The 72,089-nt window shown below is 43.9% G+C and overlaps 1 protein-coding gene across 1 annotated transcript; it reads left to right on the top strand.

Moving 5' to 3' along the window:
• Positions 1 to 32,826: 32,826 nt before the first annotated feature.
• ltc4s (leukotriene C4 synthase) lies at positions 32,827 to 61,134 on the top strand. The gene is made up of 5 exons (XM_072590333.1): positions 32,827 to 32,983; positions 49,551 to 49,650; positions 52,823 to 52,893; positions 54,797 to 54,878; positions 60,025 to 61,134. The coding sequence occupies exons 1-5, from the start codon at positions 32,926 to 32,928 to the stop codon at positions 60,161 to 60,163; spliced, it is 450 nt and encodes a 149-aa protein (XP_072446434.1). The 5' UTR covers positions 32,827 to 32,925; the 3' UTR covers positions 60,164 to 61,134.
• The last annotated feature ends 10,955 nt before the right edge of the window (positions 61,135 to 72,089 follow it).

The following is a 72,089-nucleotide window of genomic DNA, read 5'->3' as shown; positions in this document are numbered from 1 at the left end:
TTATGCTGTATTCTTACTGAAACTTGCCCTTTCAAAAATTCTGTTTGTTCTGAGGTTGAAATAATTGTTCAAAATCTCTTTGAATTTGTCTAATGTTTCATGTACCCCTTGCTGAGAAATAATATATATCACCACAATTGTATACATTTTGTGCACAGAATTGCATTTACTTGTTCAGCTGCTGTCTTCATGTCCAGTTTGGAAGCTATTCACCACCTCAAGAATTGTTGTCTCTGGGTTGTTCAATTTGACCCATTTCTGAAAGTAAATCTTTGTGGCAATTCTATTTCTGATGCCAGAGCTTCCTAATATGATCAAGTCTTTTCTCTTTGAAGATTTTTATTCAGTTGTCATGGCATTTCTCTCATGCTTCACTGCTACAGTGGAGGGTTATCCAATGCTTTGCAGATTAAATGATGGTTTGTTCGTCTCTTACAATTGTAACAGAGCTGCAGTCTTCAATGCTGCAACACACCATCTCATATCCATGAAGCTAACTCACAGGATAGGAGACTGCTCTATTTGGGTTGAATCCGGTCCAGAACTCAGACCACACTGTCTGTCGAACTGCAAATATACAGACAATGCATGTGTGATCACATGCTTAGAAACTAAACTCCAAACTATCATGTGTTCGCAGAGGCCTATGAGATAGTGAACCTTAGGCTAGATGCTTGAAAGTCAAGGGTCCTGTACTGTCGTGCTCCTGCTGCACAGGACCGCACCTGATTATCAGCCCTGTGTTTTTTTTCTCTCTGGTCACCACACCGCTGCTCTCTACACCGTTACTCTCTCCATGTTGCATGTGTGAGTTCCTTCAAATTTGATGTAGATGAGAATAGCCACATTTCAGGTCTACCTAGTAGAGTGTAGTTAAGCAGACAAAATCAATTTTATTGCATCACTGCAATTATTTACAGATTATATGAACATGACCTACATTTCTACAGAGACTTCTATCAGCATATTACTTCCTGTCTTGTCACGTACCATCTACTCCTTTTCCCTGACCATGTCCAGATGACATCTTCACAATAGGAGATGCTGACTGCACAAGGTCAAGCATTAGACCCATATGTAGCCAGAACCACTCGAACTGCCCCCTTCACTATTGGTTTCTGTGTTTCGATTCTGATCCACATCCCTGTAGACCATATTTGCAGCTGCAATATATTAACTTATCAGTTTTGAAACAGTGCGTTCCTACAGTGCCTTCGAGCAAGTTGCTTCTATTGCTTTTATAATGAACAGTTCCTGCATCATTTTTTCATTCTCACCTTCCTTCACTAAATCTGTGAATGGATTTAGGCCAGGGTCCCTATAAGTTTGTTTCTCTCACTGTTTAATTTTCATTGGCACTAATTTTTCATTGTCTCTTCAACCAACAGTCTGCACGCCTCGCTGTCCTCTCATTCCACTAGCATTCTCTCCATAGTCTTAGAAGTAACAGTGATGGAACTTACAACTTGGACAGCATAAATCTTGACTGCAACATGCTCCTTGCTCAACTTCCTTATCTGCCTTCAATGTCTTGTTTTCAGTTTAGGTTTTATTTTTGGTGCTTCCAAATTGCGAATTGGAATAGGTATGTTTTCTGACTCATCTTTTTTTTCTGCTACTTGAATCAGGCATATTTTCTGCCTGCTATTTTTTATGTTTCTACACATTGCATTCTCATGTGCCTGCTTAATTTGTTCCTGTTTCTTGATCAAAACCATAAGGATCCCCCCCCACCCCATCACTTTATTTGTCAGAAATTTCAAATGCATCCAAATGGGCAAAAAACCAATACACGTTTTGACTGATTTCACTCTTTCCCCTAGATTGCACCTCCCAGGAGATAGCTTTCTTGTGTGTGTGTGTGTGTGTGTTCTCCTGTTTTGTAAATCGACATCAAGGGACCAACCAAGTGTAAGGGATTGACTAACCAGAGGAGCCAATGGCAAAGTAGAAATGTTACTGTCCAAGTAATCCAGAGGTCCAGAGGCAGGGGTTCAAATCTCACCATAAAGGATGTGGACTAGAGCTCAGTCTCAGTAATGGTGATCATGGCAACTGCCATTCATTTTCAGGAAGTATTCAGTTGGTCCGAAATGCCCTTTAGAGAAGGATATCTGCAGATTTTACCCAGTTTGGCCTACACAGACTCCAGATTCTTAGCTGAAACTGTAGTGACTATAACAAGGTCAGCTGGCTGGACTCACAATATGAGTTCCCTGATTGGGGCTGTTAATCTAGTCTGATCAGGGATCCATGTCTGACATATAAAAGGGGTGAGATACTGACACTCTAGTACTGCCTTATTCAGAGTTAGGTGCCAAAGTCAAGTAATGTTCATGTGTAAATTGAGGGAGACTTTGTGATGGGATGCAAGTCTGTGTGGAATTACTTCAGAAAGTGCCTTGCAAACAGTTAGGGATGCCAAAAAACATTCACACCCCATGAAACAATAAAAAAAGGGTAAAAAAATGTAGTTTCATTTATTAGAGTCATAGGAAATAGGAACGGCAGTAGGTTATTTGGTCCTTTGAGTCTTCTCCATTATTCAGTATGATTGTAGCTGATCATCCAACTCAGTAGCTTGTGCATGAAGAAGTTTCTCCTCTACTCAGTCCCAAATGGTCTATCCCATATCCTTAAAGCTGTGACCTCTGTACTCCCAAGTCATCAGGAATGTGCCTCTTGCATTTAGCTTGTCTAATCCTGTTAGAGATTTTTGGTTTTCTATGAGATTTTCCCCCTCATTCTTCTTAACTCCAGTGCGTATAATCCTAAACAATCCAGTAGCTCTTCCGTCATGCCATCTGAAGTAAACCTTTGAGGAAACCTTCGTTGCACTTCCTCCATTGCCAGAACATTCCTTCTCATAAGATGAAAACTGCACACAGTACTCCAGGTGTGGTCTCATCAAGGCCCTGTTCAATTGCAGCAAGACAACCCTGCTTCTGTACTCGAATCCTCTTGCTATGAAGCCCAACATACTATTTGCCTTTGTCAGCCACTGGTGTACAAGTTGCACCTTACCCTTTCCCAATCTATCGCCAATCAGATAATAATCTGCCTGTCTATTTTTGCTACCGAAGTGGATAAACTCAAACTTAATCACATTATACCTTATCTGCCATCGAGTTGCCCACTCACCTAATTTGGCCAAGTCACACTGAAGCCTCTGCATCCTTCTCACTATTCACACTCCCATCTAAGTTTATGTCATCTGTAATCTTGGGGATATTACATTTAGTTGCTTCATTGAAGTCATTAATATACATTATATTACTGCTCCCTGCAGTACTCTACTAGTCATTTCCTGCCACTTGGAAAAAGACCCATTTATTCCTGTTTCCTGTCTGCCAACCAGCGCTTAACCTGTTTCAGTACACTATTCCCAATCCCACATGCTTTACAAAGAACAGTAATGCACAGGAATAGACCCTTTAGCCCACTGAGAAAGCACTGACACATTTGCCTTCCTAAACTAAAATACTTTCCCTCTGAGGTCCATATCCCTCAATTCCCTGCTTCTTCATATACCTCTCAAGCTGCCTCTTAAACATTGCTATTGTACCTGCCTCCACCACCTCCTCTGACAGTGCATTCCAGGCACTTACCACCCCCAGTGTTAAAAAAAACTTGCCTCTCACATAACCTTTAAACTTACCTCTTTTGCCTTAGACCTATTTCCTTGAGTAATTGACATTTCTATCAGGAAAAAGGCTCCAACTGTCCATACCTTCTGCAATTTTGTAAACTTCTATCAGGTCCCCCCTCATCCTTTAACATTTAAGTGAAAGCAAATCAAGTTTGTCCAAACTGAAAATAAAAAGTGCTGGAGATTATAGCAGCTCAGGGCAGAATCCAGCATCTGCAGTCATTTACTCCCACATCGCATTTGTTCAACCTTTCCTTATAGCTAATACCTTCCAAAACAAGCAATAATGTGGCAAACTGTTTCTGTACTCTTTTCAAAGCTTCCATATCCTGCTTGTGATGTGGTGACCACAATTGTACAAAATATTCCAAATGTGGCCTAACTAAACTTCTGTACAGCTAAAACATGACTTCTTCTTTAGAGACCGCAATTTCCCTTCCCACGTGGTTAAAGATGCCCTCCAATACATCTCGTCTACATCCCACACCTCCACCCTCAGACCCCACCCCTCCAACCGTAACAAGGACAGAACGCCCCTGGTGCTCACCTTCCACCCTACCAACCTTCGCATAAACCAAATCATCTGCCGACATTTCCACCACCTCCAAACAGACCCCACTACCAGGGATATATTTCCCTCCCCACCCCTTTCCGCCTTCCGCAAAGACCGTTCCCTCCGCGACTACCTGGTCAGGTCCACACCCCCCTACAACCCACTCTCCAATCCTGGCACTTTCCCCCGCCACCGCAGGAACTGTAAAACCGGTGCCCACACCACCTCCCTCACCTCCATCCAAGGCCCTAAAGGAGCCTTCCACATCTATCAAAGGTTTACTTGCACATCCACTAATATCATTTATTGTATCCGTTGCTCCCGATGCGGTCTCCTCTACACTGGGGAGACTGGGCGCCTCCTAGCAGAGCGCTTTAGGGAACATCTCCGGGACACCCGCACCAATCAACCACACCGCCCGTGGCCCAACATTTCAACTCTCCCTCCCACTCTGCCGAGGACATGGAGGTCCTGGGCCTCCTTCACCGCCGCTCCCTCACCACCAGATGCCTGGAGGAAGAACGCCTCATCTTCCGCCTCGGAACACTTCAACCCCAAGGCATCAATGTGGACTTCAACAGTTTCCTCATTTCCCCTTCCCCCACCTCACCCTAATTCTAAACTTCCAGCTCAGCACTGTCCCCATGACTTGTCCGGACTTGTCCTACCTGCCTATCTCCTTTTCCGCCTATCTCCTTTTCCACCTATCCACTCCACCCTCTCCTCTTTGACCGATCACCTTCATCCCCTCCCCCACTCACCCATTGTAGTCTATGCTACTTTCTCCCCAACCCCACCCTCCTCTAGCTTATCTCTCCACGCTTCAGGCTCACTGCCTTTATTCCTGATGAAGGGCTTTTGCCCGAAACGTCGATTTCGAAGCTCATTGGATGCTGCCTGAACTGCTGTGGTCTTCCAGCACCACTAATCCAGAATCTGGTTTCCAGCATCTGCAGCCATTGTTTTTACCTTGCCAAATTTTATGTCTGACTAACATAGGCAAGCATCTCGTGCCTTCTTGACCACCTTATCCATTGGTGGTACCATTTTCGGAGAACTGTGGACCTGCGTACCTAGAGCCCTCTGTATGTTGATGCTAAAAAGAGTTCTGCAATTTATTTTTTATTTCCCTCCTGCATAAGATTTTCCAAAACACACCACCTTGTATTTTTCCAGATTAAACTCCATCTGCCATTTCTCCCCAAGTCTGCAATCTATTTATATTCTGAGAACCTCATTCAATCCTATTCACTATTTACAGCACTCCCAATCTTTGTGATGTCCACAAGCTTACTAATTAGACCCCTTCATTTTCCTCCAAATAATTTATATATATATTATAAACAACAGTGATCCCAGGACTGATCCCTGTGAAACACCACGAGTCACCACCAGTCAGATGAACACCTTTCCACCACTACTATGATTAAGCCAGTTCCATGTCCATCTTACCAGCTCACTAAAGATCCCATGTGACTTCAACTTCTGTATCAACCAGCCATGAGGGACTTCATCAAAGGCCTTGCTAAAGTCCATATAGACAACATCTTCTGTCCTGCCCTCATCTATCATCTTTGTCACTTCCTCAAAGACTAATCCAAGTTTGTGAGTGTTATGAAGTTGAAGGCCTGTACTGTATATTTAAGGGAGAGTGAATGTTGTTCTGAACTAAGAGCTTACAAGCACCTCTATATATGACTGGATGGCAGTCCTACAGTGTACTGGAAAATTGGAAATATGTAATATTTGGCTGTGAAATGGATAGCTGAGGTTTGGTTAACATCAAATTGTTATCAAAACAGCAACCAATCAGTTCAAATTCTGCCCCAGGATACTAAAACCCAATCGAGTTTGAATTTATTATTTTACCAGCATCAAACCAATGAGAATATCTGTACTTGGGGGATATAAAATGTAGGCGTTTTATAAATTGGTCAGAGAGCAGCTGCTATTGAGATAGAAGCACATGGAGAGCTAACGTCTTGCTCTCTAAGCAATTAGGAAACACTCTCAAAGGTACCTTTTCATATGAAACAAACTCGCAGTAAAAAGAAAGAAAACAACCCAGGGAGATCCTCAACTGGAAGAAGAAAGACACAGAAGATGACAACTGATGTGTGGTTTTCAAATTAAGTTGATATAATTTTAATAAGTGTCTTATTGGAATAGTGCATTGTTGGAGGCAGATAATCAGTTAAGAAAAAGGGGGGCTTAGAATTGCAAATAATTGTTTAATGTTCACTTTTAGAGTTAAAAAAAATGTTATTTGGGAGTTCTCTGTCACTCATATGTTAACAGCTTTTCTGGGTGTCTGGTTTAATTGACAAAGAGGATCCCTCACTGTTGTAACAGTTTGGGGGCTCAGGTCCAAGACATGAATAGATTTGGACAAGTTTAGACAGATCCAGTCTGAGATTTGGACAGATTTAGGGTACAAAAGGTCCCAGCAGATTTAAACACTTGCTGATTAGTGTCTGAGATCTTTATCCTAACCTAATCTGGTCCCATGTGTCAGCTCTTGGCTGTTCCTATTCATATATCCATTCAGATACCTTAGTGTTGTACAAGTTTCCTGCATTTCCTCTGGCAGCTACACGCACCACCCTTTATGTGACAAAGTTGCCACTTAAATCCCTTTTACATTTTTCCCCACTCACCCTAAACCTATGCCCTTTAATTCTGGACTCTCCCACCACAGGAAAAAGACCTTGTCTATTTACCCTATCCATGCCCCTCATGATGTTATAAATCTCTATAATGTCACCCCTCAGTCTCCGACACTCCAGAGAAAACAGCCCCAGCCTATTCAGTCACTTCCTATAGCTCAAACCCTCCAACCCTGGTAACATCCTTGTAAATCTTTTTTGAACCCTTTCAAGTTTCACAATATCCTTCCGATAGGAGGGAGACCAGAATTGCACACAATATTCCTGTGTCAACCTTTGTGCATACAGAACCAAAATATGGATGTTATTCGTCTGCTATCTCTTCATTTCCCATTTTAAACTTCCCTGTCCCTGACTTTAGGCACCTACATTTGCTTTAACTAATTTTTTAAAAATTATAGAAGCTTTTACAATTTGTTTGTATCTTACCCACAAGCTTTCACTGTACTCTATGGTCCCCCTCTTAATCATCCCCCTTTGTCCTACTTGCCTGAAATTTAAACTGCTCCCAAACCTCAAGCTATTTTTGCCAATTTGCACATCCTTTCTTTGAACAATGTCCATCTTACAGAGGAGGAGGTACTGGATGTCTTAAAATGCATAAAAGTGGATAACTCCCACGACCTGACCAGGTGTACCCTAGAACTTTGTGGGAAGCTAGGGAAGAGATTGCTGGACCCCTTGCTGAGATATTTGCATCATCAATAGCCAGAGGTGAGGTGCCAGTAGACTGGAGGTTGGCTAACGTGGTGCCACTATATAAGAAAGGTCGTAAGGACAAGCCAGGGAACTATAGACCAGTGAGTCTGACGTTGGTGATGGGCAAGGTGTTGGAGGGAATCCTGAGGGACAGGATTTACATGTATTTGGGAAGGCAAGGACTGATTAACAATAGTTAATATGGCTTTGTGCGTGGGAAATTGAGTCTTATTAACTTGATTGAGTTTTTTGAAAAAGTAACAAAGAGGATTGATGAGGGCATAACAGTGGACAGGATCTATGTGGACTTCAGTAAGGCATTCAACAGGTTCTTCATGGTAGACTGGTTGGCAAGATTGGACCACATGGAATACAGGGCATACTAGCCATTTGGATGCATAACTGGCTCGAAAGTAGAATATAGAGGATAGTGGTGGAGAGTTGCTTTTCAGACCGGACGCCTGTGACTAGCAGTGTACTACAAGGAACGGTGCTGGGTCCACTGCTTTTTGTCATTTGTATAAATGATTTAGATGTGAACTTAGGAGGTATAGTTAGTAAGGTTGCAGATGACATTAAAATCGGAGGTGTAGTGGACAGCGAAGAAGGTTACCTCAAGAGTACTACAGGATCCTGATCAGATGGGCAAATGGGCCGAGGAGTGGTAGGTAGAGTTTAATTGGTCAGGCCACTATTGGAATGCTGTGTGCAATTCTCATCTCCCTGGTATAGGAAGAATGTTGTGAAACTTCAAATGGTTCAGAAAAGATTTACAAGGATTTTGCCAGAATTTGATCAATAAGAAGAGGCTGAATAGTCTGGGGCTAATTTTCCTGGAGCATTGGAGGCTGAGGGGGTGACCTTAGAGATTTATAACATCATGAGGGGCATGGATAGGGTAAATAGACAAGATCTTTTCCTGTGGTGGGGGAGTCCAAAATTAGAGGGCAGAGGTTTAAGGTGAGAGGGGAAAGATTTCAAAGGGACCTAAGGGGCAACTTTTTCTGTTTCCGTACTGTATGTCTATGACTCTGACTCTAATACCAGCCCAAACTTCACTTGTTAGCCATTATCAAACCACTTTTCCTGTTGTATTTTTGTGCCAGTCAGGAGTAAACAATCATTGCAGTTCCTCCATGTGTTCTTTAAATATTTATAATTGCCTAACCTCAGTCATTCCTTTAAATACATTCCCCAATTATTCATAGCCAGCTCAGTCTTCATACCACTGTAGTTTCATTTTATTCAGATTCAAGATCCCAGTCTCAAAATCAACTGCATCACTTTCCATATTAGTGAAGAATTCTTTCATATTATGATCACATTTCCCCAGAGGGCTTTGCACAGCAAGATTGTCAAGGATTTATGGAAGACCTACCAAGTTCATAGCAGTATTACATAGTTGGAGAATTAAGTGGTTGTGGGAAAAGGTGCAGATGCCGGAGATCAGAGTCAAGAGTGTGGTGCTGTAAAAGCAGTGGTTGTGCCTAAGTTGTTCCTTCCCCAGCTAATGAGTGTTTCCAATTATTTCCTGTTTCTCTATTGTTCTCTGATACTATGAAAATTTCCACAGAGTTCCAAATCCCAACTTCTCCACTGGCATTGTTTGGTTTGGCCCAGTGTCCACGATTCCAGTTCTATGTGCTGACTTGATTGTTTCCAAACTGGTTAGTACATCACTCATTCATATAAGCAGTTCCGAAATAGTATCGAGAGCAAAACAGACCCATGACAGAGCAAAACTAAATGTGAAATGCCTTCCAGCAGTACACTGCTGTGGTAGGAGTTCTTCCTCTAAATTTATGCTTAAAGTGTATCTCAATAAGAAGGAAGACTAGAGTTTTTATACTGCTTTTTTTTCACAAATTCAAGGATGCCCTAAACCACTTCACAGACAATAAAGTTAATTCTGCAGTATAGTCACTGTTCAATTGTTAGCTAGCTTTTCTGCAAGATGTTGTGAAATTGGCTGTTATATTATGCACTAGACATATTTAAAAGGAATGAGGTTTGTGCAGTACCTAAAGAGTTGAGGAGATGGCGCCATAGTCAGGATGTCACTGGACTAGCAATCCAGAGGTCCAGGCTAATGTGTTTGTGACTTGGGAACAAATCCCACATGGCAGCTGATGGAACTTATATTCCATTCATAAATTTGGAACTAAAAGCTAGTCTCAGTCATGGTGACCATCAAATTATCAGCAATTATCTGAAAAAAACTCATCTGGTTCACTAATGTCTGGGAGAAGGGAATCTGCCATCTTCACCTGGTCTGGGCAACATGAAACTGCAGACTATCAGCCATGTAGTTGAGTCTTAACTGCTTGCTGAAGTGGCGAAGGAATCAGGTTAAAGGAAACCATGGATGGCCAAATGCTGATCTTGCCAGTGACACCAAAATTGCACAAAAAAGACAACTAAAAATAATCAGACATGATATAAATGCCTTACTTTGTTATTCATGAAACAGCAACAGATAAAATACTGAAATGAAACCAAAACAGAAATTGCTGGAGATGCTTTCAGTATTTGTGGAAAGAAAACAGAGGCAGTTTTTCAGGTCCAGTGATCTTTCATCAGAAACGAACATTTTTGGGAACATGATTCATTTGAAGTCATTCCATGCAACACTCCCTCATTACTACACTGGAGTATCAGCTAAGACTTTTGTGCTCATGTACTGGAGTGAGGCAAACTGCAACATTCAGAAACAACAGTGCTGCCAACTGAATCACAGCTCGTCATAGCTGTCATTGCTTTTCCTAAAGCTTGAAAGATAAAGAAGTTGAAAGCCAACATCTTTGTTGAGTTGACTATTCAAATTAGATATCAGTAATACCTGTCCCATATTCTGGAATTGAAAATAGCTGATGTCAATCATGGTGACCATGAAGCTACTAATTGTCATGAACCTAGCTGGTTTATTGGTCATGACTATTGAGTATAGGAGTTGGGAGGTCATGTTGCGGCTGTACAGGATACTGGTTAGGCCACTGTTGGAATATTGCATGCAATTCTGGTCTCCTTCTTGTCAGAAAGATGTTGTGAAACTTGAAAGGGTTCAGAAAAGAGCTACAAAGATGTTGCCAAGGTTGGAGAATTTGAGCTATAGGGAGATGTTGAATAGGCTAGGGCTGTTTTCCCTGGAGCATCAGAGGCTGAGGGGTGACCTTATACAGGTTTATAAAATCATGAGAGGCATGGATAGGATAAATAGACAAAGTCTTTTCCCTGGGGTGGGGGAGTCCAGAACTAGAGGGCATAGGTTTAGGGTAAGAGGGGAAAGATATAAAATGGATCTAAGGTGCAACTTTTTCACGCAGAGGGTGGTATGTGTATGGAATGAGCTGCAGGAGGAAGTGGTGCAGGCTGATACAATTGCAACATTTAAAAGGCATTTGGATGGGTACATGAATAGGATGGGTTTGGAGGGATATGGGCCAGGTGCTGGCAGGTGGGACTAGATTGGGTTGGGATATCTGTTCGGCATGGACGGGTTAGACCGAAGGGTCTGTTTCCATGCTGTACACCTCTATGACTCTGAAATCTGCCATTCCTCCCAAGCCTAGCCTCCTTGTGACTCCAGAGCCACAGAAATGTGGATGACTCCTCGTTGCCCTCTGCAAGTAATTCAGTCAAAGGGCAATTAAGGATGGGAAACAAATACTGGACTTACCAGCGATATGTATATCCTATGAAAAAAATAAAGAAACAAAGGTATCTTTGTTTTATTCATACTCCAGAATTCTTCTTCATGGCCAGCTTTTAAAAGCATGAATATGGTATATTAATCTTCCAAATTACTGTTGGTGTGCTGTTTTAGATTAGATTAAATCAAATATGTTTCTGTGCTCTGTATGTAGATTGAACTTTATGATATAGAAGCTTTAGTAGGAAAGGAAATCTACAACAGGATGTTTCATAAGTAAAACATGGTTAACCAAATTGTGTGCCTCAGGAAAACAATTTTGCTGATGTTATTTGACTTGAGAGATAACAGTTTGCAAAAGCTTGAAATACAAGAAGGTCTTTCAGTCCAACAGATTTATATGTTCCATTGTCCATCTATTTTACCCTCTTTAATATGCTGCTCAATTGTTTTCATTTCCAACCATAATCTGTAAGAGAAGCATTGGCTATGTGTATGTTGTGTCTCCATAGTCTCTAAGTTTGAATGTTGTGGGTTCAAGTCTTGCTGCAGAAACTTTAATGCCATGCAAAATCAAAGGTGACTCCATGTGCAATACTGAGGGATTGCTACATTGTCATAGAATCCCTACAGTGTGGAAACAGGCCATTTGGCCCAATGAGTGATGACTAGAGAAATTGAGGGTTTGGTTAAAAAAAAGAAGGAAGCATATGTCAGGTATAGACAGGAGGGATCGAGTGAATCCTTAAAATATAAAGGCAGTAAGACTATACTTAAGAGGGAAATCAGGAGGGCACAAAGGGGATACGAGATAGCTTTGCCAAATAGGATTAAGGAGAATCCAAAGGGTTTTTTCAAATACATTAAGGACAAAAGGGTAACTAGGGAGTGAATAGGGCCCCTCAAAGATTAGCAAGGCAGCCTTTGTGTGGAGTCACAGGAGATGAGTGAGATACTAAATGAGCATTTTGCAACAGTCTTTACTGTGGAGAAGGTCATGGAAGATATTGAATGTGGGGAAATAGATGGTGACGTCTTGAAAAATGTCCGTATTACAGAGGAGGAAGTGCTGGATGTCTTGAAATGCACAAAGTGGATAAATTCCCAGTACCTGATCAGGTGTACCCTAAAATTCTGTGGGAAGCTAGGGAAGAGATTGCTGGGCCCCTTGCTGAGATGTTTGTATCATCGATAGTCACAGCTCAGGTACCAGAAGACTGGAGGTTGGCTAACATGTACCATTGTTTAAGAAAGGTGGTAAGGACAGGCCAGGGAACTATAGACCGGTAATCCTGATGGTGGTGGGCCAGTTGTTGGAGGAAATCCTTAGGGACAGGATGTACATGTATTTGGAAAGGCAAGGACTGATTAGGGATAGTCAACATGGCTTTGTGTGTGGGAAATCATGTCTCACAAACTTGATTGAGTTTGTTTGAAAAAGTCTCAAAGAGGATCAATGAGGGCAGAGCGGTAGATGTGACCTATATGGACTTCAGTAAGGCCTGTTCGACAAGGTTCCCCATGGGAGACTGATTAGCAAGGTTAGATCTCATGGAATACAGGGAGAACTAGCCATTTGGATACAGAACTGGCTAGAAGGTAGAAGACAGTGGGTGGTGGTGGAGGATTGTTTTTCAGACTGGAGGCCTGTGACCAGTGGAGTGCCACAATGATAGGTGCTGAGTCCACTACTTTTCATCATTTATATAAATGATTTGGATATAAACATAGAAGGTATAGCTAGTAAGTTTGCAGATGACACCAAAATTGGAGTGTAATGGACAGCGAAGAAGGTTACCTCAGATTACAACAAGATCTTGATCAGATGGGCCAGTGGGCTGAGAAGTGGCAGATGGAATTTAACTTAGATAACTGCAATGTGTTGCATTTTGGGAAAGCAAATCTTAGCAGGACTTTTGCACTTGATGGTAAGGTCCTCGGGAGTGTTGCTGAACAAAGAGACCTTGGAGTGCAGGTTCATAACTCCTTGAAAGTGGAGTCGCAGGTAGATAGGATAGTGAAGGCGGTGTTTAGTGTGCTTTCCTTTATTGATCAGAGTATTGAGTACAGGAGTTGCAAGGTCATGTTGCGGCTGTACAGGACATTGGTTAGGCTACTGTTGGAATATTGCGTGCAATTTTGGTCTCCTTCCTATCGTAAAGATATTATGAAACTTGAAAGGGTTCAGAAAAGATTTACAAGGATGTTGCCAGGGTTGGAGGATCTGAGCTACAGGGAGAGGCTGAACAGGCTGGGGCTGTTTTCCCTGAAGCGTCAAAGGCTGTGGGGTGACCTCATAGAGGTTTGTAAAATGATGAGGGGCATGGATAGGATAAATAGACAAAGTCTTTTCCCTGGGGTGGGTGAGTCCAGAACTAAAGGGCATAGGTTTAGGGTGAGAGGAGAAAAATATAAAAAGGATCTAAGGAGCAACTTTTTCAGACAGAGGATGGTGTGTGCATGGAATGAGCTGCCAGAGGAAGTGGTGGAGGCTGGACAATTGCAACATTTAAAAGGCATGTGGATGGGTATATGAATAGGAAGGGTTTGGAGGGATATGGACCTGGTGCTGGCAGGTGGGACTAGATAGAGTTGGGATATCTGGTCAGCATGGAATGGTTGGATCAAAGGGTCTGTTTCTGTGCTGTACATCTCTATGACTCTAAGTCCACACTAACTCTCCAAAGAGTATCTCACCTATACCTGTTTCCCTATCCTATTACTCTGCAGTTCCCCTGAATGATGCATCTTACCCATACATCCTTGAACAGGCAATTTAGTGTGGCCAGTTCACCTAACCTGTGGGAGGAAACCAGAGCACTTGGAGGGGACCCACGCAGACACAGGGAGAATGTGCAGATTCCACACAGACAGTCACCTGAGGTTGGAATCGAACCCTGACGCTGTGTGGCAGCAGTGCTAACCACTGAACCAACATTAGAGTGGTGCTGGAAAAGAACAGCAGGTCAGGCAGCATCCAAGCAGTAGGGAAATCAACGTTTCGGGCCGGAGCCCTTCATCAGGAATGAGAGCCTGCTACTCGGATGCTGCCTGACCTGCTGTGCTTTTCCAGCACCACTCTAATCTTGACTGTAATCTCTAGCATCTGCGGTAACAACTTTCGGCTAACCACTGAGCCACCATGCTGCCTCCTGATGGAGCAATGTCTGAAGGAAGAGGATGTCATCTCCATGGAATAGGCTCTATAGCACTATTTCAAAAGTGAGCGGGGACTTCCTGCTCAATATTCATCACTAGCTACTTTGGGACTTGTATCTTTTGATTATGTACAAATGTGAGGTATTTTTTGGAATATGGTTCTGGGGACTTGTCATTGAATTTGGTGACTTGTTCAGTTCTTTGGACAGCTGCATGACAACTGTAAATTCCACTATCCTACCCAGTTAGGGTAAGGATTCAGGTTTGAAACCACCCCAGCTGGCAGAGGTAACAAACACCATTCTAAGTTAAAAGTCAGAGCTGAAAATGTGTTGCTGGAAAAGCGCAGCAGGTCAGGCAGCATCCAAGGAGCAGGAGAATTGACGTTTCGGGCATGAGCCCTTCTTCAGGAAGCCCTTCTTCATTCCTGAAGAAGGGCTCATGCCCGAAACATCAATTCTCCTGCTTCTTGGATGCTGCCTGATCTGCTGCGCTTTTCCAGCAACACATTTTCAGCTCTGATCTACAGCATCTGCAGTTCTCACTTTCTCCTCTAAGTTAAAAATCACACAACACCAGGTTATAGTCCAACAGGTTTATTTGGAAGCATTAGCTTTCAGAGCACTACTCCTTCATCAGGTGGTTGTGGAGCATAAGATTGGAAGACACACAATTTATAGCAAAAGTTTACAGTTTAATGTAATTGAAATTATACATTGAAAAAGACCTTGATTGATTGTTAAGTCTTTCATGTTTTAGAATGACCATGTTGGTTTCATATGTAAATCTCAAAACCTTTTTAAAAAGTTACATTCTCAAGTGAACTTTAACATGTCAGCCAATTAATGTATTGGAAGTGTGAGTTTCCCTGTGTGAGGCTGGCTGTGCCAAAATGGTCAGACTGATTTACAGAATCTTACATGGATTTATGCAGTTTTTGAGCAAATATAATTCTGCAAGTACAAATTCACCCCACAAACTTGTTTGCATGTGGGTCTGTGTTGTGTGTGGGGTGGGGGGATTATGAGCGTGTGTGAGAGAGTGTGTGAGTGTAAAGGAGTATAAGTCTGTGAGAGGGTGTATGTGGGAGTATATGTGTGAGCGTGTGAGAGAGGGTCTGCGTGAATGTGTGTGTGTCTCACAGAGACTGTGTGTGTGTGTGTGCGTGTGCGTGTATAGCACAATGGGGTCACCTGTAGTGTGACATGAACCCGAGGTCCCAGCAGAGGCCATCCTCATGGATAGCGAACTTGGCTATCAGTCTCTGCTCAGCCACTTTTCGTTGTTGTCTGTCCCGAAGTCCGCCTTGGAGGACGGTCACCTGAAGGTCTGAGGTCTCCGACTGGGAAGGAACACTCCTGTCTGTTGATTGTTGTGCGGTGTCTATTCATCTGTTGCCATCACCTTTGCTTGGTCTCACCAATGTACCATGCCTCAGGGCATCTTTACCTACAGCGTGTGAGATAGACAACGCTGGATGAGTTGCATGAGTATCGGCCGTGTACGTGGTGGGAGATGTCCCCAGGCATAATACTGGTATCCGTGTCGATATTCTTACACGTCTGCGGTGACACGGTTGTATGGTATTGTCCTGAAAGCTGGGCAGTTTTCTGTGAACAGTGATCTATTTGAGGTTTGGTGGTTGTTTAAAGGCGAGCAGTGGAGGAGTGGGGAAGGTTTTGGCGAGATGCTCATCCTCATTGATAATGTATTGCAGGCTGCGAAGAACATGGCGTAGTTTTTCGGCTCCTGGGAAGTACTGGGGCAACCAACAGGGTACCCTTCACAGCCATATCACGTTCCTCAATGACTAACTCCGGCTCAGACTCACTTCAAATGGATTCCCAACTGAAGTTTCATTTTCGTATTTTCAATCCTCCCAGGATCACAGGTGTCTCCATGATGTTCAATGTTCCTTAGACAGCTGTTCTTGTTGCATCCTGAGGTCCACATTCAGTGACATGTTTTTCCATATGCACATTCTCTCTCTCTCTCTCTCTCTCTCTCTCTCTCTCTCTCCAATAAAACTGCTTCACGCTACCTCAGAGCTGCCTTGCTATCAAGTTCCACTTCATTCTCTGGATCGTTCAATGTTCTGATGACAATTTATTTTTCTTTTCAGGCTTGCACGAATGCAAACTGCAACAACTCAGATACCCTGGGTTCTAAAGAATGGTCAAAATGTTAACTCTGCTGTCTCTTCATAGATGCTGAGTTTCTCCAGCAATTTCTGTTTTTGTATTATATTGCATGCTGTTGCTTGTGCAAAATCGGGAGTATAATGGTGATGCAATCCTGGCTTGTCTCTTTAAGCCTACTTCTTACATCTGCCATGTGCATGAAGGTGGATCATGGTAACCTCTAATGAAACTGCTAGCAGATACTCCGAAGGTCTGATGGGATCTGTGGAGAAAGCTACAAAGTTGAAATTTTAAGTCAATAGCCTTCCAACAGAATTGGAAGATGCACACTTGGATATAAGAACTGGTATACTCAGGTTACTCAGCCCCTGGAGCCTGCAACACTATCAAATAAGATGATACCTGATTTGATTCCCCTCAAGAACAAGTATACCATTTTGGATATTTGTGGGGGGGATGACTTACCAGGGGTAAGCAACGAGGTTCAGGCCTCTGGCATGGAGCCTGTCCCCGTTGCTCAGAAGGGAAGGGTGGAGAAAGGTAGAGCGATAGTTATTGGGGACTCAATAGTGAGGGGCACAGATAGGCGGTTTTGCGGGGGTGACAGAGACTCACAGTTGGTATGTTGCCTCCCAGGTGCAAGGGTACGTGATGTCTCTGATCGTGTTTTCCGGGTCCTCAAGGGGGAGGGGGAGCAGCCCCAGATCGTGGTCCACGTTGGCACCAACAACATAGATAGGAAGAGGGGTGAGGATGTTAGACAGGCTTTCAGGGAGCTAGGTTGGAAGCTCAGAGCTAGAACGAACAGAGTTGTTGTCTCTGGTTTGTTACCCGTGCCATGTGATAGAGAGTCGAGGAATAGGGAGAGAGAAGAGTTAAATGCGTGCCAACAGGGATGGTGCAGGAGGGAGGGATTCCGGTTTCTGGACAACTGGGATTCTTTCTGGGGAAGGTGGGACCTCTATAAACAGGATGGTCTACACCTGAACCTGAGGGGCACCAGTATCCTTGGGGGGAGGTTTGCTAGTGCTCTTTGGGAGGGTTTAAACTAACTCTGCAGGGGCATGGGAACCTGGACTGTAGCTTTAGGGTACAGGACCTTGAGTGTAGGGAGGTTAGGAACATGGCATCGATCTCGAAGGAGGGTGCCTGTGAACAGGAAGGTGGCTTGAAATGTGTATACTTCAATGCCAGAAGTATAAGAAATAAGGTAGGTGAGCTTGCAGCATGAGTTGGTACCTGGGACTTCGATGTTGTGGCCATTACAGAGACGTGGGTAGAACAGGGACAGGAATGGCTGTTGCAGGTTCCAGGGTTTAAATGTTTTAGTAGGGTCAGAGGTGGGGGTAAAAGAGGGGGAGGTGTGGCATTGCTTGTCAAGGATAGTATTACAGCAGTAGAAAGGGTGATGGAGGAAGACTTGCCATCTGAGGTAGTTTGGGCGGAGGTTAGAAATAGGAAAGGTGAGGTCACCCTGTTAGGAGTTTTCTACAGGCCTCCTAATAGTCCGAGAGAAGTAGAGGAAAGTATTGCGAGGATGATTCAGGAGAAGAGTGAAAGTAGCAGGGTGGTTGTTATGGGGGACTTTAACTTCCCAGATATTGACTGGGAAAGCTATAGCTCGAGTTCGTTAGATGGGTCGGTGTTTGTCCAATGTGTGCAGGAGGGTTTCCTGACACAATATGTAGACAGGCCAACAAGAGGTGAGGCTATACTGGATTTGGTTCTAGGTAATGAACCAGGCCAGGTGATGGACTTGGAGGTAGGTGAGCACTTCGGGGGCAGTGACCACAACTTGGTGACTTTTACTCTAGTGATGGAGAGGGATAAGTGTGCACTGCAGGGCAACAGTTATAGCTGGGGGCAGGGAAATTATGATGCGGTGAGGCATGACTTAGGATGCGTGGATTGGAAAAATAGGCTTCAAGGGAAGAACACAAATGATATGTGGAGATTGTTCAAGGAACAGCTAATGGGTGTCCTTGATAAGTATGTACCAGTCAGGCAGGAAGTAAAGGGTCTTGTGAGGGAGCCGTGGTTTAATAAGGAATTGGAATCCCTTGTGAAAGGGAAGAGGGCGGTCTATGTAAAGATGAGGCGTGAAGGTTCAGTTGGGGCGATTGAGAGTTATAAGGTCGCCAGGAAGGATCTAAAGAGAGAGCTAAGAGCAGCGAGAAGGAGACATGAAAAGTCCTTAGTTGGTAGGATTAGGGAAAACCCAAAGGCTTTCTATAGGTATGTCAGGAATAAAAGGATGACTAGGGTAGGTATCGGTCCAGTCAAGGATAGTAGTGGGAAGTTGTGCGTGGAGGCGGAGGAGATTGGTGAGACACTAAATCAATACTTTTCGTCAGTATTCATTCAGGAACAGGACACTGTTGCTGATGTGAATATTGAGTCACAAGTGATTAGAATGGATGGCCTTGAGGTACGTAGGGAAGAGGTCTGGGGAATACTGGAAAGGATGAAAATAGATAAGTCCCCTGGGCCTGATGGCATTTATCCTAGGATCCTCTGGGAAGCTAGGGAGGAGATAGCGGAGCCATTGGCCTTGATTTTTATGTCGTCGTTGTCTACAGGAATAGTGCCAGAAGACTGGAGGATAGCGAATGTGGTCCCCTTGTTCAAGAAGGGGAGCAGGGATAGCCCGAGTAACTATAGGCCAGTGAGTCTCACTTCTGTTGTGGGCAAAGTCTTAGAGAGAATTGTAAGGGATAGGATTTATGAACATCTGGATAGGAATAATGTGATCAAGGATAGTCAGCATGGTTTTGTAAAGGGCAGGTCGTGCCTCACAAACCTTATTGAATTCTTCGAGAAGGTGACTAAGGAGGTGGACAAGGGGAAAGCGGTAGATGTGGTGTATATGGCTTTTAGCAAGGCATTCGATAAGGTACCCCATGGCAGGCTAATGCAAAAACTACGGAGGTATGGCATTGAGGGTGCATTAGAGGTTTGGATTAGGAATTGGCTGGCTGGAAGGAGACAGAGGGTAGTAGTTGATGGTATAGGTTCATCTTGGAGTGCAGTTACTAGCGGTGTTCCACAAGGATCTGTTTTGGGACCATTGCTGTTTGTCATTTTTATAAATGACCTGGAGGAGGGGCTTGAAGGCTGGGTGAGCAAGTTTGCGGATGACACGAAAGTCGGTGGAGTTGTGTACAGCGAAGAAGGATGTGGCAGGTTACAGTGCGATATAGATAAGTTGCAGAGCTGGGCAGTAAGGTGGCAAGTGGAATTCAATGTAGCTAAGTGTGAAGTCATTTACTTTGGTAGGAGTAACAAGAAGATGGATTACTGGGCTAATGGTAGACTACTTGGTAGTGTGGATGAGCAGAGGGATCTTGGTGTCCATGTACACAGATCTTTGAAAGTTGCCACCCAGGTAAATAGTGCTGTGAAGAAGGCATATGGTGTACTGGGCTTTATTGGTAGAGGAATTGAGTTCCGGAGTCCTGAGGTCATGTTGCAGTTGTATAAGACTCTGGTGCAGCCTCATCTGGAGTATTGTGTGCAGTTTTGGTCGCCATACTATAGGAAGGATGTGGAGGCCTTGGAACGAGTGCAGAGGAGGTTTACCAGGATGTTGCCTGGCATGGTAGGAAGATCGTATGAGGAAAGGCTGAGGCACTTGGGGCTGTTCTCATTGGAGAAAAGAAGGTTTAGGGGAGATTTGATAGAGGTGTACAAGATGATTAGGGGTTTAGATAGGGTTGACACTGAGAACCTTTTTCCGCGTATGGAGTCAGCTGTTACTAGGGGACACAGCTTTAAATTAAGGGGTGGTAGGTATAGGACAGATGTTAGGGGTAGATTTTTTACTCAGCGGGTTGTGAGTTCATGGAATGCCCTGCCAGTAGCAGTGGTGGACTCTCCCTCTTTATGGTCATTTAAGCGGGCATTGGACAAGCATATGGAGGTTATTGGGTTGGGTAGGTTAGGTAGGCTTCGGTCGGTGCAACATCGAGGGCCGAAGGGCCTGTACTGCGCTGTATTTTTCTATGTTCCAAGTTCTATTGATTGTAACCTCATGGGTCCCAGGGAAGTGTCAATATTTACAGGGATCTCAGACTGTTTGTCAATATTTACAGGGGGTTCCCAGGGAATGTGTCAGTATTTTCAGAGGAACTCAGTGTGTATCAGTACTTATAGGGTTCCTGGGGAGTTTTTAGAAAAGGTCCCTGGGGTGTGTGTCAGCATTTACAGGGAGGTCGCTGGTGTGTGTGTCAGTATTTACAGGGAGGTCACTGGGGTGTGTGTCAGCATTTACATGGGGGTCTCTGGTGTGTGTGCCAATATTTACAGGGAGGTCGCTGGGGTGTGTGTCAGTACTTACAGTGGGGTCGCTGGTGTGTGTGTCAGTATTTACAGGGAGGTCCCTGGGCTGTGTGGCAGTAGTTACAGGGGGTCCCTGGTGTGTGTGTCAGTATTTACAGGGAGGTCACTGGGGTGCGTGTCAGTATTTACAGGGAGGTCGCTGGCGTGTGTGTCAGTATTTACAGGGGGGGCTCTGGTGTGTGTGTTAGTATTTACAGGGAGGTCCTTGGGGTGTGTGTCAGGATTTACAGGGAGGTCCCTGGGGTGTGTGTCAGTATTTACAGGGAGGTCACTGGGGTGCGTGTCAGTATTTACAGGGAGGTCGCTGGCGTGTGTGTCAGTATTTACAGGGGGGGCTCTGGTGTGTGTGTTAGTATTTACAGGGAGGTCCTTGGGGTGTGTGTCAGGATTTACAGGGAGGTCCCTGGGGTGTGTGTCAGTATTTACAGGGAGGTCACTGGGGTGCGTGTCAGTATTTACAGGGAGGTCGCTGGTGTGTGTGTCAGTATTTACAGGGGGGTCCCTGGAGTGTGTGTCAGTATTTACAGGGGGGGGTCCCTGGGGTGTGTGTCAGTATTTACAGGGGGGTCCCTGGTGTGTGTGCTAGTATTTACAGGGGGGTCCCTGGTGTGTGTGTCAGTATTTACAGGGGGGTGCCTGGTGTGTGTGCCAGTATTTACAGTGCGGTCCCTGGTGTGTGTGTCAGTATTTACGGGGGGGGGTCCCTGGGGTGTTTGTCAGTATTTACAGGGGGGTGTCCCTGGGGTGGGTGTCAGTATTTATAGGGGGGTCCCTGGGGTGTGTGTCAGTATTTACAGGGAGGTCGCTGGTGTGTGTGTCAGTATTTACAGGGAGGTCCCTGGGGTGTGTGTCAGTATTTACAGGGAGGTTACTGGGGTGTGCGTCAGTATTTACAGGGGTGTCTCTGGTGTGTGTGTCAGTATTTACAGGGAGGTCGCTGGTGTGTGTGTCAGTATTTACAGGGGGGTCCCTGGTGTGTGTGTCAGTATTTACAGGGAGGTCACTGGGGTGCGTGTCAGTATTTACAGGGAGGTCGCTGGTGTGTGTGTGTCAGTATTTACAGGGGGGTCCCTGGTGTGTGTGTCAGTATTTACAGGGAGGTCACTGGGGTGTGTGTCAGTATTTACAGGGGAGTCTCTGGTGTGTGTGTCAGTATTTACAGGGGGGTCCCTGGTGTGTGTGTCAGTATTTACAGGGAGGTCACTGGGGTGTGTGTCAGTATTTACAGGGGGGTCTCTGGTGTGTGTGTCAGTATTTACAGGGAGGTCGCTGGTGTGTGTGTCAGTATTTACAGGGGGGTCGCTGGTGTGTGTGTCAGTATTTAAAGGGGGGTCCCTGGTGTGTGTGTCAGTATTTACAGGGAGGTCCCTGGGGTGTGTGTCAGTATTTACAGGGAGGTCCCTGGGGTGTGTGTCAGTCTTTACAGGGGGGTCCCTGGGGTGTGTGTCAGTATTTCCAGGGAGGTCGCTGGGATCTGTGTCAGTATTTACAGGGGGGTCGCTGGTGTGTGTGTCCGTATTTACAGGGGGGTCCCTGGGGTGTGTGTCAGTATTTACAGGGAGGTCGCTGGGGTCTGTGTCAGTATTTACAGGGGGGTCGCTGATGTGTGTGTCCGTATTTACAGGGGGGTCCATGGGGTATGTGTCAGTATTTACAGGGAGGTCGCTGGTGTGTGTGTCAGTATTTACAGGGAGGTCATTGGGGTGTATGTCAGTATTTACGGGGGGTCCCTGGGGTGTGTGTCAGTATTTACAGGGGGGTCTCTGGTGTGTGTGTTAGTATTTACAGGGAGGTCAATGGGGTGTGTGTCAGTATTTACCGGGAAGTCACTGGGGTGTGTGTCAGTATTTACAGGGAGGTCCCTGGTGTGTGTGTCAGTATTTACAGGGAGGTCCCTGGGGTGTGTGTCAGTATTTACAGGGAGGTCGCTGGTGTGTGTGTCAGTATTTACAGGGAGGTCACTGGGGTGTGTGTCAGTATTTACAGGGAGGTCGCTGGTGTGTGTGTCAGTATTTACAGGGAGGTCACTGGGGTTTGTGTCAGCATTTACAGGGGGGTCTCTGGTGTGTGTGCCAATATTTACAGGGAGGTCGCTGGGGTGTGTGTCAGTACTTACAGTGGGGTCGCTGGTGTGTGTGTCAGTATTTACAGGGAGGTCCCTGGTCTGTGTGGCAGTAGTTACAGGGGCGTCCCTAGTGTGTGTGTCAGTATTTACAGGGAGGTCACTGGGGTGCGTGTCAGTATTTACAGGGGGGTCTCTGGTGTGTGTGTTTGTATTTACAGGGAGGTCCTTGGGGTGTGTGTCAGGATTTACAAGGAGGTCCCTGGGGTGTGTGTCAGTATTTACAGGGAAGTCGCTGGTGTGTGTGTCAGTATTTACAGGGGGTTCCTGGGGTGTGTGTCAGTATTTACAGGGTGGTCCCTGGTGTGTGTGTCAGTATTTACAGCGGGGTCCCTGGTGTGTGTGTCAGTATTTACAGGGGGTCCCTGGTGTTTGTGCCAGTATTTACAGGGGCGTCCCTGGTGTGTGTGTCAGTATTTACAGGGAGGTTCCTGGGGTGTGTGTCAGTATTTACAGGGGGGTCGCTGGTGTGTGTGTCAGTATTTACAGGGAGGTTACTGGGGTGTGCGTCAGTATTTACAGGGGGGTCTCTGGTGTGTGTGTGTCAGTATTTACAGGGAGGTCACTGGGGTGGGTGTCAGTATTTACAGGGGGGTCTCTGGTGTGTGTGTCAGTATTTACAGGGAGGTCGCTGGTGTGTGTGTCAGTATTTACAGGGGGGTCCCTGGTGTGTGTGTCAGTATTTACAGGGAGGTCACTGGGGTGTGTGTCAGTATTTACAGGGAGGTCGCTGGTGTGTGTTTGTCAGTATTTACAGGGGGGTCCCTGGTGTGTGTGTCAGTATTTACAGGGTGGTCCTTGGGGTGTGTGTCAGGATTTACAAGGAGGTCCCTGGGGTGTGTGTCAGTATTTATAGGGAAGTCGCTTGTGTGTGTGTCAGTATTTACAGGGGGGTCACTGGGGTGTGTGTCAGTATTTACAGGGGGGTCCCTGGGGTGTGTGTCAGGATTTACAGGGGGGTACCTGGGGTGTGTGTCAATATTTACAGGGGGGTCCCTGGTGTGTGTGTCAGTATTTACAGGGGGGGGTCCCTGGTGTGTGTGTCAGTATTTACAGGGGGGTCCCTGGTGTGTGTCAGTATTTACAGGGGGGTCCCTGGGGTGTGTGCCAGTATTTACAGGGGGTCCCTGGTGTGTGTGTCAGTATTTACAGGGGGGGGTCCCTGGGGTGTGTGTCAGTCTTTATAGGGAGGTCCCTGGTGTGTGTGTCAGTATTTACAGGGGGGGTCCCTGGGCTGTGTGTCAGTATTTACAGGGGGGTGCCTGGTGTGTGTGTCAGTATTTACAGGGAGGTCGCTGGTGTGTGTGTCAGTATTTACAGAGGGGTCCCTGGTGTGTGTGTCAGTATTTACAGGGGGGTCCCTGGGGTGTGTGCCAGTATTTACAGGGGGGTCCCTGGGGTGTGTGTCAGTATTTAAAGGGGGTCCCTGGGGAGTGTGTCAGTATTTACAGCGGGGTCTCTGGGGTGTGTGTCAGTATTTACAGGGGGGTCCCTGGGATGTGTGTCAGTATTTACAGGGAGGTCGCTGGTGTGTGTGTCAGTATTTACAGGGAGGTCGCTGGTGTGTGTGTCAGTATTTACAGGGGGGTCTCTCGTGTGTGTGTCAGTATTTACAGGGAGGTCCTTGGGGTGTGTGTCAGGATTTACAAGGAGGTCCCTGGGGTGTGTGTCAGTATTTATAGGGAAGTAGCTGGTGTGTGTGTCAGTATTTACAGGGTGGTCCCTGGGGTGTGTGTCAGTATTTACAGGGGGGTCCCTGGGGTGTGTGTCAGTATTTACAGGGGGGTCCCTGGGGTGTCTGTCAGTATTTAAAGGGGGTCCCTGGGGAGTGTGTCAGTATTTACAGCGGGGTCTCTGGGGTGTGTGTCAGTATTTACAGGGGGGTCCCTGGGGTGTGTGCCAGTATTTACAGGGGGTCCCTGGTGTGTGTGTCAGTATTTACAGTGGGGGGTCCCTGGGGAGTGTGTCAGTATTTACAGGGGGTCCTTGGGGAGTGTGTCAGTATTTACAGCGGGGTCTCTGGGGTGTGTGTCAGTATTTACAGGGGGGTCCCTGGGGTGTGTGTCAGTATTTACAGGGGGGTCTCTGGGGTGTGTGTCAGTATTTACAGGGGGGTCCCTGGTGTGTGTGTCAGTATTTACAGTGGGGTCTCTGGGGTGTGTGTCAGTATTTACAGGGGGGTCCCTGGTGTGTGTGTCAGTATTTACAGCGGGGTCTCTGGGGTGTGTGTCAGTATTTACAGGGGGGTCCCTGGGGTGTGTGTCAGTATTTACAGGGGGTCTCTGGGGTGTGTGTCAGTATTTACAGTGGGGTCTCTGGGGTGTGTGTCAGTATTTACAGGGGGTCTCTGTGGTGTGTGTCAGTATTTACAGGGTGTCTCTGGGGTGTGTGTCAGTGTTTACAGTGGGGTCTCTGGGGTGTGTGTCAGTATATACAGGAGGGTCCCTGGGGTGTGTGTCAGTATTTACAGGCGTGTCCCTGGGGTGTGTGTCAGTATATACAGGAGGGTCCCTGGTGTGTGTGTCAGTATTTACAGGGGGGTCGCTGGTGTGTGTGTCCGTATTTACAGGGGGGTCCCTGGGGTGTGTGTCAGTATTTACAGGGAGGTCGCTGGGGTCTGTGTCAGTATTTACAGGGGGGTCGCTGATGTGTGTGTCCGTATTTACAGGGGGGTCCCTGGGGTATGTGTCAGTATTTACAGGGAGGTCGCTGGTGTGTGTGTCAGTATTTACAGGGAGGTCGTTGGGGTGTATGTCAGTATTTACAGGGGGGTCCCTGGGGTGTGTGTCAGTATTTACAGGGGGGTCTCTGGTGTGTGTGTCAGTATTTACAGGGAGGTCATTGGGGTGTGTGTCAGTATTTACCGGGAGGTCACTGGGGTGTGTGTCAGTATTTACAGGGAGGTCGCTGGTGTGTGTGTCAGTATTTACAGGAAGGTCCCTGGGGTGTGTGTCAGTATTTACAGGGATGTCGCTGGTGTGTGTGTCAGTATTTACAGGGAGGTCACTGGGGTGTGTGTCAGTATTTACAGGGAGGTCGCTGGTGTGTGTGTCAGTATTTACAGGGAGGTCACTGGGGTGTGTGTCAGCATTTACAGGGGGGTCTCTGGTGTGTGTGCCAATATTGACAGGGAGGTCGCTGGGGTGAGTGTCAGTACTTACAGTGGGGTCGCTGGTGTGTGTGTCAGTATTTACAGGGACGTCCCTGGGCTGTGTGGCAGTAGCTACAGGGGGGTCCCTAGTGTGTGTGTCAGTATTTACAGGGAGGTCACTGGGGTGCGTGTCAGTATTTACAGGGAGGTCGCTGGTGTGTGTGTCAGTATTTACAGGGGGGTCTCTGGTGTGTGTGGTCGTATTTACAGGGAGGTCCTTGGGGTGTGTGTCAGGATTTACAAGGAGGTCCCTGGGGTGTGTGTCAGTATTTACAGGGAAGTCGCTGGTGTGTGTGTCAGTATTTACAGGGGGTCCCTGGGGTGTGTGTCAGTATTTACAGTGGGGTCCCTGGGGTGTGTGTCAGGATTTACAGGTGGGTCCCTGGTGTGTGTGTCAGTATTTACAGGGGGGTCCCTGGTGTGTGTGTCAGTATTTACAGGGGGGTCCCTGGTGTGTGTGTGTCAGTATTTACAGGGGGTCCCTGGTGTGTGTGCCAGTATTTACAGGTGGGTCCCTGGTGTGTGTGTCAGTATTTATTGGGGGAGGTCCCTGGGGTGTGTGTCAGTATTTACAGGGGGGGTCACTGGGGTGTGTGTCTGTATTTATAGGGGGGTCCCTGGGGTGTGTGTCAGTATTTACAGGGTGGTCGCTGGTGTGTGTGTCAGTATTTACAGGGAGGTCGTTGGGGTGTTTGTCAGTATTTACAGGGGAGTTCCTGGGGTGTGTGTCAATATTTACAGGGGGGTCCCTGGTGTGTGTGTCAGTATTTACAGGGAGGTCAATGGGGTGTGTGTCAGTATTTACAGGGAGGTCGTTGGGGTGTTTGTCAGTATTTACAGGGGAGTTCCTGGGGTGTGTGTCAGTATTTACAGGGGGGTCCCTGGTGTGTGTGTCAGTATTTACAGGGAGGTCAATGGGGTGTGTGTCAGTATTTACCGGGAGGTCACTGGGGTGTGTGTCAGTATTTACAGGGAGGTCCCTGGGGTGTGTGTCAGTATTTACAGGGAGGTCGCTGGTGTGTGTGTCAGTATTTACAGGGAGGTCACTGGGGTGTGTGTCAGTATTTACAGGGGGGTCTCTGGTGTGTGTGCCAATATTTACAGGGAGGTCGCTGGGGTGTGTGTCAGTACTTACAGTGGGGTCGCTGGTGTGTGCGTCAGTATTTACAGGGAGGTCCCTGGGCTGTGTGGCAGTAGTTACAGGGGGGTCCCTAGTGTGTGTGTCAGTATTTACAGGGAGGTCACTGGGGTGCGTGTCAGTATTTACAGGGAGGTCGCTGGTGTGTGTGTCAGTATTTACAGGGGGGTCTCTGGTGTGTGTGTTCGTATTTACAGGGAGGTCCTTGGGGTGTGTGTCAGGATTTACAAGGAGGTCCCTGGGGTGTGTGTCAGTATTTACAGGGAAGTCGCTGGTGTGTGTGTCAGTATTTACAAGGGGTCCCTGGGGTGTGTGTCAGTATTTACAGGCGAGTCCCTGGGGTGTGTGTCAGGATTTACAGGGGGGTCCCTGGTGTGTGTGTCAGTATTTACAGGGGGGTCCCTGGTGTGTGTGTCAGTATTTACAGCGGGGTCCCTGGTGTGTGTGTCAGTATTTACAGGGGGGTCCCTGGTGTGTGTGCCAGTATTTACAGGGGGGTCCCTGGTGTGTGTGTCAGTATTTACAGGGGGGTGTCCCTGGGGTGTGTGTCAGTATTTACAGGGGGGTGTCCCTGGGGTGGGTGTCAGTATTTATAGGGGGGTCCCTGGGGTGTGTGTCAGTATTTACAGGGAGGTCGCTGGTGTGTGTGTCAGTATTTACAGGGAGGTTACTGGGGTGTGCGTCAGTATTTACAGGGGGGTCTCTGGTGTGTGTGTGTGTCAGTATTTACAGGGAGGTCACTGGGGTGTGTGTCAGTATTTACAGGGGGGTCTCTGGTGTGTGTGTCAGTATTTACAGGGAGGTCGCTGGTGTGTGTGTCAGTATTTACAGGGGGGTCCCTGGTGTGTGTGTCAGTATTTACAGGGAGGTCACTGGGGTGTGTGTCAGTATTTACAGGGGGGGTCCCTGGTGTGTGTGTCAGTATTTACAGGGAGGTCACTGGGGTGTGTGTCAGTATTTACAGGGAGGTCACTGGGGTGTGTGTCAGTATTTACAGGGAGGTCGCTGGTGTGTGTTTGTCAGTATTTACAGGGGGGTCCCTGGTGTGTGTGTCAGTATTTACAGGGTGGTCTTTGGGGTGTGTGTCAGGATTTACAAGGAGGTCCCTGGGGTGTGTGTCAGTATTTATAGGGAAGTCGCTGGTGTGTGTGTCACTATTTACAGGGGGGTCCCTGGGGTGTCTGTCAGTATTTACAGGGTGTCCCTGGTGTGTGTGTCAGTATTTACAGGGGGGGGTCCCTGGGGTGTGTGTCAGTATTTATAGGGAGGTCCCTGGTGTGTGTTTCAGTATTTACAGGGAGGTTCCTGGGGTGTGTGTCAGTATTTACAGGGAGGTCGCTGGTGTGTGTGTCAGTATTTACAGGGAGGTTACTGGGGTGTGCGTCAGTATTTACAGGGGGGTCTCTGGTGTGTGTGTGTGTCAGTATTTACAGGGAGGTCACTGGGGTGTGTGTCAGTATTTACAGGGGGGTCTCTGGTGTGTGTGTCAGTATTTACAGGGAGGTCGCTGGTGTGTGTGTCAGTATTTACAGGGGGGTCCCTGGTGTGTGTGTCAGTATTTACGGGAGGTCACTGGGGTGTGTGTCAGTATTTACAGGGGGGTCCCTGGTGTGTGTGTCAGTATTTACAGGGAGGTCGCTGGTGTGTGTGTCAGTATTTACAGGGAGGTCGTTGGGGTGTTTGTCAGTATTTACAAGGGAGTTCCTGGGGTGTGTGTCAGTATTTACAGGGGGGTCACTGGGGTGTGTGTCAGTATTTACAGGGAGGTCGCTGGTGTGTGTTTGTCAGTATTTACAGGGGGGTCCCTGGTGTGTGTGTCAGTATTTACAGGGTGGTCTTTGGGGTGTGTGTCAGGATTTACAAGGAGGTCCCTGGGGTGTGTGTCAGTATTTATAGGGAAGTCGCTGGTGTGTGTGTCAGTATTTACAGGGGGGTCCCTGGGGTGTCTGTCAGTATTTACAGGGTGTCCCTGGTGTGTGTGTCAGTATTTACAGGGGGGGGTCCCTGGGGTGTGTGTCAGTATTTATAGGGAGGTCCCTGGTGTGTGTTTCAGTATTTACAGGGAGGTTCCTGGGGTGTGTGTCAGTATTTACAGGGAGGTCGCTGGTGTGTGTGTCAGTATTTACAGGGAGGTTACTGGGGTGTGCGTCAGTATTTACAGGGGGGTCTCTGGTGTGTGTGTGTGTCAGTATTTACAGGGAGGTCACTGGGGTGTGTGTCAGTATTTACAGGGGGGTCTCTGGTGTGTGTGTCAGTATTTACAGGGAGGTCGCTGGTGTGTGTGTCAGTATTTACAGGGGGGTCCCTGGTGTGTGTGTCAGTATTTACAGGGAGGTCACTGGGGTGTGTGTCAGTATTTACAGGGGGGTCCCTGGTGTGTGTGTCAGTATTTACAGGGAGGTCGCTGGTGTGTGTGTCAGTATTTACAGGGAGGTCGTTGGGGTGTTTGTCAGTATTTACAGGGGAGTTCCTGGGGTGTGTGTCAGTATTTACAGGGGGGTCACTGGGGTGTGTGTCAGTATTTACAGGGAGGTCGCTGGTGTGTGTTTGTCAGTATTTACAGGGGGGTCCCTGGTGTGTGTGTCAGTATTTACAGGGTGGTCTTTGGGGTGTGTGTCAGGATTTACAAGGAGGTCCCTGGGGTGTGTGTCAGTATTTATAGGGAAGTCGCTGGTGTGTGTGTCAGTATTTACAGGGGGGTCCCTGGGGTGTGTGTCAGTATTTACAGGGGGTCCCTGGTGTGTGTGTCAGTATTTACAGGGGGGGGTCCCTGGGGTGTGTGTCAGTATTTATAGGGAGGTCCCTGGTGTGTGTTTCAGTATTTACGGGGGGGGCGGGGCCTGGTATGTGTGTCAGTATTTACAGGAGGTTCCTGCGGAATATGTCATTATTTACAGGGCAAGCCACAGAGTATGTATTTACAGGGGTCCTCGGGAATGTGACCATATTTACAGGTGATGCCAGGAATTTAGACCATAATAAGACCATAAAGAATAGGAACAGGAGAAGGCCATTCAGCCCCTTGAAGCTGCTCCAATACTCAATAGGATCATGGCTGATCTGACACTTCTCACGTCCTCTTTTTTGCACTTTTCCCATAACCCTTGATTCCCTTACTGATCAACAATCTCTCTCAGTCACAGACTCTGTCCATGAAGCTTTCTGTGGCAAGGAGTTCCAAAGACACTCAACCCTCTGAAAGAACAAATTCCTCCTTATCTCAGCCTTAAAATATCACCCCTTAGTACTGAGATTATGTAATCTGATCCTATGGGGAAAATTTCTTAGAATCCTGTCAGTATTTACTGATGGGTCCCTTCCTACTGTCAGTATTTACAGGGGATCTCAGAGAGTGTGTCAGAATGCATAGGGGGTCCCTGAGAATTAGTTGGTATTTTCATTCCCCGGGGCAGTGTGTAAGTATTTACAGTGTTTCACTGGGATCTGTGTCAGTGTTTACAGTGTTTCACTGGGGTTGTGTCAGTATTTACAGTGTTTTACCGGGGTGTGTGTCAGTATTTACAGTATTTCAATAGACAATAGACAATAGGTGCAGGAGTAGGCCATTCTGCCCTTCGAGCCTGCACCACCATTCAATATAATCATGGCTGATCATCCTTAATCAGTATCCTGTTCCTGCCTTATCTCCATAACCCTTGATTCCACAATTCTTGAGAGCTCTATCCAACTCTTTCTTAAATGAATCCAGAGACTGGGCCTCCACTGCCCTCTGGGGCAGAGAATTCCACACAGCCACCACTCTCTGGGTGAAGAAGTTTCTCCTCATCTCTGTCCTAAATGGTCTACCCCGTATTTTTAAGCTATGTCCTCTGGTTCAGCACTCACCCATCAGCGGAAACATGTTTCCTACCTCCAGAGTGTCCAATCCTTTAATAACCTTATATGTCTCAATCAGATCCCCTATCAGTCTTCTAAGCTCAAGGGTATACAAGCCCAGTCGCTCCAGTCTTTCAGTATAAGGTAATCCCGCCATTCCAGGAATTGACCTCGTGAACCTATGCTGCACTCCCTCAATAGCCAGAATGTCTTTCCTCAAATTTGGAGACCAGAATTGCACACAGTACTCCAGGTGTGGTCTCACCAGGGCCCTGTACAGCTGCAGAAGAACATCTTTGCTTCTATACTCAATCCCTCTTGTTATGAAGGACAGCATGCTATTAGCCTTCTTCACTACCTGCTGTACCTGCATGCTTACCTTCATTGACTGGTGTACAAGAACACCCAGAGCTCTTTATACTGCCCCTTTACCTAAATTGATTCCATTTAGGTAGTAATCTGCCTTCCTATTCTTGCCACCAAAGTGGATAACCATACATTTATCCACATTAAAGTGCATCTGCCATGCATCTGACCACTCACCTAACTTGTCCAGGTCACCCTGTAATATCCTAACATCCTCATCACATTTCACCTTGCCACCCAGCTTAGTATCATCAGCAAATTTGCTAATGTTATTACTAATACCATCTTCTATATCATTAACATATATTGTAAAAAGCTGTGGTCCCAGTACTGATCCCTGTGGTACCCCACTGGTCACTGCCTGCCATTCCAAAATGGAGCCGTTTATCACTACTCTTTGTTTCCTATCAAGGTAATTTCCTGATGAAGGGCTTTTGCCCGAAACGTCGATTTCACTGCTCATTGGATGCTGCCTGAACTGCTGTGCTCTTCCAGCACTACTAATCCAGTATTTGTTTCCTATCAGCCAACCAACTTTCAATCCAAGTTAGTACTTTGCCCCCAATACCATGTGCCCTAATTTTGCTCACTAATCTCCTATGTAGAACTTTATCAAAAGCTTTCTGAAAGTCCAGGTACACTACATCTACTGGATCTCCCTCGTCCATCTTCAGAGTTAGTTCGTCAAAAAAGTCCAGAAGATTAGTCAAGCATGATTTCCCCTTCATAAATCCATGCTGACTCTGACCAATCATATTACTACTATTCATATGTGTTGTAATTTCATCCTTTATAATAGACTTCAGCATCTTTCCCACCACTGAGGTCAGACTAACTGGTCTATAATTTCCTGCTTTCTCTCTCCCACCTTTCTTAAAAAGTGGTACAACATTAGCCACCCTCCAATCCGCAGGAACTGATCCCGAATATATAGTACTCTGGAAAATAATCACCATCCACGATTTCTCGAGCCACCTCCTTCAGTACCCTGGGATGTAGACCATCAGGCCCCGGGGACTTCACTGGGGTGTGTGTCAGTATTTACAGTGTTTCATGGGTTTGTGTCAGCATTTAGCGTTTCACTGGAATGTTTGTCAGTACTTTCAGGGAACTCTCCCCGGATAATAAACGTATCGATTAAAGGCTGGTGCTCGATTTCCAGAATTTCCCCTTCATTGAAAAATGTTTTTCCTGCTTTGCATGTTCCGATACTGTTGGACCAATCTGGTCAGGGCGACTAAGCATTGGTGTTGGAGGCGTCTCAAATGTGACAATGTGTTCCCAGGGAGGGAGATATTAAACTGACAATACATCACAAGCTCCTCCCCCGTCACTTTATATGTGTGTGTTTTTGTGTGTGATAGAGAGAGTGAGTAGGGACGTGGTGAGACACTACTGAGCTCGGACTGAGTCTGCCTCCCTCTCCCCCGCCTTGTCCTGACAGGACAAACTGCAGAATGTTGGAGGATGTTGCGCTAATGGCTGCGATCACCATATTGGGTGTCCTACAGCAAGGTAGAGTTGCAACCGATCGGTCGCGCTGCTAATTTCTGCCTGTAAATTTGATATGCTTTCCATGTGCAACCAACAGAACATGTTTCTGTTTCCCTCGCCCTGTTTCAGCTGTTCCCATCGCGCTGAACTAATAGTGTATTTATATATTGTAGCTGTTTTTAGTTGGTGTTGGTGGGGGGGAGTAGGGAAGATGATGAATGATCTGCCTACTCTCCCTTCCTCTTGCACATGGAGTCACTCCCTCACTGGCGTCGGGGGGAGGTGGGGGGTTAGCTCTTTGCGCCGCTCACCTGTTGCTGTCCCTGTGTGTGAAACTGCACCCTCTTTATTCCGAGTCAACTTCAATAAGTGGGAGCGAGGTTGCTGCAAGATCCGGGCCAGATGAGTTCGGAATGCCCTCAGTGGGTAATACTCTTGGGTCAGTTTAAATCTCACTGCAGCCACGCCAAACAAACTGGAGGGAGCGAGTAGCCCGTTGCAGTTCCTAGCTGGCGTGTGCCCTCCTGTATATCACTCCATGGTCACGATTGTAGTATTTTATGTCAATGATCCTATGTCACATGAATGAATTTTAAAAGTGCAGTTATGTCACGCCCCTACCGTACAGGAATGTTCCAAGTTGCTAAAAAAGCTACATTTAAAACAGTGCAAGGTTCAGTCAAATCCACTTTAACAGGAGTCTTAAACAAGCAAAAGGTCAGAAATCACACTGGACAATAGTTCAATTGGTTTATTTCGAAGTAAGACTTAGATTAGATTAGATTGTTTACAGTGTGGAAACAGGCCCTTCGGCCCAACAAGTTCACACCGACCCGCCGAAGTGCAACCCACCCAGACCCATTCCCCTACATTTACCTCTTCACCTAACACTACGGGCAATTTAGTGTGGCCAATTCACCTAATCTGCACATTTTTGGATTGTGGGAGGAAACCAGAGCAAACCCACACAGACACGGGGAGAATGTGCAAACTCCACACAGTCAGTCACCTGAGGCGGGAATTGAACCCGGGTCTCTGGCGCTGTGAGGCAGCAGTGCTAACCACTGTGCCACCCAAATGCCCCACCAACTAACTGAAAAAGGAACAGCACTCTGAAAGTAAGTACATGTACTTCCAAATAAACATGTTGGACTATAACCTGGTGTGTGATTTTTAACCTTCTCCACCCCAGTCCAACACTGGCATCTCCTCATCAAGGCTTATTTGAAACCACAAGGTTCTCAAAGGTGGCTATGCAAAGGGAGTCTGGAGAGGAATGCATTGGTTTGTGCTGAGGTTCGTATGGAGCAGCTCAGTGACAGAACTCTGTGCTGTCTTCACCCTCAATAATTTCTCCTTTGAATCTTCTCACCCCCTCCAGATGAAAGGGGTAGCCATGGGCACCTGCATGGGCCCCATTTATGCCTGTCTCTTTGTCGGGTACTGGAACAGACCGTCTTCCGTAGTTACACCGGCACCATTCCCCACCTTTTCCTCTGCTACATTGATGACTGCATCGGCGCCACCTCGTGCTCCCACTCGGAGGTTGAACAGTTCATCAACTTCACCAACACATTCCACCCTGACCTTAAGTTCACCCAGACCATCTCAGAAACCTCCCTCCCCTTCCTAGACCTCTCCATCTCCATCAACGCTGACCAGCTGAACATGGCATCTTCGACAAACCCAACCACTCCCACAACTACCTGGACTACACCACCTCCCACCCTGCTTCCTGTAAAAATGCTATCCCTTATTCCCAATTCCTCCACCTCTGCGGCATCTGCTCCCAGGAGGACCACTTCCACCACAGAACATACCAGACGGCCTCCTTCTTTAATACCTCAATTTCCCCTCGCACGTGGTTGATGATGCCTTCCAGTGTATCTCACCCACCTCCCACACCTCCATCCTCAAACCCCACCCCTCCAACTGCAACAAGGACAGAACCTCCGGTCCTCACCTTACACCCCACCAACCTCCATATACATCGCATCATTCTCAACCACTTCCGACACTTACAAATGGACCCCGCCAGCAGAGATCATTTCCCTCCCCACTCCTATCCACTTTCCATAAAGACCATTCCCTCTGCGACTCCCTCATTAGGTCCATGCCCCCCCACCAACCCACTCTCCCCTCTCAGCATCTTCCCCTGCCACTGTAGGAATTGCAAAACCTGCGCCCACATCTCCCCCCTCACTTCCGTCCAAGGCCCCAAAGGAGCCTTCCACATCCATCAAAGTTTTACCTGCAATTTCACACATCATTTACTGTATCCGTTGCTCCCGATGTGGTCCCCTCTACATTGGGAAGGCAGAACGCCTACTCGCAGAGCACTTCAGAGAACATCTCCAGGACAACTGCACCAACCCAACCCCACTGCCCTGTGGTCAAACACTTCAATTCCCCTTCCCACTCCACCAAGGACATGCAGGTCCTGGGTCATCTCCATCGCCACTTCCAAACCACCCGACACCTGGAGGAAGAACACCTCATCTTCCGCCTCGGGACCCTTCAACCTCATGGCATCGATGTAGATTTCACAAGTTTCCTCATTTCCTCTCCCCTCCCACATTATTCCAGTTCCAATTTACCAACTCAACACTGCCCTCATGATCTGTCCATCTTCCTTCCCACCTGTCCACCCCACCCTCCTCTCCAACCTATCGCCATTACCCCCACCTCCATCTACCTATCACACTCTCAGCTCCTTCCCCCACCACCCCCCAGCCCCACTCCCCTCCCATTTATCTCACCACTCCCTCAGCCCTCAGTCTCATTCTTGATGAAGGGGCTTTGCCCGAAACATTGATTTCCCTGTTCCTCGGATACTGCCTGATCTGCTGTGCTTTTGCAGCACCACACTCTCAACTCTGTGTTGTATGGTCTGTTACCCAGGATGCACAGAGACACAAACATGAACTGTGCGTGAAGGGCCATCAACTCTATGAAAGGTGTTCTTTGGTGTGCCTGAAACTTGCTGGTCTTCAGTTTGAAGGAGTGTTGCAGATTGGCACATTCCAAAGTCCAGGACGGTGTGCTGAGGGACGTGCTAAAGCTTGGGGCAGCTGCTGCCAAGGCACAGTAGGGAAAGACCACTGTGTAAGATCCTTCTGCCAAACAATAACGGGGTCCATTCAGTAATTGGGCCTTGCTGACATCTCAGCTAAATGCCAAGAGGTTGATTGTAAATATAGAGAATGGTGAACAGCAAGGCCTAATCTGTTCTTTGTAAGTAAAGGCAGTATCGATCTGAACAGCTTCATTAACTGTACATGTACATAAAGATTTCTTTCAAATTAACCTGTTGGACTATAACCTGGTGTCGTGTGACTTTGACCTTATCCACTCCAAATCAACACCAACACCTCCAACATCATTAAAAAAGGAAAGAGACAGATGGAAAAGTTTAATGAGGGAATTTCAAAGCCTGGAGTCTGAATAACTGTCTGTTATCAGACATCCTGTCTGGGGTTCTTCAGCCAAAGTTAAATGAGAGTCTGTTCAATTATCAGACCCTCTTTGTGCCTCAAATGCATGTAAATATGATCTTGTAAAAGTAAGACATGCCTGTTGTCTGTTTGTCTGTTGGATAGAGTCAAACTCAATTGTTTGCCTATTTTCTTCATGTGCTATTGCACAGAACAGAACTGTGTTTGTGACTATTTATATTTGTTTGTGTGCATGTATTTATTCATTTTAAAAAATCTTTATTCTATAGTTTTTTTTAATAAAGAAGAGAAGGCGTGGACATCAGTGGTGTGATTAGGAATGCAGATATCTGGGAGGCCCTGTATACCCCATCACGTGGTCATTATAAGATTCCTCACTGCAGTTTCAAAGTTCAGCAGAATTCTCACCCAGTGTCCAGTTACCACAGTGGCTGTGTCATTTCTGACATTTCAAAAGTAATTCATTAACTGTGAAGACTTAGGGACATTTAAATTATGTTGAGAGTGATTATATTTCATTTAACAGTGCATTCAGTATTTTGTCTTGCATCAGTGTGTCAAGTAATGATGCCTGAGGTTATGGTACAGGAGGAGGAAGAGGTGTGCTCTCTCAATGTTATCTCGTATTAGCAGATTGTTGCTTATTTATCCTGTTTTCCAAGTCGGGGCTAATTACAGGCAAATAAATCAAACAAGAATTACGACTGACACCTTGTGTCAGCAAGTGTTTTGAAATGTAAAGTTGTTTTTTTTAATTTGATTTATTATTGTCACATGGACCTAGGTGCAATGAAAGGTTTTATTTTACATGCAGTACAGGCCGGTCATACCATAAAGTGCATTAGGATAATAAAATAGAGCAAAGAATACAATGTTATGGCTGCAGAGCAAGTGCACAGAGAGCGAGCATTAAAATTTGAGAGATCTATTCAGAAGTCCACTAACAGTGAGGAAGAAGCTGTTCTTGAGGCTATTTGTATGTGTATTTTGAACTGTAAAGTTGTTATTCGAACTTACCATGGGTATTTGTACATACCTCTTATTGTGACTGCTGTGATTCTATCTCACCTTTCTGCTCTAAATGAACCTTCTAAATGAGCATAATGTCTTTATTGTAGCAAAATGCCCCAAGATGCTCCAAAGTAATCTTAAGAAACAGAAACTTTATGCTAAAATATTTGGTCAGTAATTATTTTTAAAAATGTCTTAAAAGAGGAGAGAGTTTTGTTGGAGGATATGGAAGGGTTGAGGGGGGTGGAATTCCACAGCTTAGATCATGAACGACATGGTTGCCAGTGACGGAGAGGTTAAAAATTGGGGTACACAAGAGGGCAGAATTGGAGGAGTGCAGAGTAATGGAGTTTTGTAGGACTGGAGGACGTTATATACATAGGGACGGGTAAGGTTGCAGATAGATTTGAAAACAAGGGTGAGAATTTTATAATTGAGATGACAGTGAATCAAGTGCTAATGTGAGTCAATGAATACAAAAGTGAGTGGGACCTAACGTGTAATAGGATAGGTGGCTCAGTGGTCAGTACTGCTGCCTCACAGTGTCAGGGTCTCGGGTTCAATTCCAACCTCAGCTGGCTATCTGTGTGGAGTTTGCACATTCTCCCTGTGTCTGTGGGGTTTCCTCCAGATGCTCCAGTTTCCTCCCACAGGCCAAAGATGTGCAAGGTGGGCGGATTGGCCATGCTAATATTCCCATAGTGTCCAGGGATGTGCTGGCTGGGTGGATTAGCCATGAGAAATGCAGGTTTACAGGTATGGGGTAGGGGTATGGATTGGGTGGGATGATCTTTGGGGGGGTGCAGTGTGAACCTGATAGGCTGAATGGACTGCTTCCACACTTGTAGGGCTTCTATGATAATAGTGCGCCTTCATACTCTGAACAGGGAGTGCTTGTCTGCATTATGTGCTTAAATCTTTTGAGGAAAACCTGAATCCGTAACCTTCTGACTCCAAGGTTTAAGTATCCACTAAGCCTTGGCTGATTCTGAATGTATGTGGGTATGGTTAAGATGTTTGCAGATGGTGTGAGCATTGGTTGTGCACTTGATAATGAGAAAGAGAGAAAATTGTAAACAGTAGGTATATATCAAAGAACTGGTCAGGTAGGTAGAACACTGATAAGTAAACTCAATCTGAAAGAATTCAAGGTGACGCATTTCGACACAGCAACTAAAGCAGGACAATACACAATAAATGGCAGCATTCTGAGAAGTGTAGTGGACAAGAGCACTTTTGAAGTGCATGTCCTGTGAGTAATGTGATATGTAGATAAGATGGCTAAAAAGGCATTGATGGTTGCTATGTTTTATTAGCTGACACATTGAAACCTGAAGGATTCTTAGAGGCTTACTCTCTGGATAAAAATGTTTCCCCTGAATTCCCAAGTTGATTTCATGCCTTTTAGTTCAAAGTCTCTCCAAAGAGAGTTCAAATGTTTTCATAACCTTAGATTATCCTTGACCTTTGCTTTTATGGAGAAAATAGTTCTAGCCTGTTCTATCTTTCCTGATTGGCGTACTTCAATTCTCAGACACCATCTCAGGTACGAGATGTTTAATTGCAGCCCTGTTATGTAGATGTGGTATAATAGCATGAGGAGGGGAGTTTCTCCCATGCCGAGCTGCAGTGATATTTATCCTTTGACCATCCTGTTGGAATGTTGGAAAATGTTCCATTGGCTGTAAAGCTCTTTATGACATCCTGAGTTGTGACACAAGATATCTCGATGCAATGTCTCTCTTTCTTTGTCTTAAAATAAGATATAGGAGCAGAATTAGTCCAGTTGGACTATCAAGTCTGCTTTGCCATTCAATCATGGCTGATCAGTTTCTCAACCCCATTCTGCCTTCTCACCATAACCTTTGATCCCCTTACTAATCAGGATCCTATCTCTGCCTTAAATAGTCTCAATGACTTGGCCTCCAGAACATTTTGCAGTGATGAGTTTTACAGATTCACCACCCTCTGGCTGAAGAAATTCTTCCTTATCTCAGTTCTAAGGGTTGTCCCTTCACTCTGAGGCTATGCCCTTGGGTCCTAGTCTCTCCTACTAGTGGAAAAATCTTCTTCACATCCACCCTATCCAGGTCTCTCAATATTCTGTAAGTTCAAATGAGATCTTCCTCATCCTTCCAAACTCATTTGGGTACACATTTAGAGTAGACAAAAGTGAGGACTGCAGATGCTGGAAATCAGAGTCTAGATTAGAGTGGTGCTGGAAAAGCACAGCAGGTCAGGCAGCATCTAAGGAGCATATTCAGAGTCCTCAACTGCTTCTCAAATGACACGCCTCCAATACCAGCACATCATTCCTTAGATAAGGGGCCTAAAACTGTTCACAGCATTCCAAATGCAATCTGACCAGAGCCTTACACAGCCTCAGCAGTACATCTCTGTTTTTGTATTCTAGTCCTCTTCAAATGAATGGTAATGTCGCATTTTTGTTTCAACCTGCCAAATAAACCTGCATTGTTAACCTTAAGAAAATCCTGAACCAGGACTGTCAAGTCTTTATATGTTTAGAAAATAATTGATGCCTCTATTCTTCCTTAACCTCACACCTTTCTACATTGCATTCCATCCGCCACTTCTTTGCCGACTATCCTAGCCTGACCTTCTGCAGCCTCCCTGCTTTCTCAATACTACTTTCCCCACCCACCCCCCACCCCCGCCACCCCTACAACTATTTTTGTGACATCTGCAGACTTAGAGTAATTCCCTCAGTTCCTTTGTTCAGATCATTAACACATAACATGAGTAGTTGTGATTTAAAAACTGACTGCTGTGGAACTCCACTAGTCAATGGCTGCCATCCTGAAAAAGACCCCTTTAACCCAACTACCTGCCTTCTGCCAGTCAGCCAATCCTCAATCTGTTGTTACTAGCACCACGGGCTCTTATTTAGCAGCCTTCTGTGCGGCACCTTGTCAAAGGCCTTCTTGAAATTCAAATAGATCACAAACGCTGATTCTCTTTTATCTAACTTGCCCATTGCCTCCTCAGCCTACAGCACCAGAAGCAGTCTAGCCAGTGAATTATAATGTTACTATTTGTCAAATTTGTGAATAAAGAATATCACAGAATTGTTATGGCCCAGAAGAAGCCAATCACCTCATTGTGACTGTGCCAAATATATTGTGATGACACTCGTTATTTTTTTTCTATTTGCATTTCAATATATAAGCTGTTGAAACCTTTCAACAGTGTTAGTATGGGATTCTCCTGCATCTGTTGTTTGTCAGACACGAATAAGAATTTTTATCGAAAGTATGAGGAGTTCAAAAACTAGCCGTAAATATATCTATGTACTGTGCAGTGTCTCCTATGCAATTTCTACATGCACTGGCTTTTCACAAGAATTGGCTTCATTCCTGAAATCTGCAAGGCCACTCTGGCTGCCTCCCAAATATTTTTCATTATTAGAACGCCTGTAAATCTCCTTTGAGTCTTCTCCTCTTGTTTCTCACCAAAAAAGGTAGTATATTGGGGTAGACAGAGAATTGGCTATTCCTGATGAAGAGCTTTTTCCCAAAATGTCGATTTTCCTGCTCCTCGGATGCTGCCTGACCTGCTGTGCTTTTCCAGCACCACTCTTATCCAGACTGCATCTGCAGTCCTCATTTTTACCTAATGGGAGGAAACTGCAAGTGGGGATATGGGTTATTTTTTCAGGTTGGCAACTTGTTTCAGGATTAGTACTGGGACCAAAACTATTCACAATATATATATTAATGACTTGGAAGAAGGAAGCAAATGTCATGTCACCAAATTTGCAGACAGCACAGAAATATATAGAAAGGCAAGTTGTGAGGGGGATACAACCAGCTTACAGGAAGATATTGATAGGTTAAGTAAGAGCACAAGAATTGCCAAATGGTGTGTAATGTGGGAAAACGTGAAGTCCATTTTGGAAGGGAGAACAAAAGAACAGAGTGTTACTTATCAGAGAATAGCTGCAGAAAGCTGCAACACAAAGAGACTTGGGCATACTTGTGCATGAAACACAGAAAGTAAGCATTCAGAAACTCCAGAAGGCTAATGGAATGTTGTCACTTATTTCAAGGGGTTTGAGAAGGGAAGTCTTACTGCAACTGTGTGAGGTGCTGGTGAGACCATGTCTGGAGTACTGTGAGCAGTTTTGGTCCCCTTATTTAAGAAAAGATGACATTTCATTGGAGGCAGTTCAGTGAACGTTTGTTAGGATGATCCCCGGTATTGAGGGATTCTCTTATGAGCAAAGGCAGAACAGATTTGGAATCACCTCACCATAGGTAGAAGAATGAGAGATGATCTCATTGAAGCATATAGGATTCTTCAGAAGCTTGACACGGTAAATGCTGAGTGGATGTTTTCCATCCTGGGAGAATCTAGGACCAGAGGGCATAGTCTCAGATTAAAGGAACACCAATTTAAGAGGAGGAATTTCTTCTCTGAGGTTGCAAGTCTTTGGAACTCCTTGCCACAGACAGCAGTGGGGGCACAGTCCTTGTATGTATTTAAGGCTTCTTGATCAGTCAGAGAATCAGGGGTTATGGGGAAAGGGCAGGAAAATGGACATGAGGAATATCTGATCATGATTCTTTTGAATGGTGGAGCAGGTTTGAGGCCGACTCCTGTATCTATTTCTACTGTAGTCTTATGTGTTTCTTTTCTCCCCAAATGTGTGATTTAATGCCTTACCTCAAGAATATCCCGCATTATTACACGATTACCCAAATAAGTCAAAACCGAAAAAACCTGCAAATGTTGTAAATCAGAAACAAAAACAGAAATTGCTGGAAAAGGTCAGCAGGTCTGGCTGCATCTGTGGAGAGAAATTAGAGTTAACGTTTCAGGTCAAGTGACCCTTCCTCAGAACTGATAGGGGTAAATGGGAATATGGAATTTGAAACAGAGATAAACCAGCCATGATCTTATGGAATGGCAGAGGAAGGGTGGAATGGCCTAATTTTGCTCCTAATTTATATGTTTGCAGGACTGGAGTCACACATAGACAGACAGCATGTTTTCTTCCTGACAGAACCATCAGTGAACCAGTTGCAAAGTGCCAGCTGTGACTCAGTGGGGGATATACTGAATGTGGTGAGAGGGTCTCACATGCCAGCTGGAGAGCCAGTGAGAGACCTGTGATACAATGATTGGGAAGGTCAGCATGAACTACAAACCAACCTGAAGTGGCTAGACCAGCAACAGGGTATTCCCGTAGGGGTGGGAGTACTGACTAGCAATAGCTGCTGGTTAATGTGCTCACCACTGAGGTAGCTGCCTAGAAGGGCCCCACCTCCAGAGGAGCCAGCCCACAGTTAAATAAGAGAAGGGAGTTGCAACAGAATGTGACTCTGATTGAGTCATCTCCTTCCTGATGTCCAGTTCTTGAATAGCCTTTGTCAGGGCCCCTTCCCACAAGGTTTATTGTTCCATTAACATTATATCAACATGACATTATTAATGATAATAATGAATGTTAATGATTAAGAGGTACATTTTGTCAACTTTAATGAGACTGAGATAACTTGCTGTGAGGTCATCATCAGGAAACAGGCCACTTTTGAGTACTGAATTGTTTAGAGTCTCCAATCAGAATTGTTTAGAGTTACTGTTAACAACTTGGAACTGCTAAGTGCTGACACAGGCCTGTTCTGTGGAACTGGGAACTTCAGTCTTAGGGATTGTGAACACATGCCAATTTGCACATGGCAAGACCTCATAAAAGTGAGCAACGAAGTGAATAATTAAGTTTCATTTTATGATATTTATTGATATGTTGGTCAGATCCATCCCCACCCTCACCCCTATCCCTACTCCCACCCCCACCAAACTTCCCTTCTGGAATACGCAATGAGTCCTTCACAGCCTCTTGAACAGGCAGATGAGATCTCAGTTTTATATTTAATTTAAAACATGGACCTGGAACAGTGCAACATTTCCTTATTGAAATCTCAGCCTAGATTTTGTGTTCAAGTGTCTGGAGTGGCAACCTCCTACAAAAATGTTTTAAATGTAAATGTTACATGTTATTCACTGCAGAATTCCCAGGCTCTGACCCAGTCCTATTTATATGACTTGTTCAAGGTCAGTGGTAACCCCAGGATGTTGATAGTGGGGGACCATTGGGCCTCCATACCATCTTCCCCATTGCTCCTCAACCACCTCTGTCAAAATCATAAGAAACATCTTCTAAACCCTTTCGGTTCTGAACAAGAGTCATACCAGACCTGAAATGTTAACTCTGATTCTGTCACCACAGATGATACCAGACTTGCTGAATTTCTCCAGGATTCTCTGTGCTTCTTTAAGATCTCCAGCATCCACAGTATTTTACAGTTATGTTAGTGTTGATAAGGAAGATTCAGTGATGGTAATTTTACTGAATGTCAAGGAGAGACAGTTGGATTCTGTCATTGGAAATGGTGATTGCCCGGCTGTTGGAAAATGTTGTCAGTCCACACCAGAATATTGTCTGGGTCTTGCTGCATGGACTGTTTCTCTGACTGGGTAACATGTGTCCAATGGACCAGATGTTTTGATCTGATAATGGAGGGGTGGCTCATTGATGAAGCTGAAGATGGTTGGGCCTAGGACATGGCACAGAGGAACTCAAATGTTTTTTTGGGGGTGAGATTACTGACCTCCAACAGTCTAAACCATCTTCCGATGTGCCAGGTATGATTCCAACCATTAGAGAGCTTTCCCCTGATTCCCATTGATTCCAGTTTTAATAGAGGTTTTGATGCTACACTCTGTCAGGAGGTACCTGGACAATTTTCCATACTGCTGGGCAAATGCCAGTGTCCTAAAATAACCTGCTTAGGGATGTAACTAGCTCTGAAGCATAATTCTTCAGCACAATATGCCAGAATATTGCCACTTCATAGACATAATCATCTACACTGACACGACAGTTACTGCCCTGACTAGTGAAGCTGTGTTGAGGGTAGAGACATTAATCATGGACACTGTTTCTCGGTACACTCTGAAAGGTACTGCAGTTGTACTGGTGAACATGGCAGGGTAATTCCTGCGATATTGGGCAACATTCCGCTCGAAACTATCACACAAACTGATTGATCCCACTTCCTCCTCTTAGCGCATGAATTACTAGTGTTTGTCATATGTAGCAACATTGACTGCATATTTCAAGAGTAATTAAGTTAATATGAATCATTGAGGCATCTCAAGATTGTGATCAGAAACTATTTGAATGGAAGTTTATTATTTCACAATGGGGTTATAGGTATAATTACAAAACAAAGTTTTCAGTTTCACTCATATTTTACTGATTTTCGACTCTCTGGACATTCCTGTGCTGTTAGTTGTGTCTCAGTGGGAACACTCTCTCGTGACTGTGTCTGAAAAATCATGGGTTCAAGATATAATCCACAGCCTTGACTACAGAACCCAAACTGACAATTCAACTCAAGGCATTTTCACAACCCAATGGTAACAATTATGATTTTCTTTTCACATGCAGGTTAAGAGCCTCTTTGGGCCAGGATTTAAACAAATTACAGACGTTTTGTAATTTTCCATAATCTTCATTTTAAAAAGACCAGGTGGCATACCAGATAGTGAAATAACAAAGAGTGTTCATTGTCGATCACTATGATGAACTGCCAGAGGAAATACAGCTACAGCATTTAAAAGACATTTGGACAGAACTCCTGACTAATATTCTGAGGATATGGGTTGAATCCCATCATTGAGTCATAGAGTTGGACAGTCATATAGCAAAGAAACAGACCCTTCGGTCCAACCAGACCATGCCAAGCATAATCCCAAAGTAAACTGGTCCCACCTGTGCTTGGCCCATATCTCTCCAAACTTTTCCTATTCATGTACTTATCCAAATATCTTTTAGACATTGTAATTGTACCTGCATCCACTACTTGCTCAGGAAGTTCATTGCACACGTGAACCACCCTCTGTGTAAACAATGTACCACTCATGTCTTTCTTAAAATCTCTCTCCTCTCACCTTAAAAATGTGTCCCCAGTCTTGACATTCCCCATCCTAGAGAAAAGACAGCAACCATGAGCTCTATCTATACCTCTCATGATTTTATAAACCTCTATAAGGTCACCTCTCTAATTCCTATGCTCCGAAGAAAAAAGACCCAGCCCATTCTGCTTTCCTTTATAACTTGATCCTCCCACAGCCAGCATGGCAGATAGTAACATTTGAATTCAATAAAAATAAACATCTGGACTAATAGCAACCATGTAAACACTATTGAAAACCTTTCTCGTCCATCAGAGAAGGAAATCTGTTATCCTTACCTTGTCCAGCCTACATGTAATTCCATCAATGTGATTCACTTTTAATTGCCCTCTGGGCAAATAGGAATGGTCAAGAAATGCAAGCCCAGCCAGCGACACTCACATTCCATCAATATTTTTTAAAAAATCTTAATTTGCTTTGGAACATCCTGAGGTTGCAAAAGGCACCTATTTAAGTGCAACTCTCCTTTTAACTAAAAGTCAACAACTTATGGGAGACTAACAAAATCAAAGGGAACAAGAATTATGGTAATTATGGTTTAAGAAGTAACGATTGTCGCATACAAATATTTGATTATTTCAAAAGTATTGAAGATTGTAGAAGATTGGAGGGAGATTGTTAGGATGAAAATACTGGAGTCTTCTGGTTCAGTTCTGGGTACATGAAATCAAGTGGAGATTGGCAATGTAGTGTAAGACTTCTGCAATTGGCAGAATCTGAAAAAGGAAGTTCAACTTTCCCAGAAGTGAGGCCAGGAGAAGGGAAGTGAGAATTTGTGTCCTCATAATAGCAGCAGTGTGCAATGTTATCATTTGAGATCAAATGGAACTTGGGAGTAGTTGGCTGAAAAACTGGGTGTATATGAGGTACAAGTAATCGTACTTTGTGGGGGGGTTTGTGTAGTGTAAGTCGCTATAAAACTCTTAACTGGAAAAGTATATGCCTAGGTTCTGTTTAACCAATGTTTAATCTCTCATATCTATCATGCAATTTCACTAATTGAAATAATTGAATTGCTCATCTGAAATCGAAGTAGGTAAGGATAATTATTGATGAACACTGCTAAGTGGGGCTGACAGTACGGTGCGGAGGCAAGATGAGGGCCAAGGGTCCAACTGTTGGTCAAGTGAAGGAGGGCTAACACGACATCTGTCAATCACTCCTATTTCATTTGCAGGTGCCTCCTTCATCTGTCCCTGTTCTGAACTCAGAATCATCCCAGTTCCTGGTTCATCCTTTTGTCAGTTCGCCATTTCCCAATTCCCAATCTGGTTACCTACCCTACCTAATCTCCATAACTAGCAAAAATCTCCAGTTTAACTCTCTCCCTACTCCATGCCTCCATCCTACCCTCACTTTGGGAGTGAATTTAAGTAGCTGTTTCTGGCTTATTGATTACAGCACATCATTTAGCTACTATACCTCTGTTCCTGTACAAACTTAGTACATCACGAGGTGAATTAAATCCAATTAATGAAAGCATTATGTGGAATCCAACAAAATACTTCCAGCTCTTCTACCTGTGTTCCTGAGCAACCTCCTACTCTTTCATCCCCTTCTCCTCCTCAGTTCTTTTTTCAAAAGCTTGATCCTGCTCTCAATCACTTTCAGGCATTAGACCCTTTTTGTAAAACAATCATGGTCCCATGCTCCTTTGTCAGCTTTCCCGCCTCCCTAATGGTTGTCTCATTTTCAGCTCAATGTATTCCATCCTTACCAATTTACTCAATGAGTTGGTGAGGAACTGGAATGTGGGAATTTGTGACCAATGGAATTCATTTAATGATATGTGTCACAGACAGCAGGGAATCCACTTGATTTCCCGTCACCAGCATCACCTGGATTTAATTGCCCATTTCTTTCCTCAAATGGTTTAGTAACTTTCTCTGTCTTTTGTGGAATGTGACAAAGTCAGTGTTTATTTCCCATCTCTAATTGCCCTTGAACTGAAGGGTAGGCTGTGGTTCAGTGGTTAGCATTGCTGTGTCACAGCACCAGGGACGCAGGTTCAGTTCTAGACTCAGGTGACTGTCTGTGTGGAGTTTGCACATTCTCCCCGTGTCTGCGTGGATTTCCTCCGGGTGCTCAGGTTTCCTCCCACAGTCCAAAGATGTGCAGGTTAGGCTAAATTGCCCATAGTGACCAGGGATGTGTAGGGTTGGGGGGGTGCAGGGTTACAGGGGTAGAGTTGGTGTGGACTTGTTGAGCTGAATGGCCTGTTTCCACACTGTAGGGATTCTGTGGATTTCAGAGATCAGACAAGACTTGATCATATTGTTGAGGATTTAGAATCACATGTCAGACTGTATCTCAATGGCCGACCCTTAAGGTAAATCCTTCTTAAAGGATATTAGTAAACCAAGTAGGTTTTACAACGGTTAAAGTTAGTTTTCGTGGTCACAATTCATGAGTCGAGCTTTATGTTTTAGATTTATCTACAGATTTCAGATTTAACCAGCTACCATAGTAGGACTTGAATTCCATGTTCCCAGACTAGGCTAATGATATTACACTATGTCACTATCTCTGGGGCAGTGCTAATAATTGTACTGGTCCCTAGGTTTTTATCATTATGAGTCAACATCCTAGAACTCCCTCCCTAACAGCACTGTGTGTGTAACAACTCCCATCATGGATTATAGCGGTTCAAGAGGCAACTCAATACCCCTTCTCTAGGGCAATTAGGGTTAGGCAGTAAATGCTGATCTAGCCAGTGATACTCGTATCTCATGTATGAATAAAAAGAAAAATAGGGAGTGTAGAAACAGATGGGCAAAAACACTACACTATCAGTATCTTGGGAAATGGATGGACTTAAAACAGCGAAGGTGGAAGTGCTCACTTGGAACTTTTGGGGAGTCCCTGAATCTCTAGGAGTGTCGGGGTGGAATTTTTCACCTGGAAGAGTCAGGATGAAGGTATTTCAAATCCCAGAAGTTTGTGTCTACTGTAAGTAGATGCAATGTCCATTGTTACTCAGCATTAACAGTTCTAATGAAGCACATTTTTCAAAGAAAATGTTTGGAGAGACTGGGGAGCCTCTATTTGCTTTTCCTGAGGTTTATGGATTGCTAGCAATTAAATCCCACACCTTAGTTCATGATGTCTCCTGGTCTGTCCTTGCTGCAGTGACTGTTCTTCATTATGAACTTGTACAGAGAGTTGTGGGAAGATTGGTATCTGTCATGCTGGGGATCACTGGAGAGGGCTGAATTGGATCATCCACATAGCACTTCTGATTGATGATTGCTGTAAATGCTTCAGCCTTATCTTTTGCACTGATGTGGTGTGCTCTCGTCATCATGGATGGGAATACTTGTGGACGTGGCAGGACTGCAGAGTTTAGAACTGATCCATTGGTTGTGGGATCACTTAGCTCTGTCTATCGCCTGTTGCTTATGTTATTTGGCACGCAAGTCATCCTGTTTGGTAGCTTCACCAAATTGACACCTTATTTTTAGGTATATCTGGTGCTGCTACTGGCATGCCCTTCTGCACTCTCCTTTGAATCAAGATTGATCCCCAGGCTTGATGGTAATGGTTGAGTTGGAGAATATGCCAGGCCATGAAGTTACAGATTGTGCTGAAGTTCAAATCTGCTGCAGTTGATGGCCCACAGCACCTCCTGAATGCCCAGTCCTGACTTGCTAGATCTGTTCAAAGTCTGTTCCATTTAGCACAGTGGTAGTGCCACACAACACTGCGATGTTAAACTGGGGCTCTGCCTACCTTTCAAATCTCACGACCACTACTCAAAGAAGAAATGCACCATGTTCTGTATTTATCCTCAGCTAACATCTCTATTTAAATTATGTGGCTCTTTTCATTGCTGTTAGTGGGAGCCTGTTATGAAGATATTGATGGTTTCCTATATGGCAACATTGAACTACAGATCTGCAAGGTTCCATGTTAGTGTTAGTGAATCCTAGGGTCAGGTGGTATGGGAATGAAGTTCAGTCACTAAACTCCACCAGTAGGCAATGTGTCAAATGTTGAAGGAAGGAGTTTAACTTGATCCATATCTTGAGAATAAAGGATCACAATATCTTGTCATAAGTAATTTTGTTTTCCTTTGTGATGTGATTATGTATTGATTATTTGTCTTTCCCTGCATTTCCCAGCATACTTCTCACTTCAAGTGATCTATGCAAGGAGAAGATTTCACATTTCACCACCGGCTGTCAGTGGTAATGAGGACTTCGAGCGTGTATACAGAGCACAGTAAGGGAATTGTATTTCATTCATCCTTCAGACTTGTTACAAACGTCTGAAACAGGAATAGGAATAGACAATTTGGCCACTCTCCCTCACTCCACTGTGCATGAAGATCATATCTGGTTTTGAATTCCTTATTCCCAGCCACTCCCAACAACCTTTGATTGTCTGCCTAATGAGAATCTATCTACTTCTGCCCTAAAAATATTTAATGACCCCTCCTCTATTTCCTCCTGAGGTAGTGTTCCAAAGTCACACAATCCTCTAGAGGGTGCCAGTTCAGAATCATATCCACTTCAATCAAGTCACCCCTCACTTTTCTAAATTCCAGTGGAAAAGAGCTCATCCGCTGTTTTCATAAGACAAGCCATTCATTCTCTAAAATATCACCAAAGTATTTACTTCCATCCTTAGATAAGGAGGCTAAAACTGCTCACAGTATTCAAGTTGTGGTCTTGCCAATGTCCTGTAATAAATTGGTGTTAGTACAAAACATGGTGTTAGTACAAAATGTGTTAGCCACAAAGCCGCAAAACAAAGTACAAATTCAGTCTAAAGATTTAGGAGTAGGAATCACCATCAAAGCTTTTCTTGTTTGATCACAAAGTAATTAGATTAGATTAGATTACTTACAGTGTGGAAACAGGCCCTTCGGCCCAACAAGTCCACACCGCCCCGCCGAAGCGTAACCCACCCATACCCCTACATCTACATCTACATCTAACCCTTACCTAACACTACGGGCAATTTTTAGCAATGGCCAATTCACCTGACCTGCACATCTTTTGGACTGTGGGAGGAAACCGGAGCACCCGGAGGAAACCCACGCAGACACGGGGAGAACGTGCAAACTCCACACAGTCAGTCGCCTGAGGTGGGAATTGAACCCGGGTCTCTGGCGCTGTGAGGCAGCAGTGCTAACCACTGTGCCACCGTGCCACCATTGCTGCACAATGTGATCTTCCATTCTGCCTGTCTACAGTAACACACCTTTAGGGGAATAGTTTCAATTTAGCTCATCCAGCTTAAAGCACCAAGGTGGATTTGACCACCTACTGTCCATTGCGCCTGATTTTCAGCACTGCCCATTTTATAACTCATGGAGCACTGTGTCCAACCCTTCGAGATGGGAGTTTTAATACAATTCACCAAGACCAAGCTGAGACTAAAAAGATTGCATTATGAGAATAGTGGTGTACCCTGGGCTGCACAGAAAATTATGGGATGATATAATTGTAAAGTTTAAGACAAGGATTTGATAAGGAAACTATTTCATCTGACTGTGTGGGTTGTCCAGGCATAAGCACTTCAAGGAAAATTTTAAATTCTGGGATGATTTTCAAAAGCACTTTTGTTAGCTCTTTGGTGGGATGTGGGTATTGCTGGCAAGGCTGGCATGCGTTGCACGTTCCTAATTGCCCTTGGGACAGTGGTGAGGGGTTGCCTATTTGAACTGCTGCAGTCCCTGTGATAACTAATTCACACAAAGTGTAGTGGAAATCAAGAATTCTTTCTGGAAAGAGGTATTTAAGATGATCATGGAGGGGTGCTGAGGGGGGAAGTCAATTGTAAATTTCAGAATGGGGATTGCTAGATATATATTGGATAAGAATATAATGCATTATGGGATGGGGGTGGTTGGAATTGAGATACAGCTTAGCCATGATCTAATTGAAAGATAGAACAGGATCAAGGGGTTTATTGGCTTAGAGTCATAGAGATGTACAGCATGGAAACAGACCCTTTGGTCCAACCCGTCCATGCTGACCAGATATCCCAACCCAATCTAGTCCCACCTGCCAGCACTTGGCCTATATCCCTCCAAACCCATCCTATTCATATACCTATCCAGATGCCTCTTAAATATTGCAATTGTACCAGCCTCCACCACTTCCTCTGGCAGCTCATTCCATACACGTACCACCCTCTGCGTGAAAAAGTTGCCCCTTAGGTCCATTTTATATCTTTCCCCTCTCACCCTAAAGCTATGTCCTCTAGTTCTGGACTCCCCTACCCCAGGGAAGAAACTTTGTCTATTTATCCTATCCATGCCCCTCATGATTTTACAAACCTTTATGAGGTCACCCCTCAGCCTCTGACAATCCAGGGAAAACAACCCCAGCCTATTCAACCTCTCCCTATAGCTCAAATGCTTCAACCCTAGCAACATTCTTGTAAATCTTTTCTGAACCCTCTTAAGTTTCACAACATCTTCTGATAGGAAGGAGACCAGAATTGCACGCAATATTCCAAAAGTGGCCTAACCAATGTCCTGTACAGCCACAACATGACCTCCCAACTCCTGTACTCAATACTCTGACCAATATTCTTTCCCATTCCTCTGTAACTTTTTTATTAAATTTGACTGACCTGCTGTACAGCTCCTGTGTTGTTTGAATTATTTAAATTTTCCTGGCTGTCAGCCAGTCCATCTGTCAGACAATCTGTCAGCCAGCCAATTCTGTCTCTCTGTCTGTGTCAGTCAGTATATTAGTATGTCTGTCAGTCAGTATATCTGTCTGTCTGTCTGTCCTCCTTTCACAGCCAAATAATTCCACCGATACTTCTTATGACAGCTCACACACTCAAGAGATGTGTTTGAAATAAGTACAAAGCCACAGAATTGCTAAACCTCTCTCAGCTATCTTTTCTTTGGCAACCTGAATTACTTCACAGACACAGAACTGTTATGGTGCAGGAGGATGTAATCGGCTGAACATATCTGTCCATGTTCTTCAAATAAGCATTATGACCTAGTGCCAATCCCCTGCCTTTTCTCCTGAAATTGTTTTTATTTAAAGAATAATCTCATGCCCTCTTGAATGTCTCAATTGCCTCAACCACACTTCCAGTGTGTTCCAGACCCAAACTATTCACTGTGTGAAAACATTTTTGTTCTTCTGCATTTGCTTCTTTTGTATGTGTTCATATAACTGTACCTTCTCATCAAAATCCTTTTATGAGGAAGAACTGTTTCTCTCTATCTACTTTATCCAACACCTCTATGATTTTGAAACTTTCAAGCAAATCTTCTTTGAGTCTTCTTCTCAAGGAAAACCATCCCAACCTCTCCCATCTGTTTACTTCACAGAAGTTTCTTCTCCCTGGAATGATTCTTAGAAACCTTTGTGCATTCTTTCCAATGTGTTTATATCCTACTTCTTGTTTTCTCTTACAGTCTTAATTCCTCTGAATATTTTCCAATGTTCCTGAGTACACTGTGGATTGCTGGCGTCTTCTTCAGTCAGGGTAAGATAAACTAACCTTATACCTATCTGGTTTAATATTTTTCACTCTCTTCTGCTTTCCTGATAAAATTCATTGTCTTCCACCTCTGGTAAATCAGAGTCAATTTTTTTAATAATATATAACTATTTAGTAATTCAAATTAAACAAGTTAATGAAAGTTGCAGAGTGGGAACAGAGTGCTAAAGAATAATTCTGAGCAGATAATTTGAAAGGATTACACCAAATATCAACATTTGCATTTATTTTGCAACAGACAATCGAACTGTTCAGCCCCTTGAGACTGTTACACCATTCACAGTTGATCTGTAGCTCATTTTCCCTTTTCTCAGTGCTCACTAAATTGTTGGCACTTTTCCTGCTCTACAGGTGTGACTACACTTAGAAAGCCCTCCATCAGCTGGAAAGTGTATTGGGATGTTCTGAGATCCTGAGGGACACTATACAATTGCAAGCTTTTCTTTTTTAATCGCTTGACCCATTTAACATACAACAATCTACTGATGCCAGTCTTGAAAGCTTCAGATGCCACCCCAGGACCCACAGCTTTTTTGGCAGATAGTTCTAGATTTTTGGTTCTTTGATAAAGCTTTCAATTAGTCTGAGCGCGCACTATTCTTTTCCCAAAACCCTGCAAAGGCTTCTTCGAATATATATCAAATTCTTGAATGTATGCTCTAGAATGATCTTAGCTCCTTATTTCAGACAGTGCATTCTGGATTATAGCAACTCGCTGGACAGAAGCATTCCCCACATTGCCCCAAAAGTTCTTTTCCTTGTTATCTTAAGTCCGTGTCCCAGTATTTTTTAAAAAGTTAACTGGTTGAGTTAACTTTCAAAGTTAATTGGTTAACTGGCAATTCCAGGGTTTTGACCCAGCAACACTAAAGGAACAGCAATTTCTTTCTAAGTCAGGATGGTGAGTAAGTTGGAGTTGAAACTTGTAGGTAATGATGTTCCCATGTATCTGTTGCCCTTGTCCTCCTAGATAGTCATGATGTGGAGGTGTAGGTGTTGGACTGGGGTGGATAAAGTTAAAAATCACACAACACCATGTTATAGTCCAACAGGTTTATTTCAAAGTACAAGCTTTCAGAGCGCTGTCGCTTTGTCTGACGAAAGCTTGTACTTTCAAATAAACCTGTTGGATTATAACCTGGTGTCATGTAATTTTTAACTTCTAGATGGTAGTTGCTGTAGGTTTGGAAGGTGGTGACCCTTCCAAAAGTGTTGATTTATTCTGTTAAAACCCTGTATCATCCTGAATACCTCACGCAGTTCGGTTTGTGATACAAGGTGGATGCCTCTGTCATTTCTGCCTCAGTTGAAGCAAGATGCTCAGAGACACAGTATGGTTTTACCTCGTTCATCTCTACTCCAGGCCCTGGAGGGAGGGAGAGCGGTTACCTATGTGCACAAAGACATGTGTTCTTGGTCTTTTCTTGAACAGCAATTTCTTAATGAATTATATAGTCACTTACAGGGAGGAGCATCCCGATAAGGCAACTACATATTGACTGGATGACCGTTACAATCAGCGAGTGTCAATAGTAAAGATTAAGCCATCTGGTGTTATACAATGAATAATTGACTTTACATAATGAATGCTTTTCACCTTGTTAATGGACTTTACATACGGAATGCTTTTTCTTCTGTTAAATGGTTTTACATAATGAATGCTTTTCACCTTGTTAAACCACTATCCTTGCCGCCAACATCCTATTGTTTACTGCAAATTCTTATCTGATCTGAGTCATGCTTAGCTGAACCCTTGTTTCACAAAACTCAAAACTTAACTCCTTCCCTACCTGCTCATGCCTTATACACTTTCTCACCTGCATTAAATATGACAAGTTATATTTGGGGTACATGTGGTAACTATCCATTTTGGTTTCTTTCTACACAGCTCTGGCATTTTGTATTGGAGTTCTGTATTTGTATGGCAGGCACAAGTACTTCAAAGGATACTCTGAATCAGCCCTAAAAAGGTGAGACTGAGCTGTCTTTACTCAGACACCAACTTACATTACATTCATGTTTGCCATGGTAATGCTCCATAAAATCAACTGGAAACCAAAGTGTCACTCTATTTTGCAAGAACTTCATGAATTCTGGACACTACACTTCATGAAAGACATTAATGCTTTAGAAAGAGTATGGAGGAAGCTTACCAGGATGTTAGCAGCTATGAATTGGCTGAGGCTATTTTCCCTGGAGCATCGGAGGCTCAGGGGTGACCTTACAGAAGTGTATAAAATCATGAGGGGCATGGATAAGTAAATAGACAAGGTCTTTTCTCTGGGGTGGGGGAGTCCAGAACTAGAGGGCATAGGTTTAGGGTGAGAGGGGAAAGGTTTAAAAAGGACCTAAGGGGTAATTTTTACATGCAGATGGTGGTGCGTGTATGGAATGAGCTGCCAGAGGAAGTGGTGTTGGCTGGTACAATTACAATATTTAAAGGGCATCTAAATGGGTATATGAATAAGAAGGGTTTCAAGGGATATAGGCCAAGTGTTGGCAAATGGGACTAGATTAACTTAGGATATGTGGTCGGCATGGACAAGTTGGACCGAAAGGTCTGTTTCCATGCTGTACATCTCTATGACTCTATGACTCTGTGTTAAATCTCAATGAGCAGAAGTTGAAAAAGTTAGGATTCCTTGGAATATAAAGGAGAATTTCAGGTTAATGTGAGCACTTGATAGAGGATGTCTTCTCCCTCTGCTGAGAGGGCTAATGACCAGATTTAATAGATTTAAAAATCACTGACAAAAAAGTCCCGAGCTGTGATAAGGAGTTGTCTTTTCCCTCGAGGATTTTCTGATCTGCATCATTCTATCTGAAAAGTTGTTGGGAGCTGATTCCTTAATTAATTTGAAAAGATAGTTGAACAGATACTTGAGGATGAGAAACTTACAGGCATGAAGACATGACAATGAAAGCTGGGGTTAAGCATGACTGTTGTTCCAAAGAGTCAGACACAATGGGCCAAATAACCTACTCCTGTGATGAAAATTTATATGATTTTCCATCAAAAACCTAATCTAGTCTCATTTGCCAGCCTTTGGCCCATATCCACTAAACCCTTCCTATTCACATACCCATCTAGATGCCTTTTAAATGTTGAAATTCTATCAGCCTCTATCATTTCCTCTGGCAGCTCATTCCATACACATACCACCCTCTGTGTGAAAAAGTTACCCCATAGATTCCTTTTAAATCTTTCCCCTCTCAGCTTACAACTATGTCATCCAGTTTTGGACTCCAAAGCAAAAGACCTTGTCTATTTACCCTATCCATGCCCCTCATGATTTTATAAACCTCTATAAGGTCCTTTGTTCCCAACCATGCCCTGAATTCATCTGCCATTCCTGTTTGGCCTCTTGCACTGAAATAAATTAGACCATAAGACCGTAAGACATAGGAGTGGAAGTAAGGCCACTCGGCCCATTCAATCATGGCTGATGGGCATTTCAACTCCACTTACTCGCATTCTCCCCGTAGCCCTTAATTCCTTGTGACATCAAGAATTTATCAATCTCTGCCTTGAAGACATTTAGCGTCCCGGCCTCCACTGCACTCCGCGGCAATGAATTCCACAGGCCCACCACTCTCTGGCTGAAGAAATGTCTCCGCATTTCTGTTCTGAATTTACCCCCTCTAATTCTAAGGCTGTGTCCACGGGTCCTAGTCTCCTCGCCTAACGGAAACAATTTCCTAGCGTCCACCCTTTCCAAGCCATGTATTATCTTGTAAGTTTTTATTAGATCTCCCCTTAATCTTCTAAACTCCAATGAATACAATCCTAGGATCCTCAGCCGTTCCTCATATGTTAGACCTACCATTCCAGGGATCATCCGTGTGAATCTCCGCTGGACACGCTCCAGTGCCAGTATGTCCTTCCTGAGGTGTGGGGACCAAAACTGGACACAGTCCTCCAAATGGGGCCTAACCAGAGCTTTATAAAATCTCAGTAGCACAACGGAGCTTTTATATTCCAACCCTCTTGAGATAAATGACAACATTGCATTCGCTTTCTTAATCACGGACTCAACCTGCATGTTTACCTTTAGAGAATCCTTGACTAGCACTCCCAGATCCCTTTGTACTTTGGCTTTATGAATTTTCTCACCGTTTAGAAAGTAGTCTGTGCTTTTATTCTTTTTTCCAAAGTGCAAGATCTCACATTGAATTCCATCAGCCATTTCCTGGACCACTCTCCCAAACTGTCTAGATCCTTCTGCAGCCTCCCCACTTCCTCAGTACTATCTGCTTGTCCACCTAACTTCGTATCATCGGCAAACTTCACTAGAATGTCCCGAGTCCCTTCATCCAGATCATTAATATGTGGCACAGTGGTTAGCACTGCTGCCTCACAGCGCCAGAGACCTGGGTTCAATTCCCGCCTCAGGTGACTGACTGTGTGGAGTTTGCACATTCTCCCCGTGTCTGCGTGGGTTTCCTCCGGGTGGTCCGGTTTCCTCCCACAGTCCAAAGATGTGCAGGTCAGGTGAATTGGCCGTGCTAAATTGCCCATAGTGTTAGGTAAGGGGTAAATGTAGGGGTATGGGTTGGTTGTGCTTCGGCAGGGCGGTGTGGACTTGTTGGGCCAAAGGGCCTGTTTCCACACTGTAAGTAATCTAATCTAATATATAACGTGAACAGCTGCGGCCCCAACACTGAACCCTGCGGGATACCGCTTGGCATCGGCTGCCATTCCGAAAAAGAACCTTTTATCCCAACCCTCAATCCATGCCAGTAGCTCACCTCGAACACATATATATCAAATACTGGAAAATGGGATTAGGCCAAATAGCCATTTCTGTGCCATAAACTTGCTATACCCCAATATTTTATTCCTTTTCATCCAACCTCATTTTATCATCGCTCCTGAAAAGATCCAAGAGTAACCCCCTCAGTACTGCATAGCTAGATTATGCGTTCAATTCTTCATTCACCAGGTACTGGAACAATGTTGAGTCTATAAGTAATTTGCTGTGTTATAGATTTAGTAATCCAGAGTTGTAAATTAAAACTATGTTGTGACAGAGAATTTAAAATTAAGTGAGGCTATAAGGAATTTCATTGAATCATACAGTACTGAAAAACTCCATTTGGCACATCAAATCTGTACCATCAAAAATTCACTAAATCTACACCAGTCCACTTTCCAGCATTAGATCCGTAACTTTGAATGTTGTGACACCACAAGTGCTCATCCAATACTTTTTAAAGGTCATAAGGTTTCCTGCTTCAACTACACTCATGAGTGCATTCCAGATTCCCACCAACCCCTGGATGAAAAGATTTTTCATCAAGTTCCCTCTAAATCATCTGCCTTTCACCCTAAAAAAAAATGCCCCTTGTTATTGACCCTTTGACTAAGGGGAACAGCTGCTTTCTATTCATCCTGTCCATGTCCTTCATAATCTCACACACCGCTATCAGGTCTCCTCTTCACCTTCTGTGCTTCAAAGGAAACAACCTGAACTTATCCAGCCCTCTTCACAGCTAAAGTGCACAATTCCAAGCAACATCTTGGTCAATCTCCTTTGCACCCCCGCCAGCACAACCACATCTAATCTATGGTGTGATGACCAGAACTTCACACAGCACTCCCAACAGTGACCTAACCAAAGTTCTGTGTAGCTCCAACATGACCTTCCTGCTCTTATAGTCTATGCCATGACTGGTAAAGGCAAGTTCATCTTCACAACTGTCCTATTAACCTGCCCTGCTTTCAGGAATCTCTGGACAAGCACCCCACGATCCCTCAATTCCTTTGAGCTTCCTAGTGTTCTACCATTCATGGAGTACTCCCTTGTCTTGTTCCTTCTTCCAAAGTGCATCACTTCACACATCCGGGTTAAATTCCATCTGCCATTGATCCTCCTGTAACCTAAGACATTCTTTCTGACTGTTAGCTACCTGGCCATCTTCATCAACATACTTAATTAAAAATTACTTAACTCATGATATATGTATCATTTGAATATAATCTGGAGTTAAAAATTTCTTATCAACCGAATGCAGGACAGTTTAGTTGGATAAACTTGCCTTTATTAGACTGTAAGTGCAGGGAGGTTTTGTTGGAACTGTACACAGTGTGTAGTTTTGCTGTACAAATCTTTTCCAGTTCATTAATATCCTTCAGAGACAGAATCTGCCAACCACACCCAGACTGATTAATATTAAATTCCTGACTCAGAGCTATGTGGCTTAATCTTAACTTCCCTTTGAAGTAAAAAGAAAAATCCAAGAACTGTGGATGCTTGAAACAGCACCCACTGGTCCGTTCTGAAGGAGGGTCACTGGACCTGTAGTGTTAACTCTGCTTGCTCTCCATAGATACTGCCAGGCCCCTGCTGAGATTTTACAGCAATTTCTGTTTTGGTTGCTCTGAGGTATTCTAATAAGTAACTATGTTATATTCAAGAAAGTACTAATCACCATCTTTATCTTCTCAACGGATGGACAATAAATGCCTATTTATTTTGTCTTAATAGTAATACGTAAGTGCCTTCAATAAATAATGGAAAAGTAGAGCTTCAATAACACACTTACCTCTAGCATTCACCAGCGTCATCTGTGATTTGGTGGATTATATTCACTGCTTTTGAGACAGGCAAAGATCCGGCAGGGAAGAGGAGGGGAATTTCTTTATGCAAAATGTTTTTATGGGCAAGATTGTGTTATCTGCTGGAAAAGCACAGCAGGTCAGGCAGCATTCCTGATGAAGGGCTCTGGCCTGAAATGTCGATTTTTCTGCTCCTTCGATGCTGCCTGATCTGCTGTGCTTTTCCAGCAACACACTCTCAATTCTGATCTCGAGTATCTGCAGTATCCTCACTGTCTCCCTGTGTTATCTGCTAGAGTAGTGGTAGCACTGTCAATCATACCTTTCAAGAAAACATGGAATAAACTACTTGAAAAGATAAAAAGCTACAAGTCTGTGGGGAAAGACCTTGGGGAATGAGACTAATTAACTAACTCCTTCAAAGAGCAAGTAAAGATAAGATGGGCCAAAAAGCCTTGTTCAGTGATGAAAACAAAGTATTATTTTTATCCTATTTTCGGTCACTTCGTATTTATTTTCTTTACCTGACTGACGAATCCATCTTTCCTTCCTCCCAGGTTACGTCCAATGTACTTCAGTGCGGCTATGCTCTGGGTTCTGATAGGCTTAGCCTCAATTGGAGTCCTCAATCAGTTGTCCTCTCAGTATCTTGGTTATAATCCCATGACTGCTGCAAGGAGCTACGTTGAACTGTGAAAGATTTTTGGTTGACAGCTTCCATCTTAGGCATTGCTGGTCAGAAGATATGATAACCCAAATTTGAATACCAAACTAACAATATTTATTTATTTTTATATCTTATTTTGGTCTCAACTGTTGAGGCCGAGGCCATACAGTTAAATCTCTCCAAGTTTTAATGACTAGTTATTTTGTGGCATTTTATCAATGTTTTTGGTCATTGATCTCTAGAGAGCCTTGCCTTCAAAGGGTGTTTTGAGATTTAAGTAATTGTGACACTGATACATTTGCTGCTTTCCTCAAAAGTGCACCATCCCTATTAGCATCTGTACAATGGAAATAACAGGCTCTAATTGCAAACTCTTTGCAGCAAAGAAGCAAGTCACCTGTACCATGTTGGTGTTTATGTTCCACACGTCTCCTCCTTTCCTGTTTCATATCACCTGATTGATATCTCCTGCTTCTTCCTCCTTTCCTGTTTCATATCACCTGATTGATTTCTCCTGCTTCTTCCTCCTTCCTGTCTATTTGTATTTTTCATTGCAACTATCTCATTCACGTTGGCTACTCCCTGTGGTAGCGAAATACACACTTTCACCACTCTCGAGGTAAATACATTTCTCCTGAATTCCATTTGGATTTATTAGCAACTGTCAGAACAAGTCTGAGTCAAGATTGGGAAACAGACAGACTCACACCTTTAAGGCATCCTCTGAGCTGAGATGTCACTTTTTTATATAAAACCTTAACTTAACTTGAGAATGTGCCTTAAAAGAAGTGCTGGGATTTACAAATATAGTGAAACCTGTAACCCATTCTAAAACATGAAAGACTTAACAATCAAGGTTTGTTAAATATATCATTTTGCTTGCATGACACTGTAATCTTTTGCTATGAATTCTGTGTCTTATGGTCCGACTCCACAATGACCTGAAGAAGGATCAGCACTCTGAAAGCTAGTGTCTCCAAATAAACCTGTTGGACTATAACGTGGTGTTGTGTGATTTTTAACTTTGTCTAACCCAGTCCACCACCAGCTCCTCTACATCATTATATACATTTGCTTGGTGGTACAGAGCTTGCATGTTGCCGAAAAGAGAGACATTTGTTGACACTTTTCATCTTCCCTCATCAACATAAATGCAAGAATGCCATTTAAGATGATCACAACAATTTAGATTCCAAGAGATAAAGGGGTTGATTGATTGGCAAGTCAATACCGGTTTGCTGAGGTGTTGCGTGGAGAGTAAGTGCAGACATGATGGGTCAAATGGCTTCTCTCTGCATCATAATAGTTCTGTAATTCTGTTATTCACTATTTTTTCTATATTTTCTTAATTTTTAAAAATATATTGTTCTTAATGTTTCAGCAGCTATCTTGTGTTTACAGAACTTGGCTTTGGTCCCGCTTACAAATTAACATATAAAATCCCACTTAATGTTGAAGACATCTACCAAGTCAGCCTTCTCTTTTGCATTCAAGAACTTGCATTTTTATAGCAACTGCAATGTAGTAGAATATTTAAAAGAAAAGCAAAACTTGACATTGAGTCACATATAGCGATAAGAGGACAGTTCATCAAAAGCTTGAGAAAGAGACTTTAATTTGAATGATATCTTAGGAGCGTGAGGCAGAACAATGATGTGTTCATATTCCAAAGCCTGGGACTTGGGCAATTGAAATGTGCAGCCAGCAGTAGTAGGACAATTACATTGTGGGAATAAGAGTTGGAGAAGTGCAGATATTTTGGGCAGTTGTGGGTCGGAGGAAATGACAGAAATAGGGAGACATGAGGCTATGGAGTGATTCAAAACCAAGGATGAAAATTTTAAAGTTGAGGTGCTGCTAGATCAGTGTAGGTCAGTGAGCATTGAACTGACACAGGAATAGGACTTGGTGCGAGTCAGGAAGAGGGTCGTAGAGTTTTGGATGAATTCAGGTTTAAAGAACAAGGCGAAAAGCCTGTTCAATATTTTTTAATGGTAATGTCTTCTTATTCCTGGTGCTATCTGTATTGGTTTTGTTTTACATCTTCTCCAATACCTCTATCCATTTTATAGCGTGGAGATCAAATGGGTCTTCCCATGGTTCTAACATAATTTTCAATTCTATGCCTCTAAAAATGAGCTCAAGCATTGTATTTGCATTTTAATTACCTTTTTTAACTTGCATTGCTTCTTTTACTGGTTTATGCATGCATGCTGCTCTTAGATTATTCTGTCTGTATGTCCTTATTCATCCTACAAAAGTCTGGTGACATACATTTAGTATTTTCCTCCACTTTTGCTCTGTATAATCACTTCCCCATAAACTTCTGATTCCTAATTTCAAATAATTTGGGTTGTTTTCATTACACCAGTATTCCCAGCATTTGTCTCCAGGTCGCTGTGAGGAATCTTGCTTAATAATAACCTTGACTGACTCAAATGTGATAGTATTTATTATGTGTAATCAATAAATGCTGTGTGTATATGTATTAGCTATTTTAAACATAGGTTACATTAAAATATAAATAAAAATGGAATATGTTGCACAAAGACTCCAGTTAGTTGCTTTGAACAAAACACATTCATTTTCACTTGACATGGTGGGAACGTCAGCTGAAGGGTTTTGTTCTTCCACTAAACTAAGCAATTCATGGTTATATTGCGACCTATGAAAGAACTTGCATTACTATAGCACCTTTCATGTCCTCAGGATATCTTAAACTGCTTTATAGCCAATAGGATATTTTAAACTACTGTTTAAAATAGGGAACAGGATAGCCAAATTGCATATAGTCATGTGCAACTAACAGTAAGTTGAAAATAAAGAGGATATATATTGGTGAGATTATTTGGAACACAGGAATGTTTTAGAATACAGTTGAGAGTTGAAATTTGATTTTATTGCTTTGGGATCGTGACTTTGGGATCTTTCCTGTCCACGAGAGAGCAGACAGGACCTCAGTTTGATGAATAACCTACAGGGTGGTACATTTGACAGTGTAGCATTCCATCAAGTCTGCATTGGCAGTGATTACCTAGATTTTGTGCTCAAATCTCTGGCATGGTTCTTGAGCACATAATGTTCTAATTCAGAGTCAAATATGTTGCTAACTGAGCCACAGCTGACAACTCAGTTCAACAGATTGTCACCCGCCCTGACTGAGTTTCAAGTTACGTAATAGTATTGGCATCCAGAGAGAGAAAGAAATTAAGTTTGAGTTTGATATGTAAAAACAAGCTCTGCTGTAAACAGCTCACAAAATGTCACCACTCTCTGGTACTTTTTTGCATGTAAAATTAGTGAATAATGCAACTGGAGAATATCCAATGCAGTTTCTTGTGGGAGTTAATTATTAGAAAACAAACCCAACAATGTCAGAGCAAAGGACAGTATAAAGACCATTTTTCTCTATTTTCCATTGTAATCTAAAATGAGCAAATAACTCGTAAAAACACAGATTACTGGAAATGCTAGATAATTTGAATGCGAGTAACTTGATATTCATGGTGAATACTGTGTGCACAGCTATGGGTTACAACAGTGGTTGTAGACTAAATAGAACCGAGCGGTTTTGTACAAATGGAGCTTCGCTTGGCAACAAGTAGCCAATTGGTTTGTGGATTAGTGACCAGCTGCCAATGACAGAGAACTTATGTCTGCTAACAATTGTGATTAGTTCTCAGGCAGCTGAACAGCTTGGGGCTGTGTAAACAATGCAGAGCTGTAAAGAAGCCTTCAGACTTTCTCCCAGCTCATGGAGCTGTCTCTATTCTCTGCATTGAAAGTCTGAAATAAGCCTGCTTATCCTTCCTTCAATAGCACCAATAAGCTGGGATCTAATTAATAAACCAGAGACCTTTTAGAAGTGAACCAGCCACCCTGTGCTTCTTACAAACTGATGGAAGCATCTGGGGAAGGATGACAGAGAATCAGCATTCTGACCTGCACAAGACTCATATGAATCAGTTCAGCAGCCCTTATGAACAGGACCCATTGAATAGTTCTTCCAATTTCTCCATTCGTCCTTAACCCATGTTTTTCTTCCCTATGTGTATAAGGAGAAGTTTATGAGGTGGTTAGAATAATATTTTGATCAGTAGAATTACACACTGACGGTTCATACTGTTCACCTGTAGTTTGAGTTTAATAACTTGCAATAAATAGTAATGTTTTAAACGTACAGAAATCTGGTCTATACTTTCTTTGTCTGAGAGACAGGTCAATTTTGGAACCTTTGTGCACCTTTAAAATCTTGAACTTTTGTGAAGACTGTGGGAATGGCAGAGTTTGATTTCCAGGGTATTACCCCAGTGAATTATGGCAACACAGAACAAGCAAGCTTAACGCCATGTTGGATATAGAATCATACAGTACAGAGAGGCTCTTCAGCCCATCACATCTATACCACCAAAGCTTTTTTACATTAGTCCCACTTTCCAGCACTTATCCCATAGCCTTGAATGTTATAACACTTCAAGCGCTTATCCAGCTACTTTTTAGAGGTTGTGAGGTTACCTGCCTCAACTATCCTGCCAAGGCAGTGCATCCCAGACTCCCATCACCATCTGGGTGAAGAAATTATTCCTCAAATCTCCTCTAAACCTCCTGCCTTTCAATGTGAAATTATCCCACTTCTCTTTGACCCTCCAACTAAGGGGAACAGCTTTCTATCCACTCAATCCATCCCCTTCATAATTTTACACACATCAATCAAGATCCCCCCCCTTCCCTCAACAACCTCCTCAGCACCACAGAAAGCAACCCTGAGCTTACCCAGCCTCTCTTTATTGCTAAAATGCTCTTGCCCAAGTAACATCCTGGTGAATCTCCTCTGCACCCCATCCAGTGCAATCACACCTTCCGGTCGTGTGGTGACCAGCAACAAAACATATGCTACTACCATTAAGCCGATGATTGGCAAGTTATGGCACACAGGGGTCACAGAGTGATCATTATCAGCACTCCATGACATTCAATGGCAATATCACCTCATTACCCATGCCCAGAGAGCAGCAGTTATATCAGCCAGCTGTCCTTGCCAAAAATTGAGACAGCTCTTAACAAAGTCATAAATGACATCCTGTGTAAGACCATAAGAAATGGGTTGTTCATCCCCTCGATCCTGCTCTGCCATTCAAAAAGATCATGGCTAATCATTCCTCATATCCACTTTCCTCTCCTTTCCCAATGATCCTTGGTTCCTGACTGATGAAGAATCTGTCTATTTTAGCCTTAGTTTGGCATCTTTCTACAGCTTTTCACCATCTAAATAATATTCTGTTATTTTGTCTCTCTTCCAAAATGAACAATTCCTGTTTTCCTACATTATTCTCCATTTGCCAATTTTTTTCAATTACTTAACCCATCAATATCTTTCCATAAACTGTTTGTATCCCCCTTGTAACTTGCTTTCCACCTATTTTTGTGTCATCTGCAAATGTGGTGACAGTACATTCACTTCTTTCCCCCAAGTCATTAATACATATTGTAAACAGTTGTGGTCCCGGCAATGATTCCTGTGGAAACTCACCGGTTACTGAAAATTAACCCCTTAACCCCACTCACTGTTTCTTGCCCATTGGTCAATTCTGTATCCACTATAAAATATCACCTCCAACACCATAGACTTTTATCCAATGACTTTTGTGAGGTACTTAGTCAAATGCCTTCTGGAAGTCCTAATAGGAGACGTCTAATGGTTTCCCTCTATCCACTCTGTTTAACAGTTTCTTGAAAAACTCCAATAAATTATTCAGATATGATTTCCCCTTCATGAAACTATGCTGATTCAGCTGGATTAGATTAAAATTTTGCAAATGTTCTTTAATTACTTCCTTAATAATTGATTCCATTACTTCTCCAACAATGTTAGAAGTTAGGCTAATTGGCCTAAAATTACCCACTTTTTGCCTCCCTACCTGTTTGACTTAGGGGTTTCTCATTGGCATCAAGATTAAAGTGGTTCTGGAAAAGCACAGCAGGTCAGGCAGCATCCAAGGAGCAGGAAAATCGACGTTTCAGGCAAAAGCCCTTCATCAGGAGTGAGTCTCCAGCATCTGCAGTATCCACTTTGCCTAGTTTCTCATTGGCAGTTTGCCAATTCTCTGGTACTTTTTCAGACTCCAAGGATTCTTGAGGGAAACTTAGAACCAATGCATCCTCTATCTCTGTAGCTACTCTTTATAGGATCTTCGGATGCAAGACATCAGATCCAGGCACGTATCTGCCTTTATCCCTGTTAGTTTGCCTAATGCAATTGTCAGAAAGAATTAACTGTCTCACTTCAACCTTTCTTAACCAGTCGGCAGCCTTTGACAAGGTTGACCACACCATTCTCCTCCACTGACTGACCATCCTTGCCCAGCTGGATGATAATTCTCTTGCTGGGTTTTATCCTTATTATTTTAATCATAGCCACGAAATCTCTTCCTGCTTCCACATGTTTACCTCTGGTGTCCCCTAAGGATCATTCCTCAGCCGCTGCCGAATTCCCAATTACATGCTGTGTGCCTTGAGACATTGCCTGAAAACATGAACTGAGAATTTCTTGTAAACCACAGCTTTCTCTCATGAGAAAATGGGGTTTGTGTGCACCCCTACCAGCCTATCATGAACAGATCCATTCGCAACAGCCAGATTTACACAGATGAGTCAAGTACGTTTTTGCCTCTTGTTGCTTCCATCATTAACTCCTGCAGGGTCAGTCTAGCTGCCACATCCTTTACTTGTTCAGTCCTGTTGCAAACTGAGCCACTGTTGCTGTTGTCACCCTTCTCAAGTTATATTCTGTGTCCTTGGCACCCTCAGTACATCCTCCAAAGTGATATTCAACATTGAACAGAACTGAGTCAATGGGTGCGGAAGGTGGTAGCTGGTCATCAGCAGGTTTCCTTGCCCATGTTTGACCTGAAGTCATGAGAATACGTAAAGGTCAATGCTGATGGCTCCCAGGACTGTCTGCACAATGTATATGTCACTGTGCAGCCACCTCTGGTAGGTCAGTCATGTTAATGAAATAGAACGTATCCAGAAATGGTGCTGATGATATCTGGGACATGGTAAAATATAGTTTTGTGAGTATGAGCATGTTAACCTGTTGCTTCTGTGGTCCTGTGGTCCTCTCTCAATTTTGACACAAGACCCTATGTTAGTGAGGAGTTAACAAGGCTGTGAATGCTATCGTTGTTTCTGATGCCTGGATCCAGCTGAGAAATTTACAGAGACCCTCTGTGGAGTGTGTGAGTATTGTCAAGATGTATCCAGTGAGGGATTTACAGAGGGTCCTCTCCTGAGAGCACGTTTTTTGCAAAAAGTAAATTACTTCCAGATAAAGTTGCCGAAGTCAGTAAGTTTTATTCGTTAGAAGACTGTTTTACAGCAAAACTGATTAAATGCAGAAACCAGATAAATACTTCCTTGGAAATGTATTCAGGCACCAGGAATTTTCAAATTGTTGATATGGTGCCTATAACAACGTAAAGTTTCAGAAAAGTTCCAGTTGGACTGCTTAGTTTCTGTCATGCTGGAGCTCAGTAATTCAAGTCTTCAACATAATCTAAGGCACAGTTGAGGTTCAGGAGAGCTGTTAGGCAGCCCTTCTACACACAAAAGGTGGTAAAGGTTTGAAACTTCCTTCCAGAAATGGCTGTAGATGCTTGAACGTGTTTAATTTTAAATTTGACATACATATTTTCCTGTTAAGCAAAGGTATTAAAGGATATGGGCCAAAGGCAGCTCTATGGAGGTAGGCAAGACTTAGTCATGATCTCATTGAATGGTGGAATAGGCTCAAAGGGCTGAATGGCCTGCACCAGTTCCTATTTGTTCAAACCATTTGATTTTACAATGTAAAAATTAAAGTCACCATAATCTTCCCAGAACATGGGGCTGCTCTCCCATTGGAGCAAGATAACTGGTGGTGGTTTAACCTGAGGGTCACCATGTCTCAGGCAAGGGACAGATTGAGGAAGAGTGTCCTTCATGGTCACTTCAGTTGGTCTGGGAATTGCAGCTACATTATTGGTATCCTTCCGCACCACAAACCAGCCATCCAGCCAACTGAGCTAACCCTTTTTAAAACACTGTAGAAGCAGTGCAGAAACCCAGCATGTCCATACTGGTATTTTCTGCTTGTGCTGCTTGACATACTCATAATCTTGGTTTGTAATTTCATCAATTTGACAATTTATTGTTAGGTATGTATGGAGTTGCACCTAGCATACCCTCCTGCAGGCTTCATTGAACGAGGGTTGATCCTCTAACTTGACAGTATGAGTGATAGATATAGTTGCCATGAGGTTGTAGGTTGTGGTGAACTATAATTCTGCTGCTGTTGATTGCCCACAGCATTTCACAGGTGCCCAATCTTGAGTTGCTAGATTTATTAACTGAATATATATTTAATTGATACAGAGATTAAAGGCTCAAGAACACAGATTGTATACATTTGGTTTGCATTCTGTTGAATTTAGAAGATTGAGATGATCCAATTGGGATGTTCAAAGTAATAAAGGGGTTGATAAAAGAGACCTGCTGAGTTTCAGTTTTTTGTACTCATGCCATACCTTACTTCCTCTTTGCTAACAAAGTATCCCAGGTCTACACTGTAACTTCAATCTTCCACTGGTTTGAAGGTTCATTTTCAGAAAATAGGGCTGGGTAATCAGACCCCAGAGCTTTACATTTGGACTCAAACATTCTCTGCTGTCAATATTGTACACTAGAAGATAACTCTTTTTAAACAGAGTCTAAGTCCACGCATAGTTAAACCTTGTCAGCATGAACAAGTTGGGCTGAAGGGTCTGTTTCCATGTTTTATGACTATGACTTTATTTCAGTTAGCCACACTTCATAAAGCTTACACTTTACTGGTTACTAACTCCCCATTTTTATACAACCAATTTTCACCCATTTGTTTCTTCCTTATATCCAGAAATGCTTTTCACACAACTGAACATTGCTTTTCCTTCACCACATCATCCATTATATTTTTCTCTTATCTTCACCACTAAATCACCCAAGTTTCCAAATTAACTTACCGATGAATGTGCAAAGCCAATTGGGGCTGTGCAATTACACCAAAAGTCTGTGAAAGATAGGGACAGAAGAACGGGATTAAATCAAAATGAATGTTCAGATGATTAACCCTGAACTGATATATTCATCACCTGTTTTCTCAATCCAGTATCTCTCAGACATTCCTTCAGTCCATATTAGATAATAACACAGCATGGCCCCTTCCAAATATGTTCTACCATTCAAACGTATTATGGTTCTATATTCCTTAGGAGCATAACCCAACAAATCTTCAGTCTTGAAAGCTGAGTCAACCCCCAGCTTCCTTGGGGGTGATTGTTGCAGGTCTCCAATGTTTGTGCTTCCCAAATGCCTTAGCTCTAATTCAGGAAGCACAAACATTGGGAACTTGCAAAAATCACCCCCAAGAAAGCTACAGGTCAACTGAGTTTTTTAAGACTGGAAGTTTGTTGGGTAATAGTGTTAAGGAGCATGGAACTGCATCAACCAAAGTATAACTCAAATGGTGGAACAGGCTTGGAAGGGGTTAACTGGCCTGACCCTGTTCCCTAAATTAGCAGAGTGGTGTTGAAGGCAGAATTAATTTCAGCTGCCTTGATGGAGAAGGAAACTAACTTCTTGGGCATGGCAGGATGTGCAGTTCTTAGTGAAAGTACAGATTGCTGAGTTTACTGACCCCATTACTGCTGAACTCAGTTTTGAATGGAATCCAACAAAATAACAATCCAGGAATGTTTCTGCCATTAAATCACCCAGTTCACTTCTTCAGGGACTACATTTAACTCACACGACGATTCCCAGAGCATTTCTCCTCGATGTTCCACTTAAATCCATCATTTTAAGATCATTTTAAAATGATCAAACTCTCCAGAACAGGTCACAATTGCCGCCATGGAAATGGCTGCATCTACTTCTAGGAATATGTACCTCAGTCAAGAAAATACCCAGATCTCCTTGAATAAAGGAACAAACATCATTTGTGTAGACAGTTTCACAACCCCAATTTGGACAACACTTTACAACCAGTGAAGTACTTTGGTTGCTGTGATGTGGAAACATGGCAGCCAATTTTCACAGAGCAAGATCCCACAAGCAACAGTGACTGATGGGATGCTAACCTAGTGATAATTTTGGCCAAGACAGTTGGGAAAATCCCCCAGCTTCCCTCCAGAAAGTGGTCATAGAACACTTTACATCTTTAAGAAAGGGCAGATGGGAACTCACTTTAATGTCTCATCTCGACAAGTTTGCTGACAACACCACCATGGTAGGATGGATATCAAACAATGATGAGTCAGAATACAGGAAGGAGATAGTGGATTTGGTATCATGGTGCAATGAGAACAACCTCTCTCTCAAGATCAGCAAAACAAAACAACTGATCACTGATTCAGGAAGAAGGGAGGAGGACATGACCCCGTCTACATCAACGGAGCTGAGTTGGAGAGGGGCAAGAGCGTCAAGATGGGAGTCATCTACAGGCCCCCAAACAGTAGTCTGGATGTCGGATGTAAGTTGAATCAGGAGCTGAAATTGGCTTGTCGCAAAGATGTTACTACAGTTGTTATGGGGGATTTTAACATGCAGGTAGACTGGGAGAATCAGGATGGTATCGGGCCTCAAGAAAGAGACTTTGTGGAGTGCCTCAGAGATGGATTTTTAGAGCAGCTGGTGCTGGAGCCGACCAGGGATAAGGCGATTCTGGATCTGGTATTGTGTAACGAACCAGAATTGGTCAGTGACCTTGAAGTGAAGGAGCCATTGGGAAGTAGTGACCATAATACAATAAGCTTCAATCTGCAATTTGAGAGGGAGTGGGTACAATCTGAAGTGACAATATTTCAGTTGAATAAAGGGAAATATGGAGCTATGAGGGAGCAATTGGCCAAAGTTCAATGGTTCAATACCTTAACAGGGAAGACCGTGGAGGAACAATGGCGGATATTTCTGTGTATAATGCAGAAGTTGCAGGATCAGTTCATTCCTAAAAGGAAGAAAGATCCCAGGAGGAGACATGGGCGGCCGTGGCTGACGAGGGAAGTAAAGAAACATATAAGGTTAAAAGAGAAAAAGTATAACTTAGCGAAGATAAGTGGGAAAACGGAGGACTGGGAAGCTTTTAAAGAACAACAGAGGATTAGTAAGAAGGAAATACGCAGAGAAAAAATGAGGTACGAAGGTAAACTGGCCAAGAATATAAAGGAGGACAGTAAAAGCTTTTTTAGGTATGTCCAAGGCAAAAAAATGGTTAGGACAAAAATTGGGCCCTTGAAGACAGAAGCAGGGGAATATATTACTGGGAACGAAGAAATGGCAGAGGAATTAAATGGGTACTTCAGATCTGTGTTCACTGGGGAAGACACAAGCAATCTCCCTGAGGTAACAGTGGCTGAAGGACCTGAACTTAAGGGAATTTATATTTGCCAGGATTTGGTGTTGGAGAGACTGTTAGGTCTGAAGGTTGATAAGTCTCCGGGACCTGATGGCCTGCATCCCAGGGTACTGAAGGAGGTGGCTCGGGAAATCGTGGATGCGCTGGTGATTATTTTCCAGAGTTCAATAGAATCGGGGTCGGTTCCTGAGGATTGGAGGGCGGCTAATGTTGTGCCACTTTTTAAGAAGGGTGGGCGGGAGAAAGCAGGAAATTATAGACCAGTTAGTCTGACCTCAGTGGTGGGAAAGATGCTGGAGTCTATTATAAAGGATGAAATTACGGCACATCTGGATAATAGTAACAGGATAGGACAGAGTCAGCATGGATTTATGAAGGGGAAATCATGCTTGACTAATCTTCTTGAATTTTTTGAGGATGTAACTCGGAAGATGGACGAGGGAGATCCAGTGGATGTAGTGTACCTGGACTTTCAGAAAGCTTTTGATAAAGTCCCACACAAGAGGTTAGTGAGTAAAATTAGGGCC

This window comes from Chiloscyllium punctatum, chromosome 20 (assembly GCF_047496795.1).
Source record: "Chiloscyllium punctatum isolate Juve2018m chromosome 20, sChiPun1.3, whole genome shotgun sequence".
Taxonomy (NCBI): Eukaryota; Metazoa; Chordata; class Chondrichthyes; order Orectolobiformes; family Hemiscylliidae; genus Chiloscyllium; species Chiloscyllium punctatum.
The sequence above is the reverse complement of the archived record's forward strand: the minus strand, read 5'-3'. Positions and strand labels throughout refer to the sequence as shown.

Coding starts and splice junctions, on each gene's coding strand:
- ltc4s (XM_072590333.1), top strand. CDS start 32,926: ATGTTGGAGGATGTTGCGCTAATGGCTGCGATCACCATATTGGGTGTC. Junction 32,984..49,550: donor ATTGGGTGTCCTACAGCAAG/GTAGAGTTGCAA, acceptor TGCATTTCCCAG/CATACTTCTCACTTCAAGTG. Junction 54,879..60,024: donor TCTGAATCAGCCCTAAAAAG/GTGAGACTGAGC, acceptor CCTTCCTCCCAG/GTTACGTCCAATGTACTTCA.